At 41.6% G+C, this 53290-nt stretch overlaps 2 protein-coding genes across 7 annotated transcripts; both read left to right on the top strand.

Moving 5' to 3' along the window:
- The first annotated feature begins 11175 nt into the window (after positions 1 to 11175).
- On the top strand, positions 11176 to 18744 carry fgf17 (fibroblast growth factor 17). 3 transcript variants are annotated; one of them, XM_085293303.1, is made up of 6 exons: positions 11176 to 11538; positions 11625 to 11661; positions 11935 to 12079; positions 13921 to 14027; positions 15834 to 16047; positions 17928 to 18744. In XM_085293303.1, the coding sequence occupies exons 1-6, from the start codon at positions 11507 to 11509 to the stop codon at positions 18035 to 18037; spliced, it is 645 nt and encodes a 214-aa protein (XP_085149429.1). In that variant the 5' UTR covers positions 11176 to 11506; the 3' UTR covers positions 18038 to 18744. The 3 variants fall into 3 exon arrangements, with proteins under 3 accessions (XP_085149429.1, XP_085149428.1, XP_085149430.1); XM_085293302.1 differs by having other exon boundaries at positions 11902 to 12079; XM_085293304.1 differs by lacking the exon at positions 17928 to 18744 and having other exon boundaries at positions 11902 to 12079; positions 15834 to 17916.
- A 1561-nt stretch (positions 18745 to 20305) lies between these two features.
- Positions 20306 to 52992, top strand: fkbp15b (FKBP prolyl isomerase family member 15b). Of its 4 annotated transcripts, none has more exons than XM_085293299.1 (30): positions 20307 to 20514; positions 35967 to 36070; positions 36159 to 36237; positions 36429 to 36498; positions 36591 to 36665; positions 36865 to 36963; positions 37173 to 37322; positions 37438 to 37506; positions 39728 to 39871; positions 39997 to 40139; positions 40222 to 40270; positions 40357 to 40473; positions 41905 to 41989; positions 42074 to 42174; positions 42306 to 42360; positions 42473 to 42582; positions 42680 to 42778; positions 42866 to 42960; positions 43512 to 43614; positions 44102 to 44185; positions 44700 to 44871; positions 46463 to 46599; positions 46705 to 46860; positions 46976 to 47113; positions 47513 to 47605; positions 48361 to 48474; positions 50382 to 50489; positions 50974 to 51638; positions 52175 to 52283; positions 52454 to 52992. In XM_085293299.1, the coding sequence occupies exons 1-30, from the start codon at positions 20465 to 20467 to the stop codon at positions 52529 to 52531; spliced, it is 3651 nt and encodes a 1216-aa protein (XP_085149425.1). In that variant the 5' UTR covers positions 20307 to 20464; the 3' UTR covers positions 52532 to 52992. The 4 variants fall into 4 exon arrangements, with proteins under 4 accessions (XP_085149427.1, XP_085149425.1, XP_085149423.1 ...); XM_085293297.1 differs by having other exon boundaries at positions 20308 to 20514; positions 46961 to 47113; XM_085293301.1 differs by lacking the exon at positions 52175 to 52283 and having other exon boundaries at positions 20306 to 20514; positions 46961 to 47113.
- The last annotated feature ends 298 nt before the right edge of the window (positions 52993 to 53290 follow it).

Here is a 53290-nt window from a genome sequence, read left to right as displayed (position 1 = left end):
CTAATACAGCGGTACCCATCCTCACTGGGTCCTGCTGATACGTTAAGGAACTTCTACAGCCCTGTCGAGCTCTCCAAGAATAACTGTTTATCTCCTGGAATCTGCTCTATGCTCTTGAGACTGTGCTGGAAGACAGAGCAAATTTTCTGCCATTGGCACATGTTGATGTGCCATCCTAGAGGAGAGGCTGTGTATGCTCTGTGGAGTCCAGATATGATCTCATGGTACCAGTAGTGAACTAGTGAAACCCCCACCCCCCAGAAAAGACGAGGAGGGGAAGAAAATGCCAGTGGCCTACAACTATGAAACCTGTTTGTTAAATTGATTTATATACACACAAATATATACATATATAAAGTTGATTCTCTGTCTTTGATTACAAATGTTTTTGTCGGCTTCTTCTGTGAACTGAAGAACACCTAAGTCTTTGACTCAAAAGGATTACTCTGAAGAATTCCTCAGGGCTAGTGTGTGTGTGTGTGTGTGTGTGGGGGGGGTTGTATTTTGACTGCGAGGCCCAGTGACATCCGTGGCATATGTCTGTAGCTTTACCGTCAACTGATGACAGAATGAATCTTGAAAATGGCCATCAATTAGTCCTTGAAATCCCAAACCAGCCAAATAGAATGGCCTGATGTGTCCTCCCGGAGCAAGAGGTCACATGTTTCTCCATCCATAACTAATTTCTAATAAATGTCCAGTTTCCCTGAGCTGGTGTTCAGAGGTCACATTGTTTGGATGCTTTTTTTCCTCTCTGGTCGGATTCAGTAATTTTGTGAGGTTATCAAATGTTAAAATGAAAATTAGCTACATGCTGAAATGACAGCTCTTTATTCTGTTGCTTCACTTTACTAATTTAGTGATTGTTTTTGTATAACATTTACAGCACTTTGGTCCACGGAGGTTGTTTAAAAAAAAACTTTGACTTGAATTGTTCCATAATAAATTAAAAGAAACTCACCTAAACCTTTTAAATATTGGCAATATCATTTGTTTAAAGAGAGCTAGTTATTTCACCACAAACACTGTGATGATTTAACCACGTGACTAAATGTAGTTTTTTGGTCTTCAGTTCATGTAGCCGGCTTTTTCTTTCCAAAAAAAGTCCATATAAAAGTTGTAAACAAAAATATTGGCTGTAAACACAGTCAGTAAAAGGAACTGCTATATTTCCAGTTTGTTGACCATAATGTGCTATATGATACGATGCCTTTCCCTGCTAAAGCACATCATTACAAAACTACAAAAATAAATTATTAATTAGCTTTGAACGTCAGTTTGTTTAATATAGATTTTTTCCCATAACTTGTGCTACCATTACATTGTGTGTGCAATGCATTCTGGATAAATGAACTATAAAAAAAAAAGGCTAGACTTTGATTGTAATAGGAAGAAAAAGAATGAGTGGAAATTGCTTGTGGATGAAGACAGTTCCAAATGAGAAGCCGACATGTATTTCTTCCATTGAGTCATTAAAAGAGTTTACAGACACTGCTCATTATCAGTGGTGACTAAAACCATAAGTTGTGCCAAAAGTCTAAAGTGCTTTTCACGGTGAGTGAAAAGCACTTTAACAAATGTGAACGATTTGAAACATTGAAACACTAGAGGCTCTTCCGCTTGGCAATAAAGCATCCGCCGTGAACATGAACCAACGGTCACCACCCTGATTGTGGAGTAAGCTGATAAGATACGATTCAGTCAGCCCAGAAATCCCCAAGTGTTCAGTGTTTTGTCAGATGCAGTAGTATGGTGGCCAGCAGATGTATGCAACCCAGTAATTATAAATCCTGTTTGTACACGTGAACATGAAATTGACAAGTGACAGGTTTTTTTTAATTTCATAAAAAGATACCTGCAGAGTTTTATTTAAATATGAGATTTAAATTGATAATGGTAGAAGTCAGGATGACCAGCTGAGTGCTTTGTATAGGTACATTTTGATAATAAAAGATCAATAAAATTATTTGTAAGCATTTTAAAATACAGATAAATAGGATCAAAATTATACTTAAAAGATATAAAACAAAAGTGAGAACAAAGAGAAATGTTTTTTTGTATAAGGCTTTAAAAGAGATTTGAGTAGTATGAAGAGATTCTCTAGAATTGAAAGGCTCTGGCTAATTGTTTGTTTACTCATTTAGTCTTGGTCAAGATTTTAGAAGCAGCTGTGAGAGTCCCACCTGTGGATCTGTGCTCTGGTCTGTGGGTATATATCAGTTAGTTCTTAAACTACACTACAGAAAGCTTCACGCCAATACCATCAATTAAAAGGCAACAATGAATTTCTCGAGCCCTCTCTTCAGTTACTGCTTCAAAGCAACAGCACGTGTGTCACTACTATTAGCGACAGCGTCTGTCTTCAGAAAGCGATCTGGCTCGGGTATGACCTTGCATCTAACCCTGTTAGATATGCGCCTTGAGCATGTTCATTGCTCAGTGACGTTTTGCTCCTTAAAAATAACACAGATGCTGGGCCCCGTTTGACACTGTGGACTCTGCGTAGCTGGGCAGCGTCCAGCTATTTTCATTAGCACCACCCCTTGTAACCCCTCACCCTCCCATACTCTCAGTGTCTGTTGCCCTGAGAATTGCAGTTGTGTGAGTCACTTTATTAGTTTTGAAGTCTGACATGTTCCTAAGTTCTCTGACTGCTTCATCTGCAGGCAGAGCCTGTCTGCAACTGGCAAGTGTTAATCACGGATCAGCAACTTGGGTTTCACCTGTCAGACATTGGAGCGCTGCAGGACTGGGAGGGATTTGCACAGTCTGGTCACTTTAACAATGTTGTCTGTCACCCATTACCTCTTACATATCCGCTTTAGTTATTCACACACCTTATTCTGACTTGCAGATGCTACATTTTAAACATTGTTTTCACATGTGCAGATTCATAATTCTGCAGTGCTGGCATTGTTCTTCATTAAGGCAACTTTTATCCCATGATTATCACATTAGGATTTCCATTATGATTGCTTGAATACGTGTGTGTACAAAGACCTTGAAGAGGAATACTCATTATAGATATAGGGGGTGGGGAAACTAGTTCAAATTTATTGCCTGCGTCAGCTGTGTCAAATTTGGCAAGCTCAAATGGTCAGCTTCCAAATGGCAGGGCAATACCTAAGGGTCAGCAGCCTTTGTAATAAGCACGAAGTTGTACATTTTCATCTCTCTCTGCCTGTGAGCCGTCATCAAAATAAAAACTAATGACACACATTCTGAATAGAACATTCCTAGGATGCAGAATCAGTTGACTGGGAGCAGTGAAGATTGATCTGATTGTGAAGGACAAGAAGACCCCCACTGCTCGCCCAAGTGAATCCTCCATTCTTTTCTTTTTAAAATTTTCTCTTCTTTTGATCATTCATAAGGGGACCACCCACTTTCTGAACCTTTGCCTCTATTTTTGCAGGGTCAGAAAGAGTTGCCAGTTGCTCTTTATGGCTGAGATTTTTACGATGTGGTCAGAGCTGTTTGGAGACCACCAGCTCCCCTTTGGTTTGTCACTGGAGCTACAGTAGCCCTGAGAAAGGCCGGAGTTGTGTGGGAGTTTGCAAAAGAAAAAAGTCTGATGAAACCAAAACTTGCAGGCGACACAATGCTGTCATTTGTATCCACATGTCATTAAATTTCCTAAACAAATATTATTGACTTTTATGCAAATATGGTGCAGTTGAAAAGGCTGCTGCTGAAATTAACTTGGCACGGCAGCTAATAAATAGCAGAGCACATACTAAGAATACCTGTTCAATCAGTCAAATTAATGTCACTTTGTTCTGCGATAAACTGAACTAATTTCTCCTTTATTAGGTTGGTAAGCTTCTATGTGTAATTGCATCAAACTGTTTCAGAGCTCTAATGTGTAGCCATCATGGTAAAATAATTAACTGGCGTTAAAATGTTTATTTTACTGCTCTGAGCACTAACTCACCAGATTAATCATTTTCTGCAGCATTAATTACGTTCTCTTGTGTTCTAGTTAACTGTTGTATTTTTATGTCCTTTGCAGATGTTTAATCACCGTTTGATAACATCTCTGGAGTAGGCAGCACTAATAAGCATCAGTTTCTGTGAAAGAAAAGTTGTATGATCCATGTAGAGATTGGTTAGATTCTCCCTTTAATGTGAATGTGCAGGGGAAACTCAGGGTTAACTTAATGAGCTGACAGCCAGCTTCGTGTGGCATTTATCCTGATCGCCATTGTTAGTGTAAGTGAATTCAGATAACAGAAAGTTACCTATGTTGAACAAGCCTCGTATTATAAAACCCTCGAGGAACCCTGCCTATGAAACAGATAAAGAGACCACATGCACGCTGACAGGTGAGAGAGAGGGAAAACCAGGGAGGACAAACAGGTCGACACGAGAGGACCCCTGGTCCATGTTCTCTTCGCTTTTTTCATAAAAATTGGGGAGTTTGAAGGGGGAAGCACCCCTGAGCAGTGTGTTCAGCAAAACAGTACAAATGGGGGTTAAAGTGAGGGTGAGTACAAATCATACATTATAGAAGTCACAGAAACATCCAAACTTTTTAAAACTTATAGGTAAAGTCGAATTAACTTTCAGTTAAACAGCTGCCAAATCAATAGTCCAGACAGTAAAGTGTACAATATAGTGCTGGATTTAAAGATGCATCCATTCATCAGTTTTCTCTTTCTTTCTTTTTTATATAAGCCGAAAAGCCCAGAACTCCCTCTCCTCAGCCATCTCACCCAGCTTGTCGAGGAGAACAACATTAATGGCTGGGTTTGGCATTCTCAGACCAGTCGAGATATATAATCTCTTCAGGGTTTGCCCCAGGGTCTCCTCCTGATGGAGGAACACCTCACCCAAGAGGTGCAGGAGGCTGTGAAAAATTGTACCCTTGGCGATCCATCACTCCCTTGATGCACCTCCCACAGAATACTCCAAGGGACAAATGCCTTCTCCGAGTCTACAAAATACGTTTAGACTGTTTGAATGAATTCACATGAACCCTCAAATATGTGTCCTGCGACCAGAGTGAAACAAAAATTGTTCCTACTGTATCTGAGATTCGAAAAACCAATGGACTCTCCTTTTCAGCACCCTGGCATGGACTTTCATGGTGAGGCTGAGGAGTGTGATTTCCCTATAGTTGGAGCACATTCTCAAGTCTGGTGAGAGTGAGGGGAGAACCTGAGTCGCCCCCCTCGTCCACACACTCTGCCTCCTCTATGGAAGATGTGTCAGTGGGATTAAGGAGGTCCTTGAAGTATTCCTTCCACCGCCCTCAGTCCTCGGTTGAAATCAGCAGCACTAACCACACTGTACACTGTGTCAGTAAAACACTGCTTTCCCGTCCTGTGTTCCCCGAGGGTTTGCCAGAATCACTTCAAGGCAGTCTGTAATTCTTTTTCCACAGCCTCACTGAACTCCCCCCAGATCCAAGTTTTTGCTTCAACCTCTGGTGTCCACCAGCTGGTTCCAGGGCTATCCCCATGACAGGCACCAACAACCTTGCAGCCACCGCTCAGTGCAGCAGCCTCAGCAACAGAGGTGCTGATGATGATCCTTCTGCTGAAATGCTTTGGTGAGAGTTGAAGATCTCGTGGACCACGGCCTTTGTTAGGCATTCCCAGCATACCCTCATTATACATTTAGGTGCACCAGGTCCAGGTGACACCAAAGTCACTTGGATGAGTGACCAAACATTTCTCCAATTGAAAACGGCCAGATGAACAGAATCAACCGTTTGGGGGTAAAGATAAAGATATTAAATGTCTTATTTACCCCAGATTTGGAGTATTCCTTTGTTGCAGCACTTGTCTGCTATTACTAATAATAAGATATAACTATCAGATAAAACAAACGGAATTTAAGAAGAATTATAAAGGGCCTTGCAGGTGTATTATACAGAGTTTTTGCATGTGGCATTAAATATTTTCTGTATCTTCTGCCCTGCAGTAATGTGTTTGACATATGTATTGGAAGTTGACGATGTAGAGGAGCAGGGCAAGCTACATGAGGGCCATCTCCTCTGAATCTTCATTCTGTATCCCATTACATAAACATCTTGCTGACAACGAGAAAACAGTGAGTTCCAAAGTGATGACAGCAAGTCCTGCAACAGCCATCATACATCAAGTACAGAATAATTCCTGCTAGCTTGTGTAACTGTGGGTCATGTTTCTTAAGCTTGCAGAATGCTACCTATGAGGTGAATTGTTAATGTGACTTGTAAAGTAAGTCCAGTTTGTGTCAGCTAATGTCAGGAGCAAAAGAAATACTAACATTGAAACAAAAAGTGCTTTGCTCTAGAAAAACATCTGAACAGCTTCAGAGCTTTGCATCATGTGTGGGCTGCAGCACAGTGCTTAAGAGTCTTTGAAATACTATGAATGAAGAGACAGCCTCGAAAGGTGGGATTGAAATACATTGTTGACTTAGACTGCCTGGTTTTCTCCTGCTAAGTTATTCCAGGGCTTTAGTGGCCCTGACTGCCAATACTCTATTCCCTTTCTTGATTTAAGTTTTGTCTATACGAACATGTATGTAGTTTTTTTTTTAATGCGATTTTTCAACACACTTGTTAAAAAGAAAATTTTGTCCACTCTAGAACTGTTTTGAAAAATGATCTCCATTCACAACGTAAAAAACAACGTCAGGCATTATCAAGAGCACATCAAAGGAACAGCTGGCACGCAGTCAGAAAAGGAGATAAAGACTTGTCCACACACTGAGGCCCGAGGTCTGAGGCTCTAAAGCACTATAACTGCCTTGTGTGGTACCAGTAGGTCATTAATTTAACTGGGACCAAAAGTCTTGAAATCAGTTCCATAACATATTCTGAGCTGGTATAAAGCAGCTTAACTGACGGTAATGCAATCTGCAGACCTGCTGACAGAATATCTTTATGAATGTTTAATCTTTGTACGTATAGACAAGCTCCTTTGACTACGATGACCTGGATGACTGAGAACCTTCACAGACACTTTGTGAAAAGTGTTTCTGGGATATACAAAGTATTTGGGATGAGTAAGGATCCATAAACAGAATGCAAGTACGCAATGGTCAGCACAATGCTAATGCCCAACCTGTTCTCATGCTACATATTGATTGTTCATCAGGGCTACAACAAGACTAGAACTAGGTTGTTGTTTTTTTGTTTGTTTTTTTAATCCAAACCCAGCCATTAATTTTTGACATCTAAACCTGTTTTATAAAAGAAATTAACCAGATTTTGTATCACTAAACTCAACCAAATTATAATAAAAACCAAAAACTAACATACAATGAAAGGGCACCATTCACTACCCCAACTATGTATATGGATTTTAGATAAGATGCATTTCAATCACAGATTCGGCTTAAGGAAAAGATTAGTGGTCAGGCATTTATCTTATACCCTCAACCTAACAACCATGATAGCTACAGTATTCTTAGGATGCTAAGTCACAATTTCAACACACTGATTTGGAGCACAAAACTTATTTAAGTTATAGCGTAGGTCAGCGACCTTGGTGTGCACCGTTTCCAAAGTAATTTGTAGGGATGGTGCTCCAAGTTCTTTTCATTTTTTTAATAGAAATTATTTTGGAAAAATAATCATTTCAAACTCGTTTCACCTCAGATGTCCCTGAGAATCAGGGAACGCTGCACAGACACACTAACAAATTTTCTTCTGAGAAATTTGCAGTTCAGCAGTTTCACGGCAAGCAGTGATGCTTCCAGTTTGATCAAAGTATTTCTTTCACAGTTAATAATAAACACATATTTGTATTTACTTTTTATTTCTAACCATATAATCTCTAATATAATTTTCCTAGTCTTAGTTTTCTTATTGTCTGAAATCCAGGTTTTATCATTTCATTTATCACATGAACAAATCATTCACTCAGTCACTGAATTTATGCTGTTTGTAAGAATTTTGTTGTCAGTTTATTTTTTCTTTCAGACAGTTTACGATGAATCGGAGAGAGCGTTCTCATCGCATGGATGATGTGGAACTGTCACTGCAGCATTATAAGCTGGCACGGGCCAAGTTATTTCCCCAGGCAAACAAAAACACACTTGCTGCAGCCTGCATCATGCTGTTAAATCATCACTCACATTACTAAGTGTGTGTTTTCTTACTAAGACAATACTAATTGTTGTTCCACTAGAGGAGAACTGATGGATGAGTTGATGGGCTTACAGTAAAGGTGACATCAGCAGTCAGTAACAGTGACTCCTGTCAAGCAGTTAAAAACAGATCAACATGTCAGAGATGCCTAACTGCTGCATTTTACTGCTTTATTGCCCTCGGTGGGGATGATTGTAGTAGTGAGGTCAAGAGAACGTGAGAAGGCCAAGACGTGAAGGCACTTGAAGCTTCATGTTACACTGTTGTTCACAAAATACACCTCATCTGGACCCAGCAGCTAACAAAATACACGCCCATCTACCAGCTCTGCTGTCTTCTCAGATCTTCTTTGATCATTTTTCTTCTCTACCTTTTCTCTCGTTCCTATTCCCCTCTTTAGTTTTTCTCCACTTGCCTTTTCTGTTCTAATTCTCCCCATCATCTTTCTTTTCCTTGTCCTTTCTGGCTCCTCTTTTTTACCTTCCTTTATTTTCTCTTTCATTTTGTCTCATTCGTCTTTTTTCATTTCTGTTTGATTTTCTGTTTTCTTCTTGTTGTTTATTGTTTTTGAGCATTTTGCGTGCAGGTAACATTTTACTGCTCTAAATCAAATTTCTAAATCCTGACAACGCAACACAGAATTAAGGTTTGTTCGGGGTTTCCCATTTTGTTGGAGGAGAGGGTACCTGGACAGAAGTTTCCAGGTCAGCTGAGGTCAGATACTGATGATACTAATTCACCCCAAATGTATTCCATCTGTTTGAGCTCATGACTCTCTGTAGGCCAGTCTAGTTCTTTCACACCAAACTCGCTCATTCATGCTTTTATGGCCCTTGCTTTGTGCGCTAGTGCACGGTCAGATTGGAACCGTAACGTTCATGCCAAAACTGTTCCCAGAAAGTTGGGAATATGAAATTGTCCAGAGCTGTCTTGGTATGCTGAAGCATTAAGAGTTTCTTTCACTGGAGTTAAGGATCTGAGCCCAACTCCTGAAAAACAACCGCAGATCACACTCATCCGTCAGATTGCCAGATGGAGAAGCGTGATTAATCGCTCCAGAGAACCCGTCTACACCTACAGTCCAGTGGAGATGTGCTTTACACCACTGTATCCCTGGATTTGCATTGTGCTCAGTGATATAAGGTTTGGATGCAGCTCTCCATGCGCTGCTCTTGAGCTAATCCGAAGGCCACATGAGGTGGGGAGGTCTGTAACAATTGACTATGCAGAAAGATGAAGACCTTCTGCCTCAGCATCCACCGACCACACTAAGTGATTTTATTCAGCCCTACCACTTCTTGTCTGAGTTTCTGTCATTACCAGTCGCTTTCACATAGTTATAGTACCATTAAAAGTTGACTGTGGAATATTTAGTAGCGAGGCCTTTTCATGACTGGACTTGTTCCCCAGGGGGCTCCTGAGAGAGACTCGTTCTTTCACAAATGTTTGTAGCAGCAGTCTGCATGACTAGGTCACTGATTTTATACACCTGTGGCCATGGAAATGATTGGAACTCCCGAATTCAGTGATTTACATGGGAAAGAGACTACCTTTGGCAATATCGTGTATCTGACCTTACGGTGATTGCATGCAGTTAAAACAGCCCATAGGGAATGTAATACGGGAACACAGAGGCCAGTATGCAGTCTCAAAACCACTGACTATTGCTTTAATGTCTACTGGGCATCTGCTGAGTGGAAGATCAGTGCTTCAACCACTGAACCCCAAACCACTTTTTGTTAATGGGCCACATGGGCTGAACTTAGGCAGCAAGGACGGAGGTGACTCTTCTTAGCTGATATGAACATGACAGGTGTGACTCTGGGTGAACAGAGAGCTATTAGTCTGAGAAGTCCAAATAAGTTCTGTAAGGAAAGTCCAATTAGTGAGTGAAAGTGAGGTAGCTTACTTGGACTCCTGAGGAAGAGGTGACTGGTCTGCTTTTCCACAGGTGGAGAGAATGCTGCAGGCAGTTGAGTAAGTGAGGTGAGTGCTCCAAGAAGAGCCTTCAGGTAAGGCAGAAACTGCTATTTTTTCAGAAAACTCATGTGCTGTCCGTCTCACACTTGTAGCAAACATAGCAGAGCTGGTGACTGATGTTTATCTGCTGGGTTTCAACAATCTTGCACTGGTATTGTGTCCAGTTGCACTCCTGTTTTCACGTTATAAAGCTTTATGTGGGGTAGGAAAACAAAAGGTCGTTTATCTTGAACAGAGAGCTTTTACAAACTAGAGTGGTTTTCAACATTAAATCGGAACAGAAAAAAAAACCTAAGGACAACATCCAAAATTGGCTTGCGTAGATTTCTTACACTGTTTTGGCCGGATTAAGAAAAGGCTGTTCTGAACTCCACTGTTAGCGCAGCTCGGGAGCTTCTCTCGGGATGCTGATTGCTCATGTGAAGAAAAAACTCACTTTTTGTCTAAATGATTTGCTCTACATGAGCCCAAAGTGTGACCAGGTAACACAAGCAGAAGTGTTGTGGGAGGTTGCTGTAGTTTCATTAACACCTCCCAACATTTCCCATAAATTGCTAATAGGCTTCTCATTTTCAAACACAGTGCTGTAATTAATGTTGAAAGTAGATTAAACCCTGACAGACAGGCGACCTGTCCCAGGTGTTTCCCTCTGGAAGGACAAGTTAAATAACTAAAGCACAGATGTCATTTCTTAAACACAACACTGACAGCAGCATTCGCTTCAGTTATTTATATATCACTAATCCACGACAGCAGTGAATTGCAGGGGTAAATTGAAAAATAGATCCTGTGGGTATTTTTAAAGAATTGAAGCGTAATCATCAACATCTGCAACAAACAGGCTGACTGAACCTTTGTTCGGGGCAAACGTGTTTTTCGTTGTACTGAAACTGTGTGTGATGCAGATGTGCTGTGAAAACTGTATTTTGCATTTACAGTTTCAAGAAAAGCTCAGAAAGTTTCGAGAAATCTGTCTTAGCACTTCTGACAAACTGTAAATTATTGGTCCCGCTGCTGTCCCCACCCACAAGATTTCAAGGAGGGACTTGAGCCTTTCACCATTTAACCAGTGAGTAGCCGGGTCCCAGTGACACAGAGGGCTTTTCAAAAGCTGGAATCAAACCAAGCAGCAGCGCAGCGAGCTGGGGATCCCCTCACGTTTCCATCCTAGTCATGTAAAGAGCAGCATTACAGCCTTTCTGCTTTATAATGGATGCGTCCGCTTTTGATGTTTCGAAGAATTTTTCACTACCCAATCAGCTGGATCAGTTTTCTGATAAATGTGACAGGAAATAACTGCTGCAGACTTTGTCGGTGTGGATGGACAGGTCAGGAGTGCATATGCGACACTGTGGGAACGCTTGGATTTATTTACCGCATCCTTCTGGGATTTACTGCCGAAAGAACTCTGCTCCTTGACCGGTTAAAATAAGAGAGAGAATGTATGGAATAAACCAACACTGTATTTACATGTAAGCGGGCCACACACTCTGATTGTATGATAGCCACAAAAAAAATCACTTCTTTGTTGCTCATTCATTTTTTGTTACTCCTGCAGATCGTTTCATTTTTTCGTGCTGTGGTGTCAGGCTCAGGTAAGCCACTAAAACTTAAACCTGTTAACAATAAAGAATAGCTGAAAGAAGGAACAATTACAAGGCTACGATCCAAACGACATTTGAATATGAGTGCCGATGTTAGTGTGCAAAAGAATAGCCTATTCATTTGTGAAAAAATCTGACGCATTTTGGTGCTTCTAAAATTGGCTATCGTTTCTTTATCCCAGATTAGAAAGACAACATTATGTATTTCATTTTTCCCTTTGCATAAAAAAGGGGGAGAATCACCCGTCTCCTAATTTTAACCAGTATGTGAGGACGCAGGGCGCAGTGACGGACCAGCTCAGCCGAAGACAGGTCAGAGTTTACCAGCTCTACAGTCGCACTAGCGGGAAACACGTCCAGATTCACGGCAAAAGGGTCACCGCCACCGCCGAGGATGGAAATCTGTACGGTAAGAGCTAACAAGTTACTTTAAGAATAACCAAGGATTACGATCACTAAGGCCTACCGGTAGATATTTCATGAGAAAGCATTAAGTTGTCAATTTTCTTTCCAGCAGCCCATCCCTCGAAAAAATAATACAAAAACATTTACGTGAAAAAGATTTTCAACTGATTTGTTTTATGTTCTTCTTTTTCTTAATGTAAAGGTACATTTTTGTTCAAACACGCATACTGTGAAGTACAGTTAACATTTGGGCAATTAACATCATTTAAAACGTGTCGGGATAAATATGTAATGATCACAAACTGGTTTTATACATTTAGATATAATTTAATACATTTATATTGACAGACTCACCACCGGATTGTATTTTTATTTTGAATAGAGCTGCCACAATATGAACTTTTCTCTACATTAATATTATGGCTGAATATTCATGTAAAATAATACTGATATTATTATTAATGTTTCCTTAGGAAATAATAATAATAATAATAATAATAATAATAATAATAATAAATTAATAACAACAACAACAACAACAACAACAACAACAACAACAATAATAATAAGAATAATAACAATAATAATAATAACAATAATAATGATAGTACATTTTGTGACTATGTAACTATACCTGTACAGAAACCTTGAAAAGAGCAATTGCATACTTATTTACCATATCTCAAATGTGTATTACATTCACAATATATTTGATATTTAAAAATCATGGATATCATCAGTAGGCTTTGAGTATTAATTTATTTTTCCAAAATCCAATTGAAGAAGTTTGTTCATTCCAAGATTTCTATATATTGTAATAGTTGCATTATCAAAAGGCACAAAATGATGCTAGCCACATACTAAAAAAGGGCCATTTTCCACAAAGTAGCTGAACATGTTAATAAAGTGTCATACATATTTTTCTGTTAAAAGCTTTAACATTTCGATCTTCCAAATAGGAGAAAATTCTATATTCAGTAGAGATTCAGTTGAAATCCACTGAGACGTCAGCTGAACCGAAACCGTACTCCTGTCCCAATAAGTCACAAATGACTTGGTGGAGGTTAAGAGGTTAAGGGTTTTGCATAGTTTGGCAGAATGCAGTACACTAGTCTGCAATCAGTGACAATGCCTTGTTAAAGAGACTCTTCCGAGGAATTAGTGACAATCTGGAGTTTTGTGGTTCCCCACAGCGCAGCTATTTAGCCCCTGCTGGGCACTGATGTCCTCAGGCAAAGCCAGCAGTTTCACATCCAGCCTGCCCGTCCCTCCCACTTTGAGGTGTTTTCAGTCCTGTATGTTAATTCAGCCTCCCTGCTGCATCCATGAAACCATCGTCTGATGAATTTAGTGGCTGATTAGGACAAGCCCTTTGTTTCTGTAGTCCCAATACACAAGACTGTTGTAATGGCCATGATTAACTGCAGAATAATAAGTGAGAATGTATATTCAGCTTGCAAGATCTAGGTCTTTAATGACCAGACATAACATTTGTTTAATCAGTTGGTGTTTTGACTTTCATCAGGTTGTTATCACTAAGGAGTTTCAGCTCAACAGAGTCCACAGAGCAAAGAAGTGCAGATTCTTATACTAACAGCATTAACTCATTATCCCTGCAGGTTTTATATCTGTAGTGAATAGCAGACACTAAATGCTGGTCATACATGGTACAGCAGAAATTGGGCTTTATATTTCAGTGTCACTGTGTGTTTTCAATAATACCTGATTCCCATAAAGACATTTTGTACATGACTTATTACACACACAAGACAAAAGTGAGTCTGTGGCTGTGTCCTAGGCTCCTTTTGTCTTCAGCCCCCTGACAGTCTTGTGTCTTTCCCGCAGCTCGCCTGTTTGTTGAGACAGACACCTTTGGCAGTCGAGTTAGGATAAGAGGTGCAGAAAGTGGGCGCTACCTCTGTATGAACCGGAAGGGGAAGCTTGTTGGAAAGGTATGTGTTGAGGAGTATGTGTTAACACAGAAACTACACCTATGCTGACTTTAGTGAGCAAAGTAGGGGACAAATGTGGTGAAGCAAAAAGAAATAAAGAAACAAAAAAGCAGTCAAACTGTGTTATAGTAGACATCCACCAGGTCAACCCATCTAGGGTTAGTGTTGGGTTTTGTTTTAGCTACACTCTAAACAGGAAGGTTTTCAGAAACTACAATATTTTATATTTTAAATGAAGCACACTTTGCCAATGCAGTATATTTTTTTTTTCCAAAACTTTTATTTGGGGTAGATATTAACTGAACGCAAACCCCACTCCTAACCCTAACTGTAACCCTAGGTTCCCAATGATCTGGTGGATGCTGGTGGATACTGAGAGGTTAAGGCAAAATGAACACCTTGAACATCTTGAAAATGAACACATCAGGTAGAACACATCAGTGCTATTGTTCCGTCTGTAGCATGTAAAGTTAGCGTAACCATCTTCCCATAAGAAAACTTACCACTGATGAGAAAACTTTTCCTCAGAGGAAATACAGACTTTACTTTAACACACTGCATATCCAATAAAACATACACTGTAGCTCAGATGCTAAAGCTCCAGTCCATTGTTACTGAATTCTCATACCTTGTCAGTCACTTCAGGACATGATGTAGTACTGGAAAAAAGGGATCCTCTCAGGACTGAGTGATATCACTCAGTCCTATTGGCCATGGTTGACAATGACTGGGGGAAGTACCCTCCCATCATGCACACCCTGTGTGTTTGGTCATAAGTCAACTCTCCACTTCCTTCACGGAAATGGAAAAGATGGAATCACATATCTGGCTGACATGACAAGTCATAAATCTCGTTCTCATCACGATTCAGAGGTGTTGAAATTGTGGCTGCTGTGATATCTGTACAGAGATAAGAAGTTCAGTGACACAGTCTGTAGGTGAAGATAAAAAGAACAGTTCTTTTCAATAATTCTGTGTACAAAGTTGCAACAAACTTGAATGTAACCATCACACATTTTCTGTTACATTTTTCTAGTATTATAGATTGTACCTGTTATCAACATATCAGAAGATGACAACAAATGATTAAATCACATTAGTTTCCTTTGATCATTGGGGAAAGGGGTGATTACATTTTTAATTTGATACCTATCAACTGTTTTAACATAATCTAAAATCAGAAGCTTAGCGCAGCATAAAGACAGCTAGCACATCTCTGTGCAAAGGTAACAATATTTGCCAGCATTTAACCACGTGAGGCTTAAGTCGTTATCATTGACGATCACAACTTTAACCCTAATTAATCGTAGGCAATGATAATATGAACGTTTTGGTTTTCCATTTTTCTTCCAAATCTTGGCAATAAGGGAACAAATAGAACAATAATTCCAACTGAAATCCATGAATACAAGTCATAAAGGCTCCAGCCAGTTCCAGCCCTAACCCTCACCTTAGGCAATCTGAATACGTTTTGTTTTTGCAATTAGTGAAGAAAGAAAATAATAATTCTACCTGACACACATCAGAAGCTATTTGCATAAGTGAGTCAGCAGAAGCTCACTGTTGAGTAAACTGAAATAAGAAGGGTTATTGTTCTGGGTTATTGCTCGTTCTCTCAGCATCTCATTTATATCAGAATTTGGTTTTGTCTTCCAAATGTTAGTCTTATTTTAAGCTGTTTGCACTGACATTTTTTGACACTGTATAAAGCCATTTATTCCATGAGTTCAGGCAATAATTTTATATATAGATGAATCAGTTTTTGTCCAGGTGTAACACAAGAAACCTTTCTGTCTTCTCACACAGCCAAATGGCCGGAGCAAAGATTGTATCTTCACTGAGATTGTACTGGAGAACAATTACACAGCCTTCCAGAATGCCAAGTATGAGGGCTGGTATGTGGCTTTCACCCGGAAAGGGAGGCCCATCAAAGCCTCCAGAACGAGGGAGAATCAGAGAGAGGTCCATTTCATCAAGAGGCTGCACACAGGATTACCTCCCTTCCCCAACACGGACCAAAGTAAACCATTTGAGTTCATCAGATTTCCGTCCACACGTAGAGCGAAGCGGAACAGGAAAATCACCTAGCTCTTCCTAGGCGCAGCAAAAGTGATGGACTGATGACAGTTGTGACATGGGAAGAAACAGATGCAACTTTATTTTTGTATATTTTTTGACAAGTGAAAAATGCCTTAGATGCCATAATATTGCTGTAAATACTGAAAGAGAGTAAAGCAAGTGGATTGTATTAAATTGTCTATTACGTCTGTGCGAGTGTTGAGGGATGAAGTGACACGATGCATAGGGTGGCTAGCAAGAAATCTGAGGAAGCCTATGAAACAGCCCACGACACCATTAGATAGTACACTTTCACATTTCAAATCAATCATAAAATACATTCAGTTGTGCTTTAAAGGATGTTTTTCTTTATATCCCAGTGGGTCGACACAATACTACCATTCATACCACAAGGAAACATTTTTAAAGCAGCAGGTAACAAACAAAGAGTTCCAATAAGGTCATATTGGAGACAGTTGGACAGTTAGATTTAAAATAAATTTGAATTTTTGGCCCAAACATGCTGGCTGGATTCAGCCCTACATTGTTATGAAGGGGTAATCTATCCAGAGAGATCAGAAGGGGGGTTGCCACTTCAATTAAAAAAGAAAGAATGGAGAAACATATTTTACTTTGATGTAAAATCTAATTTTTCCTAATAAAATGACATTAAATGTTTAGCTGTATTACACAATCACTGTCTAGATATTTGCTCTGACTTTGTAATCGGATCAATGACATACCACATTTTCTCCTAGCCTAGTGGCAAAGATATTTCATGTATCAACATGCATGAACTAAAGGGAATGTTTTGGATTTTAGGACACTACTCAACCTCATGGGAATGCCAAGGGTGAAATCTGTACATTATCAGTGTCAGCAAGATTTGTTCTGTGTACGCCGTGAACATCCATCCATTCTCTTCAACTTATCCTTATCAGGGTCCCGGGGGGCCTGGAGCCTATCCCAGCTACTATAGGGCAAGAGACGGGGTACACCCTGGACAGGTCGCCAGCCTGACGCAGGCAAACAGACATCTCATCATAAAAATAAGTTATTTGAGATAACTCAGTCTGCATTTAACAGTTTACCAATCTGTGCTTGCAAGTGGTCCACTTATACTTTCACAGAAAGGATGGAGTGTTGTTAGTGTCTGCAAATACATTTACATACAAACACCAGTGCTCATATCACATTAAACTGTGTTGCTGTCGGTCAGGACTGACCTATGCTGTTTGGAGTTGAGCCAGTGAATGTAGCTCTTTTAATGAACTTGGCAAACAAGGAAGGTTTGAGTCTTACTCAGTATTAACACTGATGGAGGGAAATGTGCTTGCATTTATGTGAATATAATGAGATCTATTTTTAAAACAATGGTAGGAAAACACTTAAAAAAAAGATGGAGGAAGCACACGAGTATTTAATAATCCCATTTAAATCAGATGTGTGGCTTCAGAATGTTTTTCACAGTAAATTTATAGAAATAATTTTATAACATTCAAATGATTTCATTAAATATTGATAAACCAGATGTGAATATGTATGTATAGTATCTTCACCTCATTAAAAAAAAATATTGATATAATATATGAAATGTACTACATATATAATAACCACAAAGCAATAACAATTATTTGTAATAATTAGTGCTCCCAAAAGTACAGCAGCAGTCATTTCAGTCGCATGTGTAGGGATCATAGCCCTCATTGATTATGAATTTCACATTTGTCTTTTTTAAAAATCAGGAATAACAATGGAAGCTCAGCAGAATTTAATGTATTTTACTACTTTTATTTTATCTTTGAAATTATTCTCTGCTCTTTTTCTTCTTTTTCTTGTAAGGTCGAAGGTCAGAGTTGACTAAAGGACAGCATCCCCTGAATGGCTGTGTCCCAATCCAGCGACCCATGCTTCGGAGTACGCGCAGTTCGCCTAGGTACGGCGCGTGCTAGGAAGCACGAGAAGTGCGGAAGTGCGAGGCTTGTGAAATGGGACGGTGTAGCCTTCGTCGCGCTGCTCAGGTTGCCTAGCAACCATGATACTAACCGCGCGAAACGTTTCATACAGTTTGTTTGACAGAAATGAAGGAGAACAATGTTTTTTTGTAAATTCGTTTTTTTTCAATGAGATCACTTTGATTAGTTGAGTATCTGAGGCTGAGACCACGTGACTGTAAAACATGATTGTTGGGCTTTTCTGTACTGAACAGTCATTTTAAGATTAGCTAGTAAATAACAATTAGCTAATGTTGGTCGTGAGACTAAAATCATCTCACTTTGGTAATGTAAATATAATATGGCCAATATTATAGTTATTGTCAGATTATTATATTACAGCAGTGAACTTGAACTCTGTGTCAAACACTGAGCTTCAGTAAAGATTCAAGTTGCGTTTATTTAAATTTCCTATCACCTTAAATCTTCACTCAAAGACAAGTGTCTGTGACAGTGTATCTATAGATGTGTTATATATAAGAGGCAAATATTGTTCTTTTAATATGTTGGCATTACTAAATTTGGCTCAATGCTTACTTATATGTGTAAAAGCAAATGTACGAGCTGTGATAACTGTTTCTGATAGAATGAAGAGTCGACTGATATATGAAATATTCCTTTATTGGGTGAGAAAATCAGACCATGTCATAACTGCTTTAAGTCACACAGAATAGACATCAGAGCCTTAAACAGGCTGACGTCTGCTAAATGGGTCAAACTGGGCAGAAAGTCTACAAACACATAACATCCTTATAGAATATGATGTAACACTATAGATCAACTTACCTCAGAATATATAAAGCATATAAACAGTTACAGCAATATGATGCAACACACACAGCAGCTACTGATCCAAAATCCTCAAAGCTTCATAGAACTGAAACCAACATTTATTTTAGCTCCATTCTGCTGCTGATACAGACTTTAGGTTTCTGAACATTAAACTTGTTGCTGCCTTTCATAGTGTGTAACTTGAAGGCCCTGAGTACTCTGAGTACTTTCTCCCACACTGGAAACACTGGGATGATCACATTATTTGAACATTACCTAATAAGACTGATTCAGCACAGACAGTTATGTTAAACTTTCCTAGCAGTCCTTCACAAACAGGGAACAGTCTGTCTATTCTCTCCATCTGTCAGCTGCTGCTGGCTCTTCCTCCTCCTCTTCCTCACACACTGCTGAGTTTGTCCTGGTGGATCATCAGGGCTGCAAAGCCTCACAGATGATGTGCAGCAGTGGGTCCCTCAGTCTGTCCTCACTCTGGACACTTGCAGTTGTCACACATGGAAATCAAATGTGTGATAAGCTGCAGGATTCAAACACAAGTGTAACTTATAAACACATGTTCATACTTTTATTCCACAATCAGAGAGAAAGAAACAGAGAGAGAGTGCAGGACAGACAGACAGGTGACAGTCTCAGGTGTACACACTGCTACACAACAGCACCAGAGAAGCAGGATTTAGTGTTTGTGTTATTACGAGTGTAAACAAGAAGAGTCCCAGATGGTGCAGTGGACACATGTGTGACCGAACAGAGGCAGCAATATAACACAGCTCACATTAACAGTGCAGTGAATCCTGCTTGTGCCGTGATATTCAGGACTGCAAACCGAGCAGCATCACTGACTTTCAGCTTGTTGTGTTTGTGGATATATGACTGACTTTAATTATCCACAAAATCATCACAATCTCTGTAAGATTAAGGTCGACTATTGTATTATTATATTTTAAAGGGTTTAAAACAAAGTAAACGCTGAAAGTACAAACATCACTAATGTCACATAACTTTGCCGACATGTGGCCAACAGTAATGTTTTAATGTTCTTCATTATTAAACATTTGCACATAAATAAGTGACATCATATTCAGTACTTACTTTTGACAGTTTACCCTTTGACCGCTCCGCTTCTGTCGTCTGCGGCAAAATTATCCACACCGACTGCCGCGCTATGAATTGTGGGATATGTACACCGCCACAGCCTTAAAATTCAGGGAAATGAAGGCCACATTTGAGGGCCGCATTTCGAGCAGCCTTTGAATTGGGACAGCCTTCGTCGCGCCGCTGTAATGTAATCGGCCTTAAAATGCGGCCTTTAAGGCTGCAGACCCTGGATTGGGACACAGCCTGAGCAACACTCAACTCCTGATGACCTTGTGCGGTTTGCCTACCTCACCTGTCCTGGTCGTGTTTCAGGGATTATATATGGTCTTTGGCCCCCTCTAGTGGTAGTTGCGGTCAATTGAACTCGGATCAGGTGGACAGTCAGCTGACTTTTGCACAAGCAGGAAGGGGAAGTCGCAGACTAGTCATGTCAAACAGTTAATACATTTTTGTGCGTTTCTTTTATTTAATAGACGAAGGCTTCAAACTTTAAAAAAAATGTTCGTTGGGGACGATGAGGACGGAGACTTCTTGTCTCCCACAGGAGGGTGAGTTGGTTTTGTACTCCGAGCTAATGCTCTTTAGGCTATAAGCTAACTAGCTCACCAGGATTTAGCCCATGTTCTAGCCGTTGACCCAGCTTTCATTTTAATCTTTGTATTAATCGTGATTAAATGGAGTCCACCACCATTAAAAAAGTCTAAAGAGCAGGCGGATCATTTTAAGCCCCTTTCTAACATGTAGTACATATTTCAGTTATGGTTTTAATTCCCTTTGTTACGTGTTTTACCGGAATATCAAGAGAATCCCGGTGAAGTGATGTGAAGTTTTGTCAAAGCAACATATCTGTGCCGAATTTCAAAGTGACCTCATATACACAATGAAGAAAATAAAACGGCATTTAAGTGAAGTTCAGGACTATTAATGCAGTGTAAAGTTAACAGGTATGAGCGGGTTTGAATCGTTTTGTCATGCAAAGTGTGACCTCTTATAGGTTTGCGGCAGTATGATTGCTTATATCAAACACTCCGGTGTTGGTTCTGCCTGCTCACATGATTCTGTGGCTCATTTTCCAAGTAGCATTCATGAATGTAGCTTCTCAGACTGTTCAAGCCTTCATCAAATGTAATTTTTCTTTCGTGTTTATCTGTCGCCCGCAATAAAAGCATAAAAGAAGTAGATGATTTTATCAGGCAAAAACCTGCAAAACTTCGGGGCTTTTTGTTTTTTTAAACAGCACGATGACGTTTACCCCTTTTCACAGTAAACGTCATCGCGTTCAGAAGGACGCTACTGCAAATTAAAGAGTTTCATTATTTTCATTTACTGAAGTTATTAACTTATTTTATGGACAGGTGCGTGAAAATTAGTTGGTGCGTGATGTTTTTTCATGCGTGAACTGGCCACAGACTTTCTTGTTTAAAAATGTGTGTGAGTGAGGAGAGATGCTTTGCACACAGGGTGAATGAGCACAACAAGATCTGACATCGGGATATTTTCTTTTCAGAAAAAATGAAAGCCAAGTAAATTGTGAGATACTGGACTGTTGTTTGAGCTTCAAAGTGTTCTTGAAAAACATTTAACCCATCCTGCCCTCAATGTAAGCAGTACAGGATTCCTCAAGCCAACTTACTGAACCACATTCTGACTATTAACATCTAACTGGTAAATGAAAATGAATGTATTTACTATGGAAGCGTGCATGTGCATATAAAGAGGTTACTTCTAGAAACTAAAGCCACAAAAGCAGCATGATATGGGACATCTAAAACTGTGACACACAGTTTAAAAATAATAATAAAATGAATACAATGAGAACACTGCAGGCTGATTCACAGTGATATAGACACTTTGATGGCTATACTACATTTAACTGTGGTATACAGTTATGTGAAAAAGAGTTCACATGACTCTATAGAGTTTACTGCTTCCATAGGAATTAGGAAGGTAAACGGTCATTGATAAGAATGGGGACGTATGTCCGTAGAAGCAAGTTTTGGACGTTTGGACGTGTTTTAAAATACTACCAATGGAAAAATAAAAACCAGTGTTTTAAGAGTACTATAGAGTTTGTACTGGGGAATACATGATGTAATCCCAGTTGTTAATGCAAACTGTGTGTCACGTTGTCATGGGAATGTGTGTGTATTCATTTAACCATTCACAAAATGTGTAAACATATTTATACTTGATTTTGACTTAGCTTCTTAGTCTGTTTTACACTACTGGAAATGCAGTTAGAGCATAGGACACGTGCCACAAATACCCATTCAATCAGTAAGAGCAGTTTCACATTGATATGCCAAAAAACCAAATCATTTTCGCTTCACCTTTACTGCGCTATGGGACGTTATATTTTATGTTGACTGTATCCACTAAGCTTCAGAGCTCTAATGTGCAGCACTATAAAGAGCGCTCGCAGCAATAAAACAGTTAACCTGTTTTGAATTGTGTATTTTACCACTGCATACTAAATCACTAGATTAACAATTTTATAAAGTATTAATCTAATTTTTTTCTTTCTTGCAACAGTGATGTATTTTATTGTTAAATTTTTATGTTCTCTCTAAATTTCTAAAAACCATGAACTCATTATCTGATAATCATGTCTCGAGCTGGACCAGGTGACACTCATAGAGCATCTGGGAGATGTATTGTGGAGTAAAAGGCCATCTATCGAGGGCTAAAGGTTGGCTGAGACAGCCATGTAACAGGACAATGATGCCAAGCACACTATCAAACCTATGAATAAATTTAGTCATTCATTTATTTATTCTTTTACATTTTTCAGCCAAAGCCTGGCCTTAGAATGTGGTAGCTTAAAGCAGCTGTGTGTAAATTCGAACCTTTGCATAACAATTAAAACAATTAATTTGACACTATTTTCAAAATGCAGCGTTTTGCAGCTTTCTTAGTGTCATTGGAAAAGTAGTTCCAGAAGCTTGAATTATTTCTTCTTCTTTAAAGAAAAAAGGGATCTGTGTGTTGAAAGACCCAAACTTGGTGCACTTTTGTCATGGGACAGACTCACTGAGTATTAGGAAAGCTTCCAGCTGACTTTTTAATCTTTGCCACTTTTCTCATGCCTCCTCCCTCTGCACGAGTTCTGTGTGACTGTAGTGCAGTGTGTGTGTGAGCGTTTGGGATCAGTGGCAAGCGTAGAGCCTGTTGTTGAGGAGGGACAAGTGTTATGGAATCTAATTCCTCTCACATGCTGCTTGTTAGAGTAGACTGGAGTTGAAGGCTTCTGCTACAGCCCATCTCTTCCCTCCAAAGACCCGTGCAGCACTAAAGCCAGAGCGCTGCGCTTTTCTTCTTTTTCTGCTACGCTGTTGAATTTGTCACACAAGTGTGATAGCACTGGGGGTTGAGTGGTCAGCATAGCAAGCGAGACGAGCATTGGAACAAGCATTAAAAGGATTCTGACTCACACATGCAAACTGACTGCCCCTCCTCAGCCCAGTTCCTTTGAATGCGTTAAGGCTTTCAACATGTCTGTTCTGGGAGATGCCAGTGATTACCAGTGGAAGGAGTTCCAGGGGTCAGTATCAGGCTGCCACCAGTGACTAAAAATTACTTGGCAAGTAATTGGATAACGAACTAATCATTTCAGCCATTTGCTTATAAAATATGTGATTAGAGAAAGAATCTTGATGTCATGTGAAATATGTGACAGACAGTTTACTTACTGTCCCACATAATTTACCCCCCATATGGAAAAGAAATAGAATAAACTTATAAAAGACTTGCATCAGATGTGGCCTTCTTCATATAGTGAATCATATAAGGCTGATATGATTCACTCATGAAAGTGGCCACTTTCATATATTGTTTTAGTAAATATCCAAAAGATACAAGTTTCATTTATATAATTTTTCAAGGGATCTTATATGTGTTTTCACTCTTGTATGCTTTTCATACAAGTTTCACACAAGACAGATACAAACGTCAGAAGATTTATAAATATCTCTTCCATATGGGTATTATGACTGTGGACAAAATAGTATATTTGAATTTAAAAAACAAACAAACATCAGCTGGTAGTGGTTAAAATGGTTACAATAATGACATCTTGATGCCAGCTCGATGATGTGTGGTTTTGTGACACATTCTTGTTTACACATGTCTGGTTGCTATATATACAGTTTATACCTGGGAACTTGACTATAAAATAAAATGTTGGTGCTGTTACCGCCGTCTGGCGGGTACTGCCTGTGGTCAACAGTATTCTGATGATCACAGGGCTCACTGTTGCCTTCACCTTCCACATCTCTAGCTCTTGGTATTCCTCAAGCTTTTGTGTTCTTTGCTATCACTTGCGATGGCTATATCTGTTACTACAGACTTCTTCCGCTTCTTGCCCACCACTACTACATGTGGTTGGTTAGCTGCCACCAATTTGTCCATCAGTATCTGGAAGTCTTGGCCTGGTCATTCTCAACCACAACCACCATTTCAGCCTGCACCTGGGCTCGTGCCTAGTGTTGTAGACCCAGCCTCTGTCAGTCTTGTGCATATTCCTGTGCTGCCATGATTAGTGCCTCTGTGCTGTATTTTAGTCCAGCTTTGTCCAGCCATTTGTAGGATCAGTTGTGTCAGACCTTCCCAAAGTGTGGGGGGCGCAGAGCCATGGCGGGGGGGCGCGGGATGGAAAGGGGGGAAAAAAAACAAAACGCTTGGACACTGCTAGCACGGGCACCTACAGAAACGCAAAGCAGGAGATGAAGCATCGCTGAATATGTTTCCAAACCAACTTCATTCTAAGCCAAAGACTAGAAAATATGGTGAAGCAAATCTGCCCTTTGGCTTCACCTGCACAAGTGCCGAGGTAGGTCTCCCTGCAGAGACAAACAGTATCCCACATTCGTGATTTTTTTTGTTCACAAACACTTCTTGTAATGACTAACTACTTCTGACATTTTGGAGATATACAGTGGGGCAAAAAAGTATTTAGTCAGCCACCGATTGTGCAAGTTCCCCCACCTAAAATGATGACAGAGGTCAGTAATTTGCACCAGAGGTACACTTCAACTGTGAGAGACAGAATGTGAAAGAAAAATCCATGAATCCACATGGTAGGATTTGTAAAGAATTTATTCGTAAATCAGGGTGGAAAATAAGTATTTGGTCAATAACAAAAATACAACTCAATACTTTGTAACATAACCTTTGTTGGCAATAACAGAGGTCAAACGATTACTATAGGTCTTTACCAGGTTTGCACACACAGTAGCTGGTATTTTGGCCCATTCCTCCATGCAGATCTTCTCGAGAGCAGTGATGTTTTGGGGCTGTCGCCGAGCAACACGGACTTTCAACTCCCGCCACAGATTTTCTATGGGGTTGAGGTCTGGAGACTGGCTAGGCCACTCCAGGACTTTCAAATGCTTCTTACGGAGCCACTCCTTTGTTGCCCGGGCGGTGTGTTTTGGATCATTGTCATGTTGGAAGACCCAGCCTCGTTTCATCTTCAAAGTTCTCACTGATGGAAGGAGGTTTTGGCTCAAAATCTCACGATACATGGCCCCATTCATTCTGTCCTTAACACGGATCAGTCGTCCTGTCCCCTTGGCAGAAAAACAGCCCCATAGCATGATGTTTCCACCCCCATGCTTCACAGTAGGTATGGTGTTCTTGGGATGCAACTCAGTATTCTTCTTCCTCCAAACACGACGAGTTGAGTTTATACCAAAAAGTTCTACTTTGGTTTCATCTGACCACATGACATTCTCCCAATCCTCTGCTGTATCATCCATGTGCTCTCTGGCAAACTTCAGACGGGCCTGGACATGCACTGGCTTCAGCAGCGGAACACGTCTGGCACTGCGGGATTTGATTCCCTGCCGTTGTAGTGTGTTACTGATGGTGACCTTTGTTACTTTGGTCCCAGCTCTCTGCAGGTCATTCACCAGGTCCCCCCGTGTGGTTCTGGGATCTTTGCTCACCGTTCTCATGATCATTTTGACCCCACGGGATGAGATCTTGCGTGGAGCCCCAGATGGAGGGAGATTATCAGTGGTCTTGTATGTCTTCCATTTTCTGATGATTGCTCCCACAGTTGATTTTTTCACACCAAGCTGCTTGCCTATTGTAGATTCACTCTTCCCAGTCTGGTGCAGGTCTACAATACTTTTCCTGGTGTCCTTCGAAAGCTCTTTGGTCTTGGCCATGGCGGAGTTTGGAGTCTGACTGTTTGAGGCTGTGGACAGGTGTCTTTTATACAGATGATGAGTTCAAACAGGTGCCATTCATACAGGTAACGAGTGGGGGACAGAAAAGCTTCTTACAGAAGACGTTACAGGTCTGTGAGAGCCAGAGATTTTCCTTGTTTGAGGTGACCAAATACTTATTTTCCACCCTGATTTACGAATAAATTCTTTACAAATCCTACCATGTGAATTCATGGATTTTTTTTTTTCACATTCTGTCTCTCACAGTTGAAGTGTACCTCTGGTGCAAATTACTGACCTCTGTCATCATTTTAAGTGGGGGAACTTGCACAATCGGTGGCTGACTAAATACTTTTTTACCCCACTGTACATACTATACTATACTTTATACAGTAAAGTTACAGCGGGATACAAATAACATCAGGCTGATCCTGCCACGATTTGTTCCCCGGTTCAAATCATGGACAAACAGTATCCCACAGCTGTTTATGTTTTTAAACCCATTTTGCACAGAGAGGCATTTTTTGAAAAAGCAATGTTGAATATTATTACACGGGGAAAAAAACAACTACACGTAAAATAATCACACTGTGACGCCTCTGCCTTTGTAAATGGAGGGACAGTAACTGTGTGTAAAACCTGCAGTCAGTCAAATTAACAGTATTTTGTGTCTGCCATTCTGCAGTTCATCTCATGTAAACAATAACGTGGCCACAGCGTGACGTGGAAAAAGGCACATACCTTTGATGTTGTGTGACGAACTCTGTATTCCTCGTCCACACTAAACTCAAAAAAGGAGTTTTAAAAATCTCAGTTTTCAGTGATTCGAAACGCCGTTTCCATGTGGACGAAACAGCTGCGTGTTCAAAAATACTCGTGTAGGTGCGGACGTAGCGTAAAAGAGTTAGTCGTTTATTTTCTTACTACCTGTAATTTATTGCAGATTACTTGTATTTGCTTAATTATTTACTAAATGTTTGAAATAAACCGCAATGGAGCAAAATATGGGTGTGTGTGTGGTTGGAGGATGTGTGCGCGCGAACATTTTTCTTGTAAAACAAAGGGGGCCCAGCAAAAAAAGTTTGGGAACCACTGAGTTGTGTCATCTTTCTGACATACTGGCGGATCTTTGTTTCATCCTGAACAGTGGTTCTGGCACTCACTAGTCCCAAGCTTCTTTCCTTCCACTTAGCGTAAAGTGTCAGAGTGCTGGACTTTTGTGGTGAAACCTTCCATGCATGCTAGGGAACTTTCTTGCCCTGATGTCAGTGGGACCAGTCTCCTCCTTTGACTGTCTTATTATCCCAGTAAAGTATCTGATGACTGACAGGACATATGTGGCAACTCCCTGAATCGTGTTTTTCTTGTTCAGCTGACTCCTTAATCTCTACACAAATGCTATGGCAAGGGGGAGTGAGGAAGTTGGGTCATAAAATATAAAGACAGCAGGAATAAATAACAAATATGAGACATGTATACAAAACAAGAGAAAGGCACACATTAGAGCGGCGGTCTCCAACCTTTTGCACCACGGACCAGTTTAATATCAGACAATATTTTCACGGACCAGCCTTTAAGGTGTCGCGGACAAATACAACAAAATAAAATGATACAGACAAAGACAAACTGTGGTATTTTGCAAATATAATAATAAACCGAATTCACTGTGTAATTGTGTAACTTTATTAGCAGCCACCTCCTGAAATGCGCCAACAACATTGAGAGTAACATCCTCTCTGTCTTGATGCATGCTCAGTGAGTAAATCTCCAAAGGTTGATTCTGTTCCTCTGGACGTAGCGTTTGGGGAAACCTGCAGTCAGCTGAGACTGAAGAAGTCACTTGGATGAGTGACGAAACGTTTCTCCCACAAAACGCTACGTCCAGACGAACAGAATCAACCTTTGGAGATCCTCCTCTCTGCTTCTTGATGCTCTCTGATCGCTATGGCAATGCGTAAATAGTTCTTTCAAAATAAGACATACGACTACAACACGGAAAAAGACCCAGGGAAACCGACTTAACGATAAAAACCCTGAAAACCATACATTTCACACCCGAGCCTCAACTCTTGCGGCCCGGCACCAAACGACTCACGGACCAGTACCGGTCCGCGGCCCGGGTGTTGGGGACCGCTGCATTAGAGGACAAAAACACAAAAAAGGTGTACAGTAGTTGGGAGCGCTGTGCTGCTGCATATGTCTGAATAATGCCCATAAAGGCAGCATGGAGGGAAGTTAGCCATCTGTCAGAACTGCAGGAAGGTGTGATGAAGAAACTGGTGCCTAAGAAGTACAACAAGCTGTCCATACTCGAGGCCTGGTGAATTGCCAAGCTAAGATTCACAACCAGCACCAGCAGGCCAGCATCAGTCTTTCAAAGGATATCAGGGTGACAGGTCTGTAGTCATTTAACCCAGTGACCAAGATGATTGTGGAGTGCTTGAAATGGGAGGGGACTTCACACAGTTTCAGGGATCTGTTGAAGATCAGTGTGAAGATGGGAACCAGCTGGTCAGAGCATACTTTGAGGCAGGAGGGTGACACACTGTCTGGACCTGGTTCCTTCCTGGTCTTTGTCTCTTGAAGACTTGCCATCACACATAAGAGTAGGTGGGATTTCAGTAAAGAGGGGTGGGTGGTGGGGGCAGCACCATGACACTGTGGCTACGTCCACACCTCGTTTTCTCTCCGTTTTGGCCTCCTGTTCACACTGAGACGGCGTTTTCACTGAAGGAAAATGCAGCGTTTTGAAAACGCTCTTGAAAATGCATACATTTAAAAACAGTGCTTTCACGTCGCGGTGTGGACAGCGAAAAGACTTTTTGAAAACAATTACATTTTAGTCATGTGATGCAGTCATGTGACCAATTAAACTAAGATAGAAGGCATTATACGGCAGTTGTTTTGTTTGCTCTCAATTTTGACAGTCCTATTAAAGATTAATATCAGTTTGTACATGCTGCAGATAGCTTTTCTTCAAATTCTTTAATTCTCACTCGCTTTCGCTTTCAGACGAAAACGCCGTTTTCAAATCTATCCGGGCTAGTGTGGATGTAGCCTGTGCCTGACAACTGTCTTTGTAGTCTACCTGTATAAGAAATAGAGGTGGGAATCACCATACATCCCACGATACGATATTATCACAATACTTAACGCACGATACGATATTATTGCAATTTTTAAAAAATATTTTGCGATATTCAGATTCTGTACATAAAGGTAAACTTTATCAATATTCATTTTATCTAATATCAAAGTCTCACACTCAGTCTTTCTCTCAGTTCAGTTTTATTGTTGACAAACTGAACGGTTTGTATTACAGTCTAGTCCAACTTAACTGAATGCAACCATCTGGTACAATTACAGCTATTCTGAACTATGCAATTTATGAAAACTATGCGGCCCATTCAGCAACTGAAGAATTTAAAAGTAAATTAAAACAAAATATAATTTTACATTAAATAAAAAAGTTTTAAACTTAATTAAAATAAAACGTGTCTTAAATTAAAATAAGTAAACTATCATGTTTATTGCTGCCAAAATAAAGTTAAACACATTTGGACAGTGAAGGAATGTCAGGATTCTTGCTCAGAAAAAGGATCAACGTGCTCTGAAGTCAGAGCACAAAAACCCTTTTTTGTAACAAAATATCGATTTCTGCTGTCCCTGTATCGATACATTATTAGCAAACAAAATATCACGATACTACAGAATCGATTTCCCCCCCCCCCCCAACCCTAGTAAGAAATAGAAACCCAGGCTGTTTTTGGTTAGCTCAGTAGTCAGTGTTACTAGCTTTAATTGGTATGTCTCTGGCTGTTGTAGTACTACTACTACTACTACTACTACTACTAATAATAATAAAAATAATAATAAAAATAATAATAATAATAATAATAAAAACAAGCAAGCATTGTTATTTCTTTTGTAGCTATTTTTAATTACTTAATACAGTAAAATGCAATGACATAAGGGAACAGATTTTAGTCAAGCATGCCTATCAGACGTATAAACGTATACAGTATTACCACCGTAGCAATAACCTTCTACCAATGTGTGGTAAACAGTTGGGCTGAAGAGTTCGGCTCACTGCTCAGCCCCTGTGGCACAGAGGCCCTTCCCCGGAACAATGTCACATCTACTGGTGCATTCTGCCATGCTGCCGTGTTGGTGTCACTTCAGCTGGTCAAGATTCTGTTTGAGGGGAGATCCCCCAGGAAACCATCTGTCATCTATTTGGGATCATGGTTTGATGTTTCAGACATGCATACAATATAATAATTTTTATTTAATCATTTTAATTTCCATGACATTATTTTGCATACTTTCATTCCCAACACATTACCCAGTATCAGTATAGATGTCCAGCATGTTTTTTTTTTTTTTTTGTTTTTTTTTTAAAGCACTGTTACGCCCCTAGTCTAGGCGGGTAGGGACGCACATAAGGTTGGAGGAGAGAGAGACAAATCCCCGCCCTGGTTCCCAAGCCAAACATCCAAACCAGTTGTGAGTAAAAAAAGTGATTTTATTTAAGGACAAGAAGCATAGCTCCAGGGTGAGCCCAGGCCAAAATAATAAACAAAACCAACTAAGTCCCACCAGAAAAGACTAACTAAACCCTAAGAAAGAAAAAAAGAACAAACAAATGCCAGAGCTATCCCTCGCTCCCTGACCAAGAAAACAGGAGAAAACGATTCCAAAAGAAAAGGCAGCTCACCCCTTCCGCTTCAGCCCACGAGTGCTTTTACAATTCACACTCCCACAAATACACAAGATAAACACAGGCTGGGAAAACCAGGGTCAGGACTGCGACGGCTCCACACTCTCTCTCTCTCTCTCTGGAGCTGTCAGAGCGGCTTTTTGAATGTGGTCACCTGTTCCATGGTCCAATCAGCTGCTCACTACTCTTCATTAGGGGAGGGACCTGTAAAGAGTCTTAAACACAGTAAAGAGACAGAACAAACAGCCCACACAGTGTTCTTATGGCCACAGCCGTAACACCCCCCTTCCCAAAATCAAAGACATCTCCTTTGTAGATGTTTTGGACAGTCATGTTTAAGGGAAAACACGGGATAGGGCATCCGCTAACACATTCTCTGTGCCCTTTTTATGACGGATTTCCAAATTGAAGTCCTGCACCAGGAGGGACCACCTCATCAGCCTTTGGTTCGAGTTCCGCATCCGCATTAGGAATACCAAGGGATTGTGGTCGGTATAAACAATCACAGGCGAGGGACTGCCACCGACATACACCTCGAAATGCTGCAATGCAAACAGCAGAGAGAGGGCCTCTTTCTCAATCGTGCTGTACCCTCGCTGATGGACATTGAATTTCTTTGAGAAATAGCCGATTGGGTGATCCACACCATGATGGTCTTCCTGCAGCAATACGGCACCTGCCCCGTTTGCACTGGCGTCCACTTCCAACTTAAAAGGGCGTGCAAAATCAGGGGCGGCCAGCACTGGCGCACTGCACAGGAGAGTCTTAACAGCCCGGAACGCACTCTGACACGCAGAGGTCCACACAAAAGGTCTCAACACACTAGTGAGGCTAGTGAGAGGTGCGACCACGTCCGCGAAGTTTTGACAGAAACTCCGGTAGTAGCCCACCATGCCGAGGAAACGGCGAAGCTCACGCCTAGTCTGAGGGGCAGGAAAATCCAGTATGGCCTGGATTTTGGCCGAGATAGGGCGCACTTGCCCCTGACCCACCTGCTTTCCTAAGTACGTTACCATGGCTTTACCAAAATCACACTTGGCGAGGTTGAGGGTGAGGGATGCCCTTTCCAAGCGATGGAACACATCAGTGAGTGTCTCCATATGCTCTGACCAGGTGTCTGAATAGACGACAATGTCATCCAAATACACTTCACACTTACAGACGCCGCCCAGCACGATATTCATGAGCCGTTGAAATGTGGCGGGAGCGTTGCGCAACCCGAAAGGCATGACAGTGTACTGGAGAAAATGGTCAGGAGTAACAAAAGCAGAGATTTCGGCCGCACGTGATGTTAGGGGAACTTGCCAATAGCCCTTTAACAAGTCCAGCTTGGTAACGAAGGTCGCAGAACCGACCCTATCAACACAATCCTCCATTCTGGGCAGAGGATAGGAGTCAGGCTTGGTCACACTGTTCACCTTCCGAAAATCTGTACAAAACCGTGGGGTCTTATCCGCTTTAGGCACTAGGAGACATGGGGAACTCCACGCACTAGAGCTAGGGACAGCAAGACAATTCTCCAACAGATAAGAGACTTCTGTCTGGAAAAGAGCACGCTTAGTGGGATTCACCCGGTAGGCATGCTGTTTGATTGGCGGATGGTCCCCCACATCGATATCATGCTCCAACACGGTGGTACAGGATGGAGTGTCCGAGAAAAGATTAGGATGATTTTCAATCAACCGACACACGTCATTTCGGACATCATCGTCTACCCCAGTTAAATGTGACCTTAAATCACGTAGGATTTCAGAATTCCTAAGTCGTGCGCAGCCCACAGCACAACCGAAAACCAAATCGTCACCTACTGGGTCATACCGAGTTTCGGAAACCGGCACCCCCACAGTCGCAACTGTTGACACACCACCAGCAAAGTAGGGCTTCATCATATTAATATGACACACACGGCACTTTTTCCTTCGCTCTGGGGTGTCGATGACATAATCCGTGTCACTCAATTTCGCCTGCACTGTATACGGACCACTGAACTTGGCCTGGAGGGAAGATCCAGGGACCGGTAAAAGTGTTAAAACTTTATCACCAACCTCAAATTTTCGCTGCACAGCCTTCACATCAAACTTCCTCTTCATCCTACCTTGTGTTGCACTGAGAGCATCCCGTGCAATTGCGCACGCTTTATGCAAACGCTCTCTGAAAGAGCTCACATAGTCTAACACATTTTCCTTAGGGGCAACAGTGTCGGACAGGAAGTTCTCCTTAAGCAATCGCAAGGGTCCACGCACTGTGTGACCGAACACCAGCTCAGCAGGGCTAAATCCTAACGACTCCTGCACACTTTCTCTCACTGCTAAAAGAAGCAGCGGCAACCCCTCATCCCACTCCTTTTGAGACTCAAGGCAAAATTTCCGCATCATCGATTTCAATGTCTGATGAAACCGCTCGAGCGCACCTTGCGACTCCGGATGATAGGCACTAGATTTCCGATGTTTAATGCCAAGTGACTGCAAAACCTGAGCAAAAATCCTAGACATGAAATTAGAGCCTTGGTCAGTTTGAACAGCTTTTGGTAAACCAAAAATAGAGAAAAAGTTCACCAATGCCTTAACAACTGGTTTAACCTTAAGGGTGCGCAACGGAATTGCCTCGGGAAAACGGGTAGCAACACACATCAGAGTCAAGAGGTACTGGTGACCCGATTTTGTTTTAGGGAGCGGACCAACGCAGTCGATGAGGATGTGTTCAAAAGGTTCCCCTAAAACTGGAATAGGGTGTAATGGAGCGGGTGGAATGACTTGGTTAGGCTTACCACTAATCTGACAGGTGTGACAAGAACGACAATACTGAGCAACGTCATTCTTCAATCCTGGCCAAAAGAAATGACGCAGAATGCGGTGATAGGTTTTCCTAATACCTAAATGTCCAGAAAAACTGTCATGGGCAAGACCAAGAACTTTGGGTCGGTACTGTTGAGGCACCAGAACCTGTTTAAACACATTCCAACCCAAATCACCAGCTGTAGGCGGATACCAAGTACGCATCAACACGTCATCCTCGACACTATAAACACGAGGGTACTGGTCGCTAGAGTTGGCCGCGGAAAAACAACTCACAAGAGTTGGGTCACTCTGCTGTGCCGAAACCAACTCCTTTTTGTTGATTTCCAAAGACAGTTGAGGTGTCACTGATGGGCTAATAGGCAGCATCGCCTCAGAGTCGCCCGTCAGTGGAACACGGGTTTCAGATTCAGACTCCGGCCCACCACCAGCACAGAGAAAAGAATCAGATAAATCCACGTCACCGTACTTGCGCCTATGCGCACGAGTTACCGCGCAAGCAGGAAAAACAGAGGAGGAATGCTCCTCAGCGACAGGGTTAGGTAATGAAATATCAGGCACCGGTATCTCAACCACTCTCGGGGTAGAAAACACTTTTCCGTTAGCCAAATCATTCCCCAGAATCATCGCAACTCCGGGCACTGGCAACTGGTCGCGCACGCCAACCGGTACCGAACCCGAAACGAGCGGCGATTGAAGAAACACATTGTGCAGTGGCACACGCAGTACATCCATTTTTACACCCCAGACAAGAGCATCCGAACCACAAAAAGAGTCATCAGAAAAAGGTAGAATACCCTTCAAAATAAGAGTCTGCGCGGCCCCAGTGTCACGCAGAATCATGATCGGCACCCGATCCTCCTCTTTTTCATTCAACGAAACAAACCCCTCCGACACAAAAGGGCGGTAGCTCTCATCAAAGCCTTCACTTCCCACTCCATTGCTAGGTGAAGTGGAAGCTGACATAGAACGAACGAAACCCACACTTTTCGGCTTCCTCACCGTGTTGGCCTGCTCCCTGCGCTGTAGTGATGGGCAAGCAGCAACGAGGTGCCCGATTTCATGACAATAAAAACATTTGCGATCTGACATAGGAATAGCAGCAGAACGTGTCTGGCGCTTAGGGGAAACCCTATAACTTCTGACAGGACGAGGTGAGGAAGTGTACTCACGGCGCTCTGTCGAAAGTGCAGCACGATGAGTTAACACAAACTCGTCGGCAAGGACCGCGGCTTTAGACAGTAACCCCACCTTCTGCTCATTAAGATACACGACAATGTTTTCAGGGAGACATGTCTTGAACTCTTCCAGCAGGATCAACTCCTTTAGCTGAGTAAAGTCCTCCGCGTGACTGGCAGCCACCCACTTGTCAAATAAGACAGTTTTCTCACGTGCAAATTCCACAAACGTTTGACTATCAAGCTTGCGACAGGCACGAAACTTCTGTCGATACGCCTCTGGGACAAGTTCATAAGCCCGCAGCAACAGACTCCAGACGTCCTTTGGCCATTTTAAAGTGGTTGCGATGCGCTCAAAAGCAGTGAAATATGAGTCAACCTCTCCTTCCCTAAAAGGAGGTACCAAAACAATCTGTTTGCTAGCGTTAAACTGGTCTATGGTGGGAGTGTCGGGGAGTGTACTTACAGGAACGGGAGCAGCGTCACTCGCTCGAGAACGATCAAGCTCCATAGCTCGAATGCGGAGATGCATGAGCTCGACTTCCTTAGCCTTAGCCGCCAACTCCACCTCCTTCAAGCGAAGGGCAAGCCTGAGATCCTCCGTCACCAAACTCGCCCCAACCTGGCCAGCCGGGTCAAATACAGGAGACTGAATGGCGACAGGAGCTTCCGCCCCCGACGGCATCCGCCCCTTGGAAGGCTTCGGGACGGCCCCAGCAGCTTCCGCCCCCACTGCCGTCTCCAAACTCCCAGACCCACTCGGCGAGGTTTTCTGCCCCCCAAACACTCCCCTGTCCACCAGTCTCTCCACCAAACAGTGTTTAATTTCCGCCTTCTTAGCATTCAACGGAACATCCACCCTGAATAAGTCAGCCACTACCAACAAATCTGCTTTTGTGCACCGCTCCAACTTTTCAATGGAGGGACGTTGCGCAAAATCATCCATGTCAAACGACATCACGAGCAAAGCGAAAAAGGAAAACACAACACCGCAGACACCCAACCGCATCCGCGCACTCCAGAGCCGCAAAACTCGCGCACGACGTTTCCCCCCCACCACAAACGCAAAAAGGAAACGAACCAATCATATAGCAATGCAAATACAACCACATGTACATAATCTTTTGTGTTTTTTAGGGCCAAGCTGGCTTCCCTGTTTGGATTAGACCAGGAAACCAGTCAGGGGAACGAGTCATTCCAGTACACAGCCCCCAAACAGCCTAGAAAGAGCTCCAACCAAGGTAACAGTCTCAGAACTGCAGCATTGCTGAATTTATATCCAGTTGTCGTGCAGAGCCACCACTGATCATTTCTTTAATATTATTGCAGCTCCATCCAATCAGAAGCCAGCTCTACAACCTGGAGCTCCAGCAGTATTATTTGCAACAGCAGTCCAAGCCTTCAGATAGTGAGTTTGAAAACCATTTTTAAGCACTCATCTAAATATGTCAGGTGCTATATTCTAAATGTCAGTTTTCATGTTTATTTGTTTTTTACATCTGTTTGGAGCATTATCCCCCTTTTCTTTACACAAATTAAACTCTTTACTCCCCCAAAGTTCTCTCTCTGTTCACTGAACAGCTGTGTTGTCTCATGTAGTATTAATGGACAGTACATGAAGCAGGGAAAGCTGGGAGCTGCTGTGCTGGGCAACCATACAACAAAAGAGGTTGGAGCTTTGTTATTTAGTCTCTTACTTTATGCTCCTGGTTTGACTTTTGTTTGGTTTTTAATAATGAGCTCAGCTCTTCTTTTCTTCAGTACAAGCTGCTTCTGTATTTAAGCCAACAGAAACAAGTAACCTCTGCCAAGATTCACGTGGGCTTTGCTTTCACGGTGAGTATAGTCATGAAGGATACAAAAGTAGATGCACCATCTGAAAATGTTAGTTATATATTTCCGATAATCATTGCGATACCTGTTTAAACCCTGTTCTTTAGATAGTTTTTCTTTTGAAAAGCTTGTAGCAGCTGTAAAGAATAGCTGTTTCCCCCACTGACTGTTTTCATGGCTACATGCTCTTCTTCCTCTGCAGGTACAGCAAAACAATTATTGCACTTTTTATGATGACCAGAGGCAGAACTGGTCCCTTATGTTTGAGTCAGAGAAATCAGCTTCAGACTTCTGCAAAGAGGTGAGCCTCAAATAATAAATACTGTGATTACAGTTGGGCCAACACAAAACAAACAGACTTTGTTTATTGACAGCACAAAGTCCAAAAGTATCAGGCGATCTTCAAAAAACGATGTGTGTAGTCTACATTATGTACAAGCATGATGAAGAAGTCTTCACAAATTTCTCATGTGTGGGACTAATAAAGGTTATCTTATCTTTTATCATCAGGTATGTTTAGCAAAAGTGAACAGCGCTGCGACTGTAGATGTAGTGGTACTCCAGGACCTCAGTCTTGGTGAGGGCCAGTCAGTGGAGAATGGAGACTCTGTGGAGGTGGTGTACACGGGCTGGCTTTTGGAGAACCACACTTGTGGACAGGTCAAACACTCACATCATTCATTTTAACAAGTATCAGTGTTTTTTGTTTTTTCTCTTGTGGATTTTCTGGTTATGATGACGAACAAGTCTTTGAATCTTATTTGTATTGCTACAGATGTTTGACTCCAACCAAAACAAAGACAAGTTGCTGCGACTGAAGATTGGAGCTGGGAAAGTGATCAGAGTGAGTGAAAGTATACTGCAGTGACTGTGAATAGTAGCTCAAAGGGCTGTCCACACAGGAAGTGACATGCAGTGATGTGGCAACCCAACACCATAAAAAGAATGGGTGAAATAAGTGCGGGCGATATGAAGTTGGTGGTTCGAGTGAAACTAAATGAGGTGGTTGCTGATTGGCATGGCAGGGTGCTAAATACATCGGAGGATTATCTAGGCAGCCTGAGCATTGAATGTGTGTTAGCAACCAACCTTCAGCAGCAAGATAATGCATGCTGAGCTAATTGCTTTCTGTGTGGATTCATTGAATCAAGTAAAACGTGAATGAATAATGTAGCTGTCATAGCTAAACACTGTAATTCCAGCTACATTTTTATGGAGCTCTGTGCAACTTGATAAACTCACTGATGCACACAGGATTTAAGTGAACTGAAGTTTGTGTGTCGTTCATGTTAACACACTGTGTGACCAGACTGTCCTTCACTACGATGTTGTAATATTATATGTACGGTATGTACATCAACTAGCATATATTTTAGGTATGATGATCAGAGTTCCTGTTACCATGACTAAGTAGCTTGTTGTAAAAGGACTAAGCTCGAAACATTATGCTCTCCATATTGCAGAGAGCTGCCTAATCTTCCCATCTTGACTGTTCTTGGAAAAGATTTAGTTCTACATTCAGTATTTAAAATTCAGTTTTATTTGTATAGCACCAAATGACAAAAACTGTCACCTCAAGTCTCTTTAAATTATAAGGTAAAGACCCTGCAATAATACAGACAAAACCTCAACAATCAAACCTCCTTTGAGCAAGCACTTGGCGACAGTGGTAAAGAGAAACTGCCTTAAAAGAGGAAGAAACCTCTTGGGGAGGGCGGTCATCTGCCATGACCAGTTGGGTTGATGGGAGGAAGACGGCATACAATACACACTGTGGAAGGGAGTCAGATATTAATAATGAATAATGATTATGATGGTGAGTGAAATAGAGCATCATGGTAAGCCCCCAGCAGCTAAGCCTATTGCAGCATAAGTAGAGGGGGATTCAGAATCACCTGATCCAGCCTTAACTATATCCTTTTTTTAGGCTTTATGAAAAAGGACAATTTTAAGACTAATCTTACACGTAGAGGGGAGCTCTGTCTCCCTGGGCCAAACTGGGAGCTGGTTCAACAGAAGAGGGGCCTGAAAACTGAAGGCTCTGCCTCCCATTAGGCCTGCAGAGCGAGAGCGAAGTGCTCTAATAGGGTGATATGGTACTACAAGGTCATTAAGAGAAGATGGGGCCTGATTATTTAAGACCTTGTATGTGAGGAGCAGGTTTTTGGATTTAACAGGGAACCAATGAAGGGAAGCCAATACAGGAGAAATGTGCTCTCTCTTTCTAGTCCCTGTCAGGACTCTTGCTACTGAAGACTTTTCAGGGAGTTTTTAAGACATCCTGATGATTATAGTGAATTACAGTACAGCCAGTGAAGAGAGAAAACTCATCCCTATCAGTACTGATGTTGCAGAAATCTTTGTGCTTTTCTTTTTTTTTTCTTTTCTTTGTACAAGACTTGGTGATGGGAATAATCATCATTGTCTGACATGCCTCAGGCTAGCTTGTGATGTAATTTGACAAGCTAACAAAACACTAGAGGGTTCTATTCTTATGTTATAGATTGTAACCTGCACTGTGCTTAGAGCTGTTTGTTTCTCACTTAGAGAGACTACAGCCCACATTCTTCACTGTCCACAGACTGTTAGTCAACCAAGAAAGTTGGAGAATGCCTCATTTTTAAAGATATGTTACAGTTCATTCACTCATTAAAAATAAAAAGCACATAATACATGAAACGGCTTAGCTACTGCCTGCTTAAATGACAAAAAAAGCCAATATTACATTCTCACATTAGGTTTGATATTAATTTGTTTTACAATGCTGGGGTCGTAAATGAGATCAGTGGATTAGCCAGCTGCTTTTAGGCTCACCTTAACTTATGATGTTGTCGATTAAATAAATATAATTTTCAGTTTATTAAATCATCACTTATTTATATTTGCTCTTGTGTTGGGTCTGTCCTGCATTTCTAATCATCCAAAAATGCTACAGTTCCTTTTGAAAGGTTCTAGCATAGCTTTAAATTAGTGTGTGAGCACTGAGATTGTGCCGTTTATCACTCTTCTGTTGCTATTATGTTATTACCTCATCATCTCTTTCCTCTCCTTCGCTGTATGCACAGGGCTGGGAGGAAGGGATGCTGGGGATGAAGAAGGCAGGCCGTCGTCTCATTGTCATCCCACCCGATTTAGCTTACGGATCTAAGGGTGTCCCTAACCGTGTCCCGGCTAACAGCACTCTTATCTTTGAAGCAGAGCTTCGACGGGTAACATCCGCTGCACAGTCCTCGACATCTCCCTCATCTGCTTGTATCTGTTTTAGCAACTATAGTCTACCGTTCAACCACTTTCTGAAATATTAGAAGCTTATTGAGCTTGTTTTGTGGTTTAGGTCAAGTTCTCAAAGGACAGTGGCTCTGATCGGGCAAGTGCTGGCTCCAGAGACTCTGCTGCTCCTTCCCCAGCCCTCAGTATTGAAAATCTGGTCCCAGAGCCCTCAGCACCGGCCCCCTCTTCAGGTTCAGGAAGACCAGGGTAAGATTTAAACCTGATAAAATAGTTAGCACTATTATTCTAAACTTTTTTTTCCCTCACAGTAGCTGATTTGTCTTCCCAGGGAGCCACCACTTCGTGCAAAGTCAAACTCTCTGAGTGAGCAGCTGGCTGTAAGCAAGCACCTCATTTTGTGTTTTTGGTATTCATTTGTTTTGGTGCTGTGAAGATTGGAGCTGCTATTCTTCTCCAATTTCAGAACCCAGATGCTACTAAAGCCAAACTGATTTCTCGGATGGCAAAAATGGGCCAGCCCATGCTGCCGTTTCTGACAGGGGCGGCCAGCCAGCCTGAATCCAGTGACTCTGAGCTTGAGGTCAGTATCTTGTCATGTGTACTGGTTTAGCATTTTCCTGTTGTCAGTAACCTAAATATTACTGCCCTTGTATCCAAAGCCTGATAAACTTTATTCCTGTACCTGTAGATCATTTTAAACCCACAGGTGCTTAAAATACTCTCCAGAAAATGTACCTGAATCCTGCAGCTAAGCCTGGTTTAGTGTATTTTTAGGCATTTCTTTAAAAAGATTTCTATCTTTGGAAATGACCACCGCCCTCCTGTAGGGCCAGTGTACTATTTGTAGCTGTAGTCCACGAGGTAGAGCAGGTCATCCACTAATTGGAAAGTTGGTGTTTAAATCCCTGCCTGCTCCAGTCTCCATACCAAACACCGCTGGACAAGATACTAACCCAGTGCTCTGCAATGGATGCGTCATGAATACGCGTATGAATGTTAGATAGAAAACACTTGCTGCCAGTATGCTGGGGTTCTTACTGGTGGATGGGAGCGTTGCTTCTTCATGTTTTCAGGTCATGGAATGGGTCCTGACTGTCGTTTGCACTTTAACTATTATTAGGGTTGTTATTAGAAGTATTAGCGTTATTAGTGTTATCTGCAGTACCTGCTTCAAAAGACTTGGTGTTTAAGCTTCACAGGACAAATTTATGGTAAAAACTTCATGTCAGGAAGTCCCTGAGATTGTTCCTTGGCTCTCACAGCTGATCTAGATTAGGAGGCTATTTTCTGTAAAAAAAACAAAGGAAAATTAGTCCAGTGCTTTAATTGCTTAACTTTGTCTGTACAAAACCCACAAACGCCGTATATGGAATAAAATGGCTCCTTGCTTATGTTTTCACAAAAGATGAAACTGTTTTATATTGTATGTTATTTCTTGTTACATTTAAAGTGGCATCTGAGTGAAATGTGGATCAGCTGGCACTTAGCCACACTGTCCCAAACACAACTGTACTTCATACTGTTGTGTGTCTGTGTGTCTCCATGGATGTGCACAAACACAAATGTTTGGATGTTTTTCTGTTTGTAAAACATTTACATGTTTTACTTTTTTCCCTTTTATTAATGATATTTAAAACATATGGTTAAAATAGTGTTTTATGTTTGTCTTTAGCAATAGAAGACAGTGTGTATGAGTCATTAAATTTCAGGTTAGTTTGATTTTACAAAACTGCGATTGTAACCATATTTTTTAATATGACTAATAATGAATAACTAATAATAAGTATCTTTGTGTGTGTGTGTGTGTGTGTATATATATATATATATATATATATATATATATATATATATATATATATATATATATATATATATATATAAAATATAAAAAAAAAAAAAAAAAAAAAAAAAAGATGAGATTAATGCATCTCTTTCACATGAAAATATGACGCACAAAATGTTTTCTGGCATCATCATTGGTGAGTTCACACTGCTGTGCGTTTATCTCCAGGACACCAGTGGCAGCAGAGCAAAGGATCATCCCGTAGTTTCATCTCCAGTGCCGATCACCACTGCTCCTGCAGCTGCTGCACACGGTAAACTTCTTGTCCTTACTCATCCGTCAGTTCTCTCTTCCTGCATCTGTAAAATTGCAGTGTTTTTTTTTTTTTTTTTTGCAGTACATCCTCATCCTCATGCTCCTCCCACCTCCGCCTTACTTCCTGTTATGAGCACTGTGACAGCACAGCCTGGACTGCCAACCAGCAGCCACGCGTTCCAGGTGTAGCATCGCCACTGTTTGTACTAACTTAATATTTTCTAATACATGTTGGAAGAAGTAGTGGCAGAGATGGAAAATGTGTGTTTATGTCAGTGCATTACATCATTTCAAAGCCTTGCTCCTACACACAGACTCCACTGCAGCCTGTGGGCCAGGTCTACCCTGCACCAGCTGTCCCATACATGGGTAGGATTCAACCACCAGGAAGCCACTAGTTCATTTGATGACCTCATGATAATAATGCTGGATGCAATGGTTTCAAATTACACACCCTTGTGTGCTCCTGTTGTTTCTCAAGGCTCTGGGGATGTGACTTCCTTCTTGATGACTGAGGCCAGACAGCATAACACAGAGATTCGCTTAGCTGTTGGAAAAGTAGGCGATAAAGTGGATCAGCTGGCTTCAAAGGTACACTCTGAAATGGTACAAAATCATGAAGCAGCTTTAATGCAAAGCAGAAACATTTGATTTCGTTTTTTTTCTTCTTTCCTCAAAATCTTAACAGATCGATGATCTTCAAAAGCAGGGGGGCCTTTCCACGGGTTTGTCTACTGTGTCGATGGAAACCTCCATGATCTTGCACAATATCCAAAGAATTGTTCAGGTACATGCATCAGCAGCGCAGTGCTTTATAGAGGCATTGTTAAATCCCCCCATCTGCAGCTGTTCTGAGCACTTATTTTGCTTTCAGGAAAATGAGTGTTTAAAAAAAGAAGTGTTTGAGAAAAGTTCTCGCATCGAGGAGCAAAACCGTAAGATCGGAGATCTCATCAACCAGAACCAGAGGTGAGTTGAAAGAATTAAGAATTACGCACAGATACGGGGCAGCCTAAAGCTTAAGTCTCTTTAGATGTTCAGATTCTTATTCCTTGCACAGTGCCATCAGGGATCTTGGCAGTAAAATTCAGAGATTTATAGACTCTGACTTTTGAAGCCTGTTTGTTAAGTGTGTGGCTGCTTGTTTGTTAATACAGGCACAATGTGGAAGCAGCTGAAATGCTAACGTGAAGATGAATTCCTTGATGCTGCAGTTGTTATGAAACTTTATAGAAACAGCAGAAACATTAACAGTTTAAAACATTTTTTTGTACCAGGCTGTAATTCAGACTTTTTAATGACATAAGCCTGGATGTTCTCTCAGTACCAGCGAGTTTTAGTGTGATGCAGTTTTTAACAGTTCAGAATGGGTTGCTTCTAGTTCTAATGTTTAATTGTCTGTCTCTCTGTCACGTTGTAATTTGATCTTAACAGTAACCAAGCAGTCCCACATAGCCTAATGAAAGCACGAGGGAGTCTTTGAGCCTGAGTGTGCTTGATGCAGACGTGTGATTTTTCAGGTACATGGAGCAGAGTCACCTGATGCTGGAACAGAGGAATGACTCCCTCAAGTCGTCCAGTGAACAGAACCAGGCGAGACTGCTGCAGGCTGAGCAGGACAAAGTGAGTCGTTTGGTATTTTTTGGTCTTTAATGAATCAAATAAGGCTGTTGGCTGAGTTTTGGATGTTTGTGGTGACAGACTTCCCTTTTAGTGAAAGGACTAAGAACTTAACAGGACATGTGTTGGACTTAGTGGTCACATGCAGCATATTACAGTCTGCTGATTTTGTGGCAGGCGGCTGCGGGTCTTCACAATTGAGATTTAATGTTTTTTTTTGGTTTTTTTTGTTCTTAAAACCTGAGAATAAATGTTGGTTAAACTGTTTTGGATTTATTTGTGATTTTGTAAATGAATTGCTTATTAAGTGTACAAAGGGTGTGGTGTAAGGTTTAATAACGTGGTGTATTTGGTGATTCCAGCCTGCCTTCTTATTGTGCTCCTATAGTTTGTACACTTGTGTGTCGCCAGTTTGTAGTTTGGACTTGGTTAAAGGTTTGCTGTCTGCTGATTCCACTCTTTTCCAAATGCTCTTTTCATTGTATTCAAGCTGCAGTGCTGCTCTGAGGAAAAACTCCTATTCACTGCTCTCTCTTCTCAGCATCCTCTGCCTTTGGACCTGGGCTCTGGCCAGGTGAGCCTGTTTCCTCTGTGTAGTGCCATCAGACTGGGGTCAGCTAGAATCTGTAAAATAAGAAAAAGCATCTAGAATTATAATCGATGTTTAAATTACAGGAAGACAATGCTGCCTAAAGCAGTTTTGTTGTTATGCTGTAAGAGAGCGCAGCTGAAAAAAATCCCGAGACTCTAAATAGTCATTTCCAGGTCATTGCAGACCAGAAAGCACAAAATTTAGCACAAAGAACTGTGAGAAGCTCCTATTTGATCCCAGTCTGACTGCAGCCACTGGATCACCCTTTTTCATCATCCTTCACTGGCACCTCAACTAACCTTATTTCTGTTTTTGTCCTTCTGCTTCCTTTTCATCAATCAGCACTCACCATTTTCCTTCCACAGGGACACACTGCTAGCACCAGCAGACACTCATCCAGGCTTGTTTCTATGTTGTTCCACCATCTCTGTGGCTTTTATTTTGATATAGTGCCACCAGTACATCTTCCCCTCTCACCTCTCGCCAACTCCCCCAGGTTCGTCTAACAGAGGACCTGGCTTCAGCGGCAGCGCGGGTGTCTCAGCTGCAGCTCGAAGCTTCAGCTCACCAGCAGAAGGCCGCGGAGCTGCAGGGTAAACTGAGCACAGCGCTGCAGGACGGTGAGAGCCGCTGCCAACGCGTCGCTGCCCTGGAAGCACAGCTGGAAGGTGCTTGTGTGCTCGATTTAAATACACTGTGCCCGATAAGTATAAAAAACATTATAAAAATTGTGCCTTTTTATGAATATCAGAATTTTTGGTGCTGCAATCAGAGAGGTGCATTCAATACAGAGTCTACCTCCGCAGATATTATATCCATCCATTCGCTTCCGCTTATCCTTTTCAGGGTCGCGGGGGGCGCTGAACCCTATCCCAGCCTTCATAGGGCGAGAGGCGGGGTACACCCTGCACAGGTCGCCAGTCTGTCACAGGACCAACACACAGGGACTAAAGAATTAAAGTTTTATTCATGTCTCTCTAAAACATCTCCAACAGAAAAACACAGCGATGGTTTACGCAGGTTTAACTGCTTCTTTGTCCTGTTGTTTAAACTTAGAGCAGCTGATGCTGAAGCAAGACATGTTGGACATATTAGACATAACATGGAAGGATAAGACTCATTTTATTTATAGAATGTACAAATCCTTTTATCAGATGAATACATTTCATACAAGTGAAGAAGCAAAAACACCCAAAGGTTTGAGCGCCTCGAGAGAGCGAACAAACTCATAAATTTGACTAAATGTGTAACGAGCTTGTACTTTGGCTGGTTCATAGTCATCATTAGGTCCACTGTTAAACATTCCCCAAACGTTTTCCTAACAATCTGTCTGAATCTGAAATTGTCTGACTTAAAGCAGAAGATTTTCTTTCTTTAACATAACTGTTCCTTCACATTATTATGACAGTTAACAGGACTAGTTGAGGTCACACAGAAGCTGAAATCGGATTGTTAGAAAAGGAAATCAAAACTGTGTTTTACTGCAAAACATACAGCAGCCACACAGAAGGAAGCCTGTCCCGTATCCTCATAACGTTTAGCACCAGAAGTTTAGTGCTTAGCACTTTTGTTGCCCCACAATAAGAAGAGACTGGGTTAGAATCCCTTCTGTGGGGTGTTTGGATGTTCCCTGTTTGTGTGGGTTCTCTCCGGGTACTCGGGCTTCCTCCTACAGTCCAAAGACGCGCAGCTAATGGGGTTAGGCTAATCGTTAAATCTGGCTGTCTCTGTGGCCTGCACAGACAGATGTCATGGGGGTGGAAGGAGGCTGACCTGTCCAGGGTGTATCTGACTTCTCCCCCCCTCCCCCTATCCATGCATGGATAGATTTGAATATTTGAATTCTCTTTGAATTCTTCATTCTCAACGAATGCCTTAATGTATGCTCTCTCTACTCTCGACCATGCAGGGAGCTCACGCTTTCCCTTTTTGCTGAAATGGAGAGCAGCCTCATTGTCCTTGTGGTGATTTGGAAAGTTCTGTCCATGCCTTAAATCTTTTGTCTTTCCCTGTAAACTTACGGCCAGAGCTAACGACCACACAGATATTTTCCCTTCCAACATCTGAGCTACGAATGTTACTTTAACAGAAACGTTTGATTTTAAAAAATATGCATGTGTGACATCAGCAACAAGAAAATCAAGGCAACCCTGTGTAAGAACATCTAGTGCCTGGTACATAAAGAGCAAAGGAGAAGATGTCAGACTATTTTTTTGAAAAATGGACCGGACTAACCATCTGTGTGTTCATGTGTTTCAGAGCTGAAGGAGGAGGCAGAGAGGGTTCAGACTCAGTACCGCTCAGAGAAACAAAGACGCAAAGAGACGGAGCTGAAAGTGAACACCATGGAAGAGGAGCTGCAGGACCTGAAGACTGACAAGGAGAGCCTAGAACGAGTAAGCGGATTTCATTCTTTTGTGAATGAATTACAGCAATACACAGTCACCATGGAAACAAAATCAAAAAGGGATGTCTGACAAAAAGGTGTGCCTCACATTTAGGCACTTTCAGAAAGAAAGAAGAAATGGCAGGTGGAGCGTCAGCGTCGGGATGAGGAGGTGGAGGAGCTCCGCAAGAGCAGCCAGCAGGAGCTCGACAACCTCCGAGCTCAACTTCGCAAGGCCAGGACCAGCAGTGACAACGCTGCATCAGAACAGGTCACATCTCTGCATCCAGCCCAAGGGCGATCACATCTTCTAAATGGAAAGATCAACAGTGTTTTGTGAACATTAACGTTGCTTTACATGCTTATTGAAGCTGTCTCAGCTGCAGGCAGAGCTTGAGCAGGAATGGAAGGGCAAGTGTTCCCAGATGTTGGCTTCAGCTAAAGGGCAGCACAGCAGAGAGGTGGCTGAACTAACAGAGCAGAGAGAGGGTCTGCAGGACAAGTTAACCCAGCTGCAGGAAAAGGTGCATGAGCTCGTGCTCTCATATTGTCTTATGATGTTCATTTTACGCCCTTTGGCACTTCATGTAAAGCACTTTGAGTTGCTTTGTCACTGAAACGTGTTTAAAAAAAAAAACTTACTTTTAAATGAATCTCTTAATTAACGTAGAAATGTGAGAAGTACACTGACCTTTTCTAGATGATTATTATAACAATAATAATCATTTTAACTCACCATTCATTTAGTAACTAGCAAACATTCCACATATATAATATAATACTACCACACGTTTCATTACTGCGGTGTCCTGTGCCACTCAGCAGTAGTTTCTTCAATTGTTCAGTTTAAAGTTGAGAAAAGTTTATATTGGGACACGTACACGTTACATGGTGTGTTGTTGAATCATGTTTGCTGTCAATAGTTTACAGCTCTGAAGCAGCTGAGAGACTCAGAAGAACATAGTCTGCTGCAGCAACACAAGCATCATGAGGAGTTGCACGCTCTTCAGGAAAAAGTAAGATGGATGACTGCATTTGACTCATCTTGTCTAACAAGATTAAATATTTATTATTAGCTGGGAATGCATTTTTTCAGCGACTTCACTACCCAGGAATATTTAGCCCTTTAGCACGGAGACTGTGCCTAAGCTGTAGCCAAATCTTGACATTTTCACCTGAACAAAAAGCAGAGCTACACAGAATCCTGATCTTAAAAGTGATGGTAATAAGTGTGGCGGGGACTCCTCTGTTTCTCTGGGAAGTAGCTGTTAAATGCCTGTTATGACTGATTAAAATAAGATAAGAAGAACTTTATTTATCCTGAGGGAAATTCTTTTGTACACATGTTCAGTGCAGCGAGAGAGGCAGAGGAGCAGAGGAATAAGATACAATATGTACAACAGAATACAAGTATACAGTAGGATAGTGCAAAATATAGGATCAAATAACTGTAACAATATAACTAAATCCTGAAGCTTATCAGTGCAGGTGATTCTAAAGTGACATAGTATTGTGCTATGATGGGGAGATGAAACAAACATTCAATGAAAAACTGTTGGTGCACGGTCTGAATGACAGAATAGCTTTGTTATTAATCCTCAGGAAAATCACCTACAGAGTGAGGAGTTGTAAGGATCAGTTCTGCATTTCCAGTCTTTTGCTGCGTGTGCTCTGATGGTCCATCATGGAGGCGTGCATGGGGTGGGAGGGGTTACAACCATACCGTTGTGATTTACATTACATATATTTATGTCATGTTATTCTCTTCAAGTACACAGCCTTGGAGCAGCAGGGAGCGACTGTAAGACAGAAGCTGCGAAGACGAGTGGCAGAACTGGAGAGCAAACTGGAAGAGCAGGAGGCTTCTGGAGACACTGCAGCAGAGGTGAGAAGTACATGAAACCTTTCAAACAGAACAATTAATAGAAGGTGCAGTGCAGCCTTTGTCTTCATCTGTCACTTTAAGAAGCTGTTTAGCTGATAGAAATCACAGAATGAAAATCAGAAATGATCAGCAGCAGCTCATTAATGTCTCCAGATGCCAGTGCAGGCGCTTTAGTCTTAGCTTTCAGCTTGTTTTCCATAATACTGCCTGATGTTTCCAATCCAGTACTGGATTCTGATGTTGAGTCCGTCATGTTAAATATCGGTTGAACCCATTTTAAAACCATTTCTTATTTATTATATTGACGTGTTGAGAGATACTTTCAAGTGTATCTAGCAACTTTACCCACGTAACATATACATTATAGAAAATGCTGTATGTTTGGCAGGAATTTGACTTTTTTTAAGGGAAACTTTTTAATGTACAATTTAACAAACACAAAAAAAGCTGAGATTTAAATGTAAATATAAGCAGAATCCAGTGATTTGTCATAACACACAGAAAGTTATGGTAAAAAATAATTCCCATATAAACTAAATGGTTTACTCGGAACATGATTGCATATGAAACGAGCTTCCTACAGTCTGAGAGAACAGAGTCTTCTAGAAGTAAAGTTGGGGAAGCGTCCCAGACTTTGAGAGGCTGTGTGGGCACATAGTTCAACAGTTTAAAAATAATATTTCTACATGCACAGCTGTAAAGTATTGGCTGGTTTTATAATATATGTTACAGAATATCAGTAAAAGAATCAGAGAATCTTGAGCAGTGTCTGTACGTAAAACCTGTATCGAACATTGAAGATGTTCAGATCCTGACACAGGACTGCATTGAAAACGTACACGATTCTGCTGTGGAGAACACGGCATCACACAGCAAAGACTAAGATGATGTGCTTATATAGAAACATTTTGGCCATTATGAAAAGCTTTAAGCTGCTGAGCAGGTGAAATCTGTCCTGGCAAAATAAAATTATTAAAATCTTCCTGGCATGAAGTTGACATTTATATTTAACAAAATCTCTTATATATTTCCAGAGGCCTAATATTAACCTAATTTGATTTAAATGACTGATGTATTGTTTGAAGAGACACTTTGTATAATGTTTAATATCTTGAGAGCACAGTTTTTCACAGAGGGTTTGTATCGTAAATAATGCTTCAGTAAATTCATTTTCTCATTTTGTTTTCTATGTAGAACGGTACGAATATCTCCATCTTTTTATGAGAAGCCAACAGTTAGGACAACAGGTTTCTCTGAGAAATCAGTCCAAGGAGCTGAGACAGAAAAACATTCCTGAAGTTTCTTCTTTTTAAGTCTCTTTTCATCCATGACCTAGATGACTGAGAACCTTCAGACATATCTGAGACATCAGGTTCAACAGGAAGTCAAAGTGCTGATTTGCACCATAGTCATGGTTGCTTAAAGCTTAGGTCAGAGGAGTGATGGCTCTGCAGCTCCTGTAAAATCAAACATCATTAGATGAAATGTAATGAGTGAATATAATGAATAATATAGAAAAATCGAGTGAGGAGCATGAAATACAGGATTATGTTCACGCTCCTTTAAACTGAGACAGCATGACCGATCACCATCATAGCCTTTGTAGTACATCAACAGTAGGTCTGATTTTGGGACGTAGAGTTTCTTCTTCTATGATTTAGTCCTAAAAATACCAAACACGTGTTCTCACTCATAATCAGTGGGTTTCCTAGTGTGGGTATGCATCATGGATCACAGCTGGTAAATGGACTGGTTCTTGTATAGCGCTTTTCTACACTGAGCACTCAAAGCGCTTATCAATAAGCTGAAGTAAAAGTTTGCTTATTGGTACGCGCATTAGTGTGATGCTGTGTGAAGTCGAAGGCCAGTGCATGCTGGGACATAACTCACCATTTGTGTTCTTGTAGGTGAAGCGTGTGATGAACGGAGTGTTCCACTCACTGCGAGGGGAGTTCGATCTCACTGAATCCTACACCGGCCAGGCTGTGCTGGGGGTCATTGTCTCTACCATTAAGGTAAAATCCTTTTGAAGCGATCAGGAGCCTCACAGCATTCGAGTGTCAGTCGTAGCGCCTTTATTCTAAAACACTTCCACTGCTTCGGCACCTTATGTTCAACCAGGAAGCCAGCTTTGCAGCTCCTTGCCACACCACACACGCCAAGAGTTCATTAGTTCCAGTTCCTTTCACCTGTCCCCTCAGACCTCCTGGCACCGCCCCCTGTGAGCTTACTGTACCACCCCTCCACTGCAGCAGAGCCACAGACCACACCTTTCTTTTTTATATGCAGCCTTTGTGCACAAATTCAGAGTTCTTAAATGTTTGGACTAATTGACACATCTTTTGTCTTACATCACCACAGGTGGAAAGGCATTGTTCATTTATCCATATTGTACAATCACAGCACTCATCTCATGATAATGGAAGTGTTTGACTGGCATTTGGTTTTGAATCACAGAATTCTAGAACCAGCCATTAATGTGGTTTTCTTTTCTTCTAGAATGTAACTCTGCAGCTCCTTAGTGCCAAAGGCGGGGCTGCAACAAGACCAATTACAAAAGAGGAGGAAACAGCGGAGGAAGAGGAGAAAGAAGAGGTTGAAAATGTGAAACAGGAAGAAGAACCTCACCAGAATGTGCACATAAATGGAGAGACAGAGGTCAGAAAGGAAGAGGAGGAGGAGGAACATGTGGCTGATTCAGATTCTCATCAAGTCAGGGAGACTCGTGAGGATCAGGAAGAAGCAGCTGAGGAGACGGTGTGTGAGTCAAACACAACAACTCAGGCAGAACATTCACAAAGCACAGATATCCATCCAGTTTCAACGACTGAACTCGAATCAGAAGAGCTGACAATAACGGCAGCACCAGGAGCAGAGTGCGAGGTACAGGAGGAGGAGGGGCAGCAACCTGCTCCTGAAAGCTCTGCAGAAGATAAAGACACCAGCAAGTCTTTGGATCCAGATGAGCGTTCACCTGACGATGGGCAAGATGCTGTGTCAGAAACGAACGCTGCAGTGACCAGTGAGGCATGCGTGGACAGCGTGGAAGATGATGGAGAGGATGTAGGAGAAAAAAATGCTGCTTCTCATAAAGCCTTTGGACCCCCATCCAACCCGCCTCCACCACCGAGCGAACTTCAGGACACCTCGGGAGAGAACACAGGGTGAGCACAGGTCATAACGGCTGGTGGTAAAGTTACGAGTTTGATTTTGTGGCTCTGCTGGTCAAAAAACAAAAAGCCTCATTGGCCTCCCTATAGACTGGGAAGCTGCGTCCACTTTTCATATACACTTTATGGTTAATGTTATTCCAGCCAATCACAACAATGTTTCAGTATAAAATTATACACACAGGACAGAAACATTGGTCTGTTACATGGTTGCTTTAATTGGGGCTCATGTACTTCGTCATGTGAGGACTTATAATTCGTGCTTATAAATGCGTCCTTGAACGCATCACGTTTCAAGTATTCTTTCTTGTCGTGGCAAACAGCTGTCAGTAATACTGAAAAGTTTACCAGTGGAGCCAATGAATAATGTAACCTTAAGCGCATAGAGAGTGTTAAGAAAAGACTTGTAACTTGCAACATATTTATGTCTACATTACTACTGACATACCCTCCTGCTAACTAACCGCTTGCATAAACGCTATCCTGCTGGCTTTATTGCCTCGCCCCACCTCTTTCTGCTATTCTCTCAGTCTGACTGGGAGAATTGATGAGGAAAATGGAGAGGAGCCATTTTTCCAGAACACAACTCCTGCCAATCCCCCCGCAGCACCCAGCGAGGAGGAAGAGGAAGAGGAGATGGTAAGGAAGGATCTGTAGAGTTCAGGCAAAGCTCTCAGATTTGATTGAGCGCTTTTACCTCATCCCACTAAACCCAGCCCTTCCCCTGTGTGTTGTGTCGGAGATGTTTTAGCACTTGGACACTATTTGTGATTTTCTTCTTCTTCTTTTTGCCTCTGCTTTGTGTCCAGAGCCTAAAGGGGCGTCCACCACCTGCTCCCCTGTTTGGTGATGACGAGGATGATGATGATCTGGACTGGATGAACTGACATGGAACCAGAGCACTATTAGTCTGCGTCTTTTAATTTCCAAAGCTACAAACACTGCAAGGTGTACCAGCTGTGTCTCCACGGTAGAGCCGTGAAGGTGAAAGAGATGAACTGACTGAACAGAGGATGGTCAGTCTAGCTCTGCAGCTCCGTGTGATCCTGCTCATTGATCGGCTGCTGCAGACAAAGCAAAGCTTCAGCCTTGAAAGCCTGTAATTAGAGGAATCTAATGAAATGCCTTTCTGTACTTGTTTAATAACAGTTGATGATGCAATCAGTTCAGGCCCAGATTTTAACATGCAGTGTAGCAGATTCACATGCAGGAATAAATGATTTCAGACTGTACTCGCTAAGTTTTTAATCACAGTTTTAAAAACTGAACTTTTACGTACTTTTGTTAAGCTGATATTAATTTCAAAAAATAAATGATCAGAGACACGTGGCCTTTATTGACTCTCCTGGTTCAGTGTTATGTGTTTTACTGTAACTGTGTAAGTTCAGTCCTGGCTATTTCAGGAACATTCACTGAAGTGAACATCATCCTTTTATTTACATATAAAAACTATTGATTGGTTATAAGTTAAAGCACAAAGCATGATTGCCTCTTTAGTGGCATGTCTGCCAATGACCAGGAGAGGGAGCTCTAGACCAAAGGAAAGCTACACTGCTGCTGAGTAAGCGCCATCAAGCTGACGAGCAACCTGTAGGAAAATGTACGCTCGGCGTCAGATGAAAGGTTTCTGTAATTAGTGAATTCAA

This window comes from Mchenga conophoros, linkage group LG12 (genome assembly GCF_057382185.1).
Source record: "Mchenga conophoros isolate Kocher_MC1m ecotype Shallow Benthic linkage group LG12, M_conophoros_male_GT1.1, whole genome shotgun sequence".
NCBI lineage: Eukaryota > Metazoa > Chordata > Actinopteri > Cichliformes > Cichlidae > Mchenga > Mchenga conophoros.
This window is presented reverse-complemented; position numbering and strand designations above follow the sequence as displayed.

Bases quoted from the DNA above. Each gene is read 5' to 3' on its own strand.
- fgf17 (XM_085293302.1), top strand. From the start codon at position 11,507: ATGTATGGAATAAACCAACACTGTATTTACAT. The intron at 11,662-11,901 runs GTAAGCCACTAA...TGCATAAAAAAG, and splicing joins TGCTGTGGTGTCAGGCTCAG to GGGGAGAATCACCCGTCTCC. The intron at 14,028-15,833 runs GTATGTGTTGAG...CTTCTCACACAG, and splicing joins AGGGGAAGCTTGTTGGAAAG to CCAAATGGCCGGAGCAAAGA.
- fkbp15b (XM_085293297.1), top strand. From the start codon at position 20,465: ATGTTCGTTGGGGACGATGAGGACGGAGACTTCTTGTCTCCCACAGGA. The intron at 40,140-40,221 runs GTAAGATTTAAA...TTGTCTTCCCAG, and splicing joins TCAGGTTCAGGAAGACCAGG to GGAGCCACCACTTCGTGCAA. The intron at 46,861-46,960 runs GTCACATCTCTG...TGCTTATTGAAG, and splicing joins ACAACGCTGCATCAGAACAG to CTGTCTCAGCTGCAGGCAGA.